Raw genomic sequence first — 72,089 nt, forward strand, 5'->3', positions numbered from 1 at the left:
TTATCCCTGTGAGAACTAGGAATATTAATAATGGTAATTAATAATCTAATGGAGTAGATATTACTCATGCAAATATAGAATTAGAGAAACTAATAATTTTTTATGCACCGTCAAATAAGTTTCATTGTTGCCAGAGAATGTCCTATTCAGTTTATTAGTTTCCTCCTCTATTTACACATTTGCCTTTGGCTTTTGTTTTTTTTTTTTAATTTATATGTAGTTGGATCATTTGAAAAAAAGGTTCCATTTATATAATTGATATATGTACATATATATAATGTTATTTTCTATATATAGCTAGCATGATGAGTCAATTACTACTGGTACTTATTTATTAGTTAAACTAAGTCATTTTAATGGGGAATAATACTTGCCTACTTCACAAATGTAAGTTGAAAGAACTAATTAATCATGTGAGGTTATTAATGAGTGACATGAAATTTAGCGCTCTAGAAGATTAATGCAAAGTAAAATACTCCCTACTGAAGTATTGGTTTTTCAAATTATGGACCTCTCTATCTAATTAGGTAGGCACATTCACCTCACAATTAATAATAACCCTTTGATTAAGGATTTATGTCTGTCATCTTGTCAAAGTGGCTAGTTTTGTGCTTCTTTAATTTTTTATGATTATTATTGTCTCTTTTTAGTTCTATTAACAGCCTGTAAATGTATATAATTTTAATTAATATCCATTATTTAAGTATGGAAATTTAATACAACACAAAAAGTGAAAGAGAATCAAAAGTTATTTGTTTGTTAATTATTCTATTATTATGAGATTAATTTATATTTTTGGCATACTACATGTGTTTATACTAGGATTTTAAGATGCCCAGAAAAGCTCGCTACGCGAAAGGCACAAGAGTGTTGCCACCACGTCAACAACCTCCAACTGCACCTCCTACGTCTTCACGATCCGCTGATGATGACTGGCTCATCCTTCCGCCCCCCAGTAATGCTGGTGTCGCCGCAGCGGCTCCTCTCCGACCCTTTTGTCTGCCCCGAAGCGAACCAAGACCTAAGCCACAGACCGCTAATGGTGTACAAGTGACGGAACCGTGCAATGAAGACATGGACCCGGAGGCGAATGAGGTAGATTTGTTTGACGAACACATTGATAGGATGTTTGCTGCTTCTGATGCTGAAAAGCGCAAAGGACAAAAGACTACTAAGTTTTGGGATGTTGATCTCATTGGTAACAAGTGTTAAACCATACGCTTTTTTAATTGATTTGCTAATGATATTGTTATGTTTCTCACATGTTGGGCACATTGGACACATAAATAAGATTTTTTTTTCTTTTATAGATTCTGATGGAATAGTCAAGTAAGCAACAATGAATGTGAGGGAGGCTATAGAGCGGCCTCTTAATGGTAGCAAGATCATAATGAGGTTCAATGAGGAACTGCAAGCAGTCAGAAATGGAGCTAGCCTGTTGAGTGGCATTCTAGGAGCGCTGGGTTCTTATTACAAAAAATTTTCTAAGTGTGAGAAGAGTTGGGTAAAGGTGCATGGCAAAGACAATGTTTATGATGATTGCATAAAAGTAATGACTTCCGGCATTGTTTAATCATATTAAACTTTTCAACTTACAGCTACTTACAGCTGGACATTGTCGTCACAGGAGATGTTCCACTTTTAAGAAGATAGTGGTGGTAGAATCAAGAAAACATTTTTGCAATAAATGGAGAGGTCCTGGAAGGATACAAGGGGGAGGTTGTATGACACGCATTACAAACCAACTGTAACACCCTAACTTTTATAAAATACCCATTTTTATCCTTGTACTTTATTTAATTACAAATTGTATCTCAATTTTTATATACAAATACAATGTTACCTTTCAAAAACAAAGTTTAAATATTAATCTTCCTCTTATACCAAAACTGAAACTCTTAGCCCTTCTCTTTCAAAATATTACTTGTATTTTAATCCCTTTTCGAGTCTTTCGGTTACCGATTTTTCTCAACTTTTAATTTAATCTTTCAACTACTAAATCTCATCAATTTCCTCAAAATACCATATCACAAAGTCCCAAAATCATTAAAACAATCACAACTGAGCTATTTCTCATAGCCAAACCAACAAATCACAAGCAACAATAATAATTCAACATAATTTCATTCAAACTCAAACAATAATCAACCAAATCAACATTTACTTATCAAATTCACATTTAACTATTATAAAATTATCAAAACCCCACCTCCATATGAAATCAAAATAATGAAAATTTTGGAGAAGTTTTCTGATTGGGCTGTTAAAGAAGAAAACGTTAAAAATAAAAAAAAGGAGAATACGAATACTTTTACCGGATCAAATTTTTTTTATTAAAATTACATATCGCAAGAAATCGAAGTTGGAAGCTTCACAGTCATGGAGGTTCTCTCTTCCTTACTCCCGGTTCCTTTCTCTTTCTTTGTTTGCAAATGGTTCCGTGAATGAAATGAATAAGTGAAGGTGATGATTATCATTAATGAATAAGGAGGGGTTAGGTGTCATGTTATATATATATATATAGCCACATTTGATTTTCTTTTTCTTGGTTCCTTTGGCTTTGGCCAAGTATTCTTTTCTTTAACTTTAATAATAATAATAATAATAATAATAATAATAATAATAATAATAATAATAATTAATTTAATTTTTGTTTTATCAAATTATTTTTTAATAAATAATTTAAATTTAATAGAATAAGTAATAATTAAATTAAACTTCACTAAAATATATTAGCTCATAAATAGCTAATTATTTAGTTTTCAAAAATTCGGGATCTTACACCAACAAGGACACTTGAACAAAATCTTGATAACCGCTTGGAGAGAATTCCTAGAGAGCATTGGAGGTGGTTCATTGACTATCGTAATGATCCTACAGCAAAGGTATCCCATTATTTTAAGTAGTCCTCGTCTTTAATCCACCTAGTTCCAGATAAAGGCATATAATAACAACTAATTTTCAGTCTTAAAGATTAATTTATTGCATTCACGCTTTTTTGGAGTTATATACATTACTTTTCAAAAAAAGAGAAAAAGAACATATATATAAGTAATACACCAAAGTAAAAGAGAAATATAAGAACATTTAACTATTTATGGTACACTCATATGTATTCATTCTGTGTCTAACCAATCTTACTGTTGATGACATAATAGGCGAAGTGCAGGCAAAACGCGCTGAATCGAAAGAAGCAGCTTTACACGCACACTAGCGATTCTAAAAGCTTGGCTAGGGCAAGGAAAGAAGAGGTAATATAGATTTAAAATCAAGTATCGATGCCTATTATTGTCTTGAATAATTCTCTTTTTTTAAGCAAATCATTCTTCAGTTTTCATTTATAAGAAATTGATAAGTGATGCTGATTTCCAAAAAATAAATGCTGGAGCTGTTAAAATAATTTTACTATTTAAGTATAATCAATTACTCAATCCTTGAAAAATAAATAGAGCAATCATTAGATACTTAACCGATTGAGATAAAATAAATTGGTTGGTATGTAGTTTGAATATATTTATAGAGTAGAACAAGAAAAAATTATTGGAAAAAATTAAATAAGTGAAACTTATGGGATAAATTGTATTGTTACAATAAAAAAAACCAAGGGAGGAGAGTTCGTAGGGGGGAAGTATGGATCCTAAAGTACAAATGACGTGATGTCACCTACATACATGAAGAAGCTCAGAGGATTGGTGTAAGTACACTTAACTACTTATGTTGTAACGTGTTGGGCTTAATTATTAAAATGTCTTAAGTATGCTATATTCCTAATATGATTGTGTATGCTTATTTATGTTTGTAGGAAAAATATCTAAGATTGAGCAGCTTGATGAAACTACGATAATATTGTCTGCAAATGATTCCCTTGCCCAAGCTCTCGGTAAAGAGCGCTCGGGTAGAGTGCGTGGCATAAGTTTTGGGATGACACCAAGTCAACTCTTTCGTCCGAGTTTGCAGCTGCCGATGGATAGAGATTAAACAGAAGAGGATCAAAGGATGCTATTTGAACTACAGGCGGAAGTGGCAGCCGAGAAATTGAGAAGGAAGGCAATGGATGATGAAGTAGCAGCAGAAAAATTGAAAAGGAAGGCAAAGGAGGATGAAATAGCAGCAGAGAAAACAAAGAGACATGCATTAGAGAGTGTGCTAAGTTATGTAGTCCAACAGCAAGGTGGAGAGCTGCCACCAGACATCGCTGCACGGATGAATTCTTTGAATGGATATGGTAGGAAATAGAAATTAGGATGTGATAGTTTATTTTTTAGTATATGTTTTGTTTATGTTACTATGAAGCATTAATTATTAGCCAAATACTTTACTTTTTTGGTTGACTATTGAAATACTTTATTGATATTACAATAAATATGTTAGTTTTTTTTTTTTTTTTGCAGTTAAATATTCATGAGTCTTTTGCTTGCAATATAGAATTTTAGAGGGGAACGATAAGATTTTTAAAATAAAAAAATACTCCATAAAATTAAGAAATACTCTCAGGTTAATAAAATAAATCAAAATAAATTTTTGAATTAAAAAAAATAGCACGCGTAACAATAAAACCGCCACAACTAAAAACCATATAAAAACGTAGGGAGCGAATAGCGGTGGTTTAAATACGTCGCAAATAAGATGGCTAAGTCTCTCTTGGTGATATAGCGGCGATTATAAACCGCCGTAAAACCAATGTCGCAAAATAATTGATTTGCTGCGGTTACGCCAGCGGTTGCTAGAAACCGTCGCAGAATATCATTCCCGCGCCCTTATGCACTGCGTTTGTAGTTTCGCTGGCATTATGTTTAGCGGCAGTTTTAAACCGCCGTAAATTGGCAATTAAACCGCCGCTATCTTCCATTCATCTTGTAGTGTGTGTGCTTAAACTTATGAAATGGTATGGTGAAAGTGAAGTGAAATAGTGTTAGTTTTAAAATCTTATCGTTCTCACAATACATAGCAACTTCCATTATGCTCAAACAATGTTGATTCTACCATGTGTTATCTTTAATTCTTTATATAAGAATATAAACGAGAAACAAACTAATATTAACTTTTATGCTTGCAGCAACAACTTTTACAAGTACTATTCAGCATTCCCAAGGCATAACTACCAAAATAAACCATTAATACAACTTCTAGACTGAAGTATTCATATGGTCACAACTAATTAGGTTTAAGCCAAAACAATGTAAATAGAAAATTCCAGCTCAATAACAAATTATTCAAGGTTTAGTGATGATAATCAGTAACAAATTTATCTCTGTGATGATTTTCAGCAACAAAAAAATACCTTACTGATATTTTCAGTAACAAATTATTCAAGATTCAGTGATGATAGTGACAAATTCATGTTGATGATGATTTTCGGCAACAAAAAGACTAGTTCATTGATATTTGTAGCAACAAAATAAAAAAAAGGAAAGAGAGAGGAGTAACTAATTTTTGATTGAGCACTATCAATTGAAGGGACAGCGGTAGCACAGCAGCAACAAAGCGACGGTGACACTGCAGTAGCGGAGCAATGGTAGTGCAAGCAAGAGGAGTGGCAGTAGCGCAAGTGTGAGGAGCAACAATGACGTGAACGTTAGGCGCGACAACGACACGACAACAACAGAGTGACGGCGGCACGAGTAAGAGGTGCAACGGTAGTGCAAGCAAGAGGAGTGATAGCGTCACGACCGTGACGGAGCGATAATGGCAGCGGAGAATGAAGGTTGAAGTGTGCGAGGTAAATTTGGGGGTAAAATGAGGGTCGGTGAAATAGTAAATTTGGGAAAAATGAGGGAGGCACAGGAAGTTTGGGAGGAGCATGTTTTTATTGATAAAAATCTACGGCAACTGTGTCGATTTTAATTTGACAAAAAGGAACAACCTAACCGTCAATTTTGTACATTAAATCTACATTAGTTATTCGATTTTGAAAAGTGATATTGATCATTCAAATTTATCGATGGTAAGACGGTGTTGATATTTTAAATACTAAAATAGATGCTGTGTTCGTCAATTTTAAAGAAAAAGTATTCTCCACCCACAGTTCGTCGATAATGTGACGATAATAGTAGAATAATTTTAATATCATCAAAATAATTGATGAGCGGATATTTTATACGCTTTTTGGGGGTAATTTCATGTAGATTTTAGCATGTTTCAGTTAGTTTTTAGTAGAATATTATTAGTTTTTAGGCAAAAATCATATTTCTGGACTTTACTATGAGTTTGTGTGTTTTTCTGTGATTTCAGGTATTTTCTGGCTGAAATTGAGGGAGCTGAGCAAAAATCTGACTTAGGCTGAAAAAGGACTGCTGATGTTGTTGGATCCTGACCTCCCTGTACTCGAAATGGATCTTCTGGAGCTACAGGAGTCCAATTGGCGCGCTCTCAACGGCGTTGGAAAGTAGATATCCAGGGCTTTCCAGCAATATATAATAGTTCATACTTTGAGCGAGGATAGACGACGTAACTTGGCGTTGAACGCCAAGTACATGCTGCTGTCTGGAGTTAAACGCCAGAAAAACGTCATTATCCGGAGTTGAACGCCCAAAACACGTCATAATCTGAAGTTTGACGCCAAGAAAGGCCTCTACACGTGGAAAGCTTTAGTCTCAGCCCCAGCACACACCAAGTGGGCCCCAGAAGTGGATTTCTGCACCAATTATCTTAGTTTATTCATTTTCTGTAAACCTAGGTTACTAGTTTACTATTTAAACAACTTTTACAGACATTTCTTGTACCTCAGGACAATTTCAGATCTGAACTACATACTTTGTGACGGCATGAGTCTCTAAACTCCATTGTTGGGGGTGAGGAGCTCTGCAGCGTCTCGATGATTTAATACAATTCCTTTGTTTTCCATTCAAACACGCTTGTTCCTATCTAAGATGTTTATTCGCGCTTAACTGTGAAGAAGGTGATGATCCGTGACACTCATCACCTTCCTCAATCCATGAACGTGTGCCTGACAACCACCTCCGTTCTACATCAGATTGAATGAATATCTCTTAGATTCCCCAACAGAATCTTCGTGGTATAAGCCGGATTGATGGCAGCATTCATGAGAATCCGGAAAGTCTAAACCTTGTCTGTGGTATTCCGAGTAGGATTCCGGGATTGAATGACTGTGACGTGCTTCAAACTTTAACCTGCTGGGCGTTAGTGACAGACGCAAAAGAGGGATTCTATTCCAGTAGGAGCGGGAACCAACCGGTGATTAGCCGTACTGTGACAGAGTGCGTGAGCATAGTTTTCACTGCGAGGATGGGAAGTAGCCACTGACAACGGCGACGCCCTACATAGAGCTTGCCATGGAAGGAACTTGCGTGTGAGAAGAGGATTTCAAGGAGAAGTAGAAATTCAAAGGACAAAGCATCTCCAAAACTCCAACATGTTTCTCATTACTGCACAACAAGTAACTCTATTATTTTAACTTACAATTTTATGAAATTTGTAGTTTGGCTTTTTACAAATAAATCCAAATAACTTCTTTAGTCTCCTGACTAAGATTAATAAAATAAGTATTGATTGCTTCAAACCAATAATCTCCGTGGGATCGACCCTTACTCACGTAAGGTATTACTTGGACGACCCAGTGCACTTGCTGGTTAGTTGGACGAAGGCTCTATTATCATATTCTATAAAGAGATACAATTTCGTCCACCAAGTTTTTGGCGCCGTTGCCGGGGATTATTGAGTTTGGACAATTGAAGGCTTATTTTATTTCTTAGATTAGGAATAATTTATTTTTATTTTTATTCTTATTTTTATTGTTATAGAGTCATTAAATCTTGATAGGATAGTTTCTTTTCAAAAATTTCTTTTCAAAATTTATTATTTTCTTTTAATTAATTGCTAATCTTCGTGAGTTTTAGTGTCTTGTTCTAAGTTTGGTGTCAATTGCATATCTCATATTTTTCTTTAAAATTTTCGACTTGTGTTCCTTTTAAAGCATTAATTGGAATATCTGCATCAAGTGTCATATTTATTCCCAATTGGCTAAAGCATTGGTTTATATTCTTGATAAGGGAGCACCAATACTTTTGAAAATCTTTTTCAAAAATAATTTTTCTTGATTTAATCTTGTGCCAAACTCTAAGTTTGGTGTTTTATTGTTAATCTTTTTATAATTTTCGAAAATTTATTTTGATTTTCTAAAAATTTTAAGTTTGGTGTTCTTCCTTGTGTTCTTGGTGTTCTTGTGAATATTCAAAGTGTTCTTGAGTTTTTCTTGTGTCTTGATCTTAAAATTTTTAAGTTTGGTGTTCCTTGGTGTTTTCCCTCCAAAAATTTTCGAAAATAAGGAGCACTAGATCTAGAAATTTTAAGTCTTGTGTCTTTTGTGTGCTTTTCTCTTTCATCATAAAATTCAAAATTCAAAAATTTTATTTTTTCCAACTACTTTTTCGAAATTTTTCTTAAAATTTTAGATTTTAATTTCATTTCTTTTCAAAAAAAAATATATATATATATATTTTTAACTTCTTTTTCTTTATTCCATTTTTTATTTATTCCATTACTATAAAATAAATAATTCTCAACATATAAATTCTCAACTTGTATTCCATTATGGAAGTAAGTATGAATGGACAGTCCAAGAGGACTCTGGGGTCATATGCTAACCCCACTACTGCTTCATATGGGAGTAGTATCTGTATACCCTCCATTGGAGTTAGTAGCTTTGAGCTGAATCCTCAGCTCATTATCATGGTGCAGCAAAACTGCCAGTATTCTGGTCTTCCACATGAAGAACCTACAGAGTTTCTGGCACAATTTCTGCAAATTGCTGATACAGTACATGATAAGGAAGTGGATCAGGATGTCTACAGATTACTACTGTTTCCATTTGCTGTAAAAGATCAAGCTAAGAGGTGGTTAAATAACAGCTGTCAGAAAAATTCCTGAATCACTATTTCCCTCCAAAACGGATGACACAGCTAAGGCTAAGCATCCAAGGCTTCAAACAAGGAGATAATGAATCCCTTTATGATGCTTGGGAGAGATACAGAGAGATGCTAAGAAAATGCCCCTCCGAAATGTTTTCAGAATGGGTGCAATTAGACATCTTCTACTATGGGCTTACAGAAAAAGCTCAGATTTCTCTAGACCACTCAGCTGGTGGATCTATACATATGAGAAAAACAATTGAGGAAGCTCAAGAGCTCATTGATACAGTTGCCAGAAATCAGCATCTGTACCTAAACAGTGAATCTTCCACGAAAGAAGAAGCTAAAACAGTAACTGCAGAACTCAGTCCGGTGGATCAGGCTAACGAATTCAATCAGCAATTAGACTTTCTAACTCAGCAGCTAGCCGAATTCAAGGAAATATTACAGGAAACAAGAATGGCTAACAGAAACATGGAAGTACAATTAAAACAGACAGAAAAGCAACTGTCAAAACAAATAGCAGATGAATGCCAAGCAGTTCAATTAAGAAGTGGGAAAACATTAAATACCTCACTTCAAGGCAGCAAGAAGACAGGAAATAAACAAATAGCTACTCAAAATCCCTCTGAGGACAAGCAGAGCCCAGAAAGGGATAAAGCTGGCGCTGAACGCCCAAACCATGCTCATTCCTGGCGTTCAACGCCAGAAACAAGCATGGATCTGGCGTTGAACGCCCAAAAGGAACATGGTTCTGGCATTCAAACGCCAGTGACAAGCAAGGAGGTGGCGTTTAACGCCACCCCAGCTTCCACTCCTGGTATTCAAACACCAGTGGGTGATCAGTCACATACAAGTGCTGATAACAATCCTTCTAAAAAGGCTTCCCAATCCACTTCTGTAGGTAATAAACCGGCAGCAACTAAGGTTGAGGAATACAAAGCCAAAATGCCTTATCTTCAAAAACTCCGCCAAGCGGAACAGGATAAGCAATTTGCCCGCTTTGCAGACTATCTCAGGACTCTTGAAATAAAGCTTCCGTTTGCAGAAGCACTTGAGCAAATACCTTCTTATGCTAAGTTCATGAAAGAGATCTTAAGTCATAAGAAGGATTGGAGGGAAACTGAAAAAGTTTACCTCACTGAAGAATGCAGTGCAGTCATTCTGAAAAGCTTACTTGAGAAGCTTAAAGATCCTGGGAGCTTTATGATACCATGCACGCTAGAAGGTGTTTGTACCAAGCAAGCTTTATGCGATCTTGGGGCAAGTATCAACCTAATACCTGCATCTACTATCAGAAAGCTTGGTTTGACTGAAGAAATCAAACCAACCAGGATATGTCTTCAACTTGCTGATGGCTCCATTAAATATCCATCAGGCGTGATTGAAGACATGATTGTTAAGGTTGGGCCATTTGCCTTTCCTACTGACTTTGTGGTGCTGGAAATGGAGGAGCACAAGAGTGCAACTCTCATTCTAGGAAGACCTTTCCTAGCAACTGGCCGAACCCTCATTGATGTCCAAAAAGGGGAAGTGACCTTGAGAGTCAATGAGGAGGAGTTCAAGTTGAATGTTGTTAAAGCCATGCAACATCCAGATAACCCAAATGACTGCATGAGTGTTGATATTATTGACTCTCTGGTAAGAGAGGTCAATATGGCTGAGAGTCTCGAATCAGAGCTAGAGGACATCTTTAAAGATGTTCAGCCTGATTTGGAGGAATCAGAGAAGATAATAGAACCTCTGAAAATCCCTCAAGAAGAGGAGAAACTTCCAAAACCCGAGCTCAAACCATTTCCACCATCCCTGAAATATGCATTTCTGGGAGAAGGTGAAACCTTTCCTGTAATTATAAGCTCTGCCTTAGAGCCACAGGAAGAGGAAGCACTAATTCAAGTGCTAAGGACGCACAAGACAGCTCTTGGGTGGTCCATTAGTGATCTTAAGGGCATCAGCCCAGCCAGATGCATGCACAAAATCTTGTTGGAGGATGACGCCAAGCCAGTGGTTCAACCACAAAGGCGGCTGAACCCAGCTATGAAAGAAGTGGTGCAAAAAGAGGTCACTAAATTACTAGAGGCTGGGATTATTTATCCTATTTCTGACAGCCCCTGGGTGAGCCCTGTTCAAGTTGTCCCTAAGAAGGGTGGCATGACAGTGGTTCATAATGAAAAAAATGAACTGGTTCCTACAAGGACAGTTACAGGGTGGCGTATGTGCATTGATTACAGAAGACTCAATACAGCCACTAGAAAGGATCATTTTCCTTTACCATTCATAGACCAGATGCTAGAAAGACTAGCAGGTCATGAATACTACTGCTTCCTGGATGGATATTCAGGTTATAATCAAATTGCAGTAGATCCCCAGGATCAGGAGAAAACGGCATTCACATGCCCATCTGGAGTATTTGCATACAGAAGGATGCCATTTGGCCTGTGCAATGCACCTGCAACTTTTCAAAGGTGCATGCTCTCTATTTTCTCTAATATGGTGGAAAATTTCTGGAAGTCTTCATGGATGACTTTTCAGTATTTGGAGACTCATTCAGCTCCTGCCTTAACCATTTAGCACTTGTTCTGAAAAGATGCCAAGAGACTAACCTGGTTTTAAACTGGGAAAAATGTCACTTTATGGTGACTGAAGGAATTGTCCTTGGGCACAAAATTTCGAACAAGGGGAGCTAAGGTAGAAGTAATAGAAAAATTACCACCACCTGCTAATGTTAAGGCAATCAGAAGCTTTCTGGGACATGCAGGGTTCTATAGGAGGTTTATAAAGGATTTTTCAAAAATCGCCAAACCTCTGAGCAACCTGCTAGCTGCAGACACGCCATTCATCTTTAATGAAGAGTGTCTGCAGGCATTTGAAACTCTGAAAGCTAAATTGGTTACTGCACCAATCATCTCTGCACCAGACTGGACATTACCATTTGAACTAATGTGTGATGCCAGTGACCATGCCATTGGTGCAGTGTTGGGACAAAGGCATGACAAGCTTCTGCATGTCATCTACTATGCCAGCCGTGTGCTAAATGATGCACAAAAGAATTACACAACCACAGAAAAAGAGCTACTTGCAGTGGTTTACGCCATTGACAAATTCAGATCCTACTTAGTAGGATCAAAAGTGATTGTGTACACTGATCATGCTGCTCTTAAATATCTACTCACAAAGCAAGATTCAAAACCCAGACTCATCAGATGGGTGCTGCTTCTGCAAGAGTTTGATATAGAAATAAGAGACAGAAAAGGGACAGAAAATCAAGTAGCAGATCACCTGTCCCGAATAGAACCAGTGGAAGGGGCGTCCCTCCCTCTCACTGAAATTTCTGAAACCTTTCCGGATGAGCAATTACTAGCCGTCCAGGAAGTGCCATGGTTTGCAGACATTGCAAACTACAAGGCAGTGAGATTCATACCCAAAGAGTACAGTAAGGTGCAATCAAAGAAATTAATCACAGATGCAAAATACTATCTTTGGGATGAACCATATCTCTTTAAGAGATGTGCAGACGGAGTAATCCGTAGATGTGTGCCTAAAGAAGAAGCACAGAGGATCCTTTGGCATTGCCATGGATCACAGTATGGAGGACATTTTGGAAGTGAACGAACAGCCACAAGAGTCCTCCAGAGTGGCTTCTACTGGCCTACTCTCTATAAAGATTCTCGAGCATTTGTGCTTAACTGTGATAGTTGCCAGAGATCAGGCAACCTGCCTCACAGTTATGCCATGCCTCAACAAGGAATCTTGGAAATTGAGTTGTTTGATGTATGGGGCATTGACTTCATGGGACCTTTCCCGCCATCATACTCAAACACTTATATTCTGGTGGCAGTGGATTATGTATCCAAATGGGTGGAGGCTATTGCAACACCCACTAATGACACTAAAACAGTGTTAAAATTCCTCCAGAAACATATCTTCAGCAGATTTGGTATCCCTAGAATATTAATCAGTGATGGGGGCACTCATTTCTGTAATAAACAGCTCTACTCTGCTCTAGTACGTTATGGAGTCAACCACAGGGTGGCTACTCCATATCACCCACAAACTAATGGGCAGGCTGAAGTCTCAAATAGAGAACTTAAGAGAATCCTGGAACGGACTGTAATTAACCGTAGAAAGGATTGGGCAAGAAGCTTGGATGATGCTCTGTGGGCATATAGAACAGCATTCAAGACCCCCATAGGGACCTCTCCATACCAGCTCGTGTATGGAAAGGCATGTCACTTGCCAGTGGAACTGGAACACAAGGCCTATTGGGCAACCAGATTCCTGAACCTTGATGCCAAGTTAGCTGGAGAAAAACGATTGCTCCAGTTAAATGAGCTAGAGGAATTTAGACTCAATGCTTTCGAAAATGCAAAAATTTACAAAGAGAAAGCAAAAAGATGGCATGATAAGAAATTGTCATCCAGAGTCTTTGAGCCAGGACAGAAAGTCCTGCTATTTAATTCAAGGCTCAAATTATTCCCTGGGAAATTAAAATCCCGGTGGAGAGGTCCATATGTAATCACAAGCGTATCACCATATGGATACATAGAACTTCAGGATAGTGACTCTAACAAAAAGTTCATTGTTAATGGACAAAGAGTTAAACACTATCTTGAAGGTAATCTCGAGCAAGAATGCTCAAAACTGAGACTTAATTGAAGATCAGTGATAGTCCAGCTAATGACATTAAAGAAGCGCTTGCTGGGAGGCAACCCAGCCATGTACAAAGTTTAAATACTAATTAAATAAATTTTCTTTCTTTACAGGTTTAGGTCTAAGTATCTTCAAAGGTGAAATAGCAAATTTACTGAAGTCCCAAGAGTTACAGAGAAATTTGGAAGCTCACTGGCATGAAAAAGCCAGTAAGAAACACTTTGGGCGTCAAACGCCCAAAAGAAGCACCTACTGGGCGTTTAACGCCAATAAGGGTAGCCTTCTGGGCGTTAAACACCAGAAAGGAGCATCTTCTGGGCGTTAAACGCCAGAAAGATGCACCTTCTGGGCGTTTAACGCCAATCTGCTAGCATTCTGGGCGTTTAGAAAAACGCCCAGTAAAGAAGGACTTCCTGGCGTTCAACGCCAGAAAGAAGCATCACATGGGCGTTGAACGCCCAGGAGAAGCAACATGTGGGCGTTAAACGCCCAAACCATGCACCATGTGGGCGTTTAACGCCAGGATGGTGGGAGGAGGTACAATTTCGTTTTTCTTTGCATTTTTTCAAAATTTTTATGTTTCAATTCTTGATTTCTTGCATAAACATATTTCAAATTATCACTTTCAATTTCAAAAAGTTTATCCTAATTTCTAAAATCCAATGATTGCAAATATTTTAGATTTATCTTAACCCAAAAGAACAAATGGCTTTCCAATTCAATCCATCATCTTTTCAAATTTGTTTTCAACACATCAATTATCTTTTACAATCTTTTTCAAAATTAAATTTCAAATCTATCTTTTAAATTATAATTCATATCTTTTTCTTTTCAAAATTATATCTTTTTCTGCTCATATCTTTTAAAATCATCTCTTCTATCTTATCTCTTTCTTATTTTTTTTCGAAAATTTTCCCACCCCCCCTCCATATTTATTGTGTTCGGCGTCCCCTCACCATCACCATTCCACAATTGCTCTCCTTCTATCCCTCTTCTTTCTTCTCCTTTGCTTGAGGACAAGCAAAACTCTAAGTTTGGTGTGCTTATCCGTGATCACAAAAACATACTCACTTAAGATCATGGCTCCTAAAGGAAAGCAAACCGCCCCAAGAGGGAAGAAAGAAAGCGCTCCAAAGCCACTTTGGAATCAAGGGAAGTTCTTAACTAAAGAACATTCAGACCATTACTACAAGATAATGAGTCACAGATCAGTGATCCCGGAAGTCAGATTTGATCTGAAAGAAGATGAATATCCGGAGATCCAAGAGCAAATTCGAAACAGGAATTGGGAAATTCTGGCCAATCCTGAAACGAAAGTGGGGAAGAACATGGTTCAGGAATTTTATGCTAATCTATGGCAGACAGAAAGGCAAAGAATCATTGGAGCTGCTCTCTTTGACCATAAGACCCTAGTCAGAGGGAAGATCATTCATACCAATTCTGACAGGATCAGGGAGATATTCAAGATTCCTCAACTAAAAGATGACCCAGACTCCTTTAATAGGAGAATGATGAGGGTCAATAAAGGGCTGGACAAGGTTCCGGAGGACATATGCATCCCTGGAGCCAAGTGGACTACCAGTACAACTGGCATCCCAGTTCAACTCAAAAGAGAAGATTTAAAACCAGTAGCTAGAGGCTGGCTGGATTTCATTAGTCGTTCCATATTGCCCACCAGCAACCATTCTGAAATTACCATCAAAAGAGCTGTCATGATTCACTGCATCATGTTGGGAAAAGAAGTGGAAGTCCATCAGCTGATCTCCTGTGAGCTATATAAAATAGCAAACAGGAATTCTAAGGACGCCAAATTGGCTTATCCAAGCCTAATTTCTATGCTTTGCAAAGATGCTGGAGTAAAGATGGGAATAACTGAATATATCCCAATTGAAAAGCCCATTACTGGAACATCAATGATCAGGCAACAGCAACAAGAGGATCCTGCCAGAAGGAGAGCACAAGAAGCCCTCCCAGAACTGCCCCAATTCGAATATTGGGAACAGCTTGAGGCTTCTATTTCCAGATTGCAAGAAGCTATGGATCAAATAAAGGAAGAACAGAATAATCAAGGTAGCATGATTTGCAAACTGCTCAAAGAACAAGAAGAGCAAGGGCGTGATATAAGGGAGCTGAAGCGCCAAAAATTAATCCTTGAACCACACCCCAAAGAATTAGAGGAGCATCCACTCCTCAAAACAACAGGTTGCTGAGTTCCAATTTTTCTGTTTTAACTTAGGGATAATTATTCCTTTTAGAAATTGACCTTAGAAGATATTTAGTAGTAATTAGGATGTCTATTTTGATTTTATTTCCAATTAAGCTATAATTTATTTTTCTCATCATCATTAGGCATGAATAAAGTAGTAGATTTTCTTTTAGAATAAAGAAGTAATTTATATCTTTCGAGTTCTTAATAATAAAATTTATAATTAATTATATGTGGTGGCAATACTTTTTGTTCTCTGAATCAATGCTTGAACAGTGCATAATATGTACTTTGAATTTGATGAATATTGGCTCCTGAAAGGATGAGGAACACGAAAAATATTGTTGATGATCTGAAAGATCATAAAATTGATTCTTGAAGCAAGAAAAAGCAGTCAAAAAAAAAACACAATATTCACAAGCCATGGGCACTAGCCAAGAATAAAAAGGATCCAAGGCTTTGAGCATCAATGGATAGGAGGGCCCAAGGAAATAAAATCCAGGCCTAAGCGGCTAAACCAAGCTGTCCCTAACCATGTGCTTGTGTCATGAAGGTCCAAGTGAAAAGCTTGAGACTGAGTGGTTAAAGTCGTGATCCAAAGCAAAAGAGTGTGCTTAAGAGCTCTGGACACCACTGACTGGGGACTCTAGCAAAGCTGAGTCATAATCTGAAAAGGTTCACCCAGTTATGTGTCTGTGGCATTTATGTATCCGGTGGTAATACTGGAAGACAAAGTGCTTAGGGCCACAGCCAAGACTCATAAAATGACTGTGTTCAAGAATCAACATACTACACTAGGAGAGTCAACAATACTATCTGAATTCTGAGTTCCTAAGGATGCCAATCATTCTGAAAATTTAAAGATACAGGGAGATGCCAAAACTATTCAGAGACAAAAAGCTACAAGCCCCGCTCATCTAATAAGAATCTGAGCCTCATTTAAAACTCGAGAATATTATTATTTCTTTATTTCTGTTAGAACCTATTTTATTCATCTAGTTGCTTGAGGACAAGCAACAGTTTAAGTTTGGTGTTGTGATGAGCGGATATTTTATACGCTTTTTGGGGGTAATTTCATGTAGATTTTAGCATGTTTCAGTTAGTTTTTAGTAGAATATTATTAGTTTTTAGGCAAAAATCATATTTCTGGACTTTACTATGAGTTTGTGTATTTTTCTGTGATTTCAGGTATTTTCTGGCTGAAATTGAGGGAGCTGAGCAAAAATCTGACTTAGGCTGAAAAAGGACTGCTGATGTTGTTGGATCCTGACCTCCCTGCACTCGAAATGGATCTTCTGGAGCTACAGGAGTCCAATTGGCGCGCTCTCAAAGGCGTTGGAAAGTAGACATCCAGGGCTTTTCAGCAATATATAATAGTCCATACTTTGAGCGAGGATAGACGACGTAACTTGGCGTTGAACGCCAAGTACATGCTGCTGTCTGGAGTTAAACGCCAGAAAAACGTCATTATCCGGAGTTGAACGCCCAAAACACGTCATAACCTGAAGTTTGACGCCAAGAAAGGCCTCTACACGTGGAAAGCTTTAGTCTCAGCCCCAGCACACACCAAGTGGGCCCCAGAAGTGGATTTCTGCACCAATTATCTTAGTTTATTCATTTTCTGTAAACCTAGGTTACTAGTTTACTATTTAAACAACTTTTACAGACATTTCTTGTACCTCATGACAATTTCAGATCTGAACTACATACTTTGTGACGGCATGAGTCTCTAAACTCCATTGTTGGGGGTGAGGAGCTCTGCAGCGTCTCGATGATTTAATACAATTCCTTTGTTTTCCATTCAAACACGCTTGTTCCTATCTAAGATGTTTATTCGCGCTTAACTGTGAAGAAGGTGATGATCCGTGACACTCATCACCTTCCTCAATCCATGAACGTGTGCCTGACAACCACCTCCGTTCTACATCAGATTGAATGAATATCTCTTAGATTCCCCAACAGAATCTTCGTGGTATAAGCCGGATTGATGGCAGCATTCATGAGAATCCGGAAAGTCTAAACCTTGTCTGTGGTATTCCGAGTAGGATTCCGGGATTGAATGACTGTGACGTGCTTCAAACTTTAACCTGCTGGGCGTTAGTGACAGACGCAAAAGAGGGATTCTATTCCAGTAGGAGCGGGAACCAACCGGTGATTAGCCGTACTGTGACAGAGTGCGTGAGCATAGTTTTCACTGCGAGGATGGGAAGTAGCCACTGACAACGGCGACGCCCTACATAGAGCTTGCCATGGAAGGAACTTGCGTGTGAGAAGAGGATTTCAAGGAGAAGTAGAAATTCAAAGGACAAAGCATCTCCAAAACTCCAACATGTTTCTCATTACTGCACAACAAGTAACTCTATTATTTTAACTTACAATTTTATGAAATTTGTAGTTTGGCTTTTTACAAATAAATCCAAATAACTTCTTTAGTCTCCTGACTAAGATTAATAAAATAAGTATTGATTGCTTCAAACCAATAATCTCCGTGGGATCGACCCTTACTCACGTAAGGTATTACTTGGACGACCCAGTGCACTTGCTGGTTAGTTGGACGAAGGCTCTATTATCATATTCTATAAAGAGATACAATTTCGTCCACCAATAATCGATGTCTTGGCTATCGATTTTAATATTTTATTCTTAATTATCTTTTTTAAAACATATCGACAACAAGCTATCAAAAAATATCGACAGAAAAATTGACTGTCCATTTTTAGCATTAAAAATACACTGTTCTTTGTAGTGCGTGCAATAGAATTATTTGAGACGGAAAAAATAGAAGGCAATTGTGAACATATATGATGATTAGGATGAGTCTTACAACAAAATTCATAGACTTTTGCAAGCGCTCCAGTAATGACTCCCAGGGATCATTGCTGATCTCCAGGCTATGTCGTACTATCACAACATGTCAGGATCAACATTAGTGAATATCCGTTCCATTCTCTGTCTATGCCATGTAATCTTGCTCTCTGGCTATTGCGGTGATATGGCTCTCAATAGTTCTACCATCCATCCTATGTCGATCGATCACTGATCTAGAAATCATGTAGACAACTATTGAACAGGTTTTGATCTGTATGCAACCCAAGATGATATGCTATATCTTAGAGTGGTGATGATACGCTCACCCTATAGTAGGTGGAATGCACATGTCTCTGGACACTATCTCTTCACAAATACAAATATTAAGGTGTTGTCGAAACAAAAAATCCCTAAGCATCTCCACATATTCAAACCATCCTTCATGAGGTACGACAACAAAATCTCTAAAGGTGCCATGCTATGGCTAATCTGCCTAGAATGAAGCACCCTGCGATGCAAACTATGATTGAACTTTAGTTTCATAACCAAAAAAAAAAAAAAAAACAAACATGTGACATTCAAAATAACTAACGCTAGTGACACAAATAAACTAACTAGGATTTTTTGGAAGGAATAAATAAATATAAAATAAAATATTAAAAATATCCTAATTAACGATTTTGATTTTTTTAAAATAAATAAAATAAATATTTCCTAACAATATATTATCATGTCACAAAAGTCTAATGAATTCAAATCAATTAGAATAAAATTATTAAATAAGATAAAACTAACTAACAAACAACCCTAACACACTATTTCTAATAAATGTCTTTTGTAAAAGGATTATTAGCACACCTAAACTAACAAATTCAACTTAATAACAAAACATTATTTTCTAAGCTAAACTTCAATCATTATCATCTAACTTAAACTAACAAAATAAGTTTAATAATAATAACATTAAAATATTCAAATAATTTGATTACCAATCTCACGATTCAGTACTCCGACAGTGTATATAATCGCATTCAACTAGTTGATGTTGATGACACGTGCTTGTGTCACCGTCAATTATCTAAAAACCAACAAGAAGAGCAGAGAAAAGGGAATTTCTCTAGAAAAACTTTGAAAGGAACTTAAGAGCAAATTAAATGAAGCTCCATCTCGTATGCGGTCGAGTATATATATATATGAGCGGATGGACCTCTGTTCACAGGTATTTTGTCCTCACAATGGACCAGATAGTTATGTTCGTATTTTGTTTTTACCATGAATGAGATACATTTAAATTAATCCCATTTCTTATAGAAAGAATTTTAAGTATATTAAATATACTGTGTTTTAATAATTTTAAACATTAATCTTAATTATAAAAATTATATATAATATATATTAATTAAAATCAACCATTAAAATATTTAAAACACCAATGTTCCAAATACATTTAAAAACTTTTCTTCCTTATTATTTCGTTAGCAGACTAATTAATACGCACATAGTGTTTCCTTACTTATTCCGGCCTCAATAAGAACCAGATACGTTCACAACAAAATATTTGAATTAATAGACGTTAAAATCAACATGATGAAGATTTTTATTTTTTATTTTTATTTTTTTGGAAAAATTAGTGCATTAGATATGTGCTTTTTCTTTTTTTTATTATGTTATTACTGATTTGGCCGTTTTAATTTTGTTCTATGCATTATATTATTATTTTGAAAAAGTATTGTTTGGTCTCTAACATTTGAGCTAGATGTTAATTTAGTTTATAACAGTTCAAATATCCCATTTTAATTTCAAAACATTAAGATGATTTAATGTTGTCCCACTATTAAATTTGACACGAATAATAATTAACATGTTGAAGATGTAATAACGTTCAATTTTAGTACGTAAGTAAAATCTTCTAACGATCACCGATATAAATAATTTTTCTTAGATTTGAATCGCTAATGATTAATTGCTACGAAAATTTTATATACAAAAGAGAATATATAGAAAATGTTATAAAAAAGTTTGGTTATGATTTTTTAATACGCAGAAATAAAAAGAAATGACTTAATTAAAAATATTGTTAATATTCATGTAACTCATTTTATTAATTATTTATATCAAATTAAAAAGTGGAACATATTGAATCCATTGAAAAATTTTTAGATTAAAATAAAATTTTTAAAACTTAAAAACTAAACTAGAATTTAGCACAAACATAGACGACTAAAATAATATATTATTCTTATTATTTTATCTTTTTTTATATATCTAAAATAAATTGAAATTAAATTTTGAATCTAATTGTATAAAAACAATGAATACTACTATGTTTTAAATATTTTATTAGAATTGATGATTTAATAATATTATAATTCACTTACTATCGGCAAAATTTATCTACTTAATATATTAAAATTGGGTTTTTCCCAACTAATAAAGGTGACATGTCGATCTTTCGTGAGTCCATTTTCTCTCCAAAATGAATGAAATTTTTCATCCATTCTAAATTATTTTATAAAAAAATATCTTTATTATAATTATATTATAATTAATATTTAATGAATAATATATAATTATACTAATTTAGAAACATATCTTCATTATAATTATATCAAATCAATATTTAATGCACTATTAAACTACTTTTTAATTATCAATTAAAAATACTTTTAATAATAATAATAATAATAATAATAATAATAATAATAATAATAATAATAATAATAATAATAATAATAATATATGATAATGATATGATAATGACATCGGTTGTAGTAATGATGATAAGAATATTTGATTCTAATCATAAAATGATCAAATCTTATAATATTAATAACGTAAATTGATTTTAAATATTTTAGTTATTTTAATTATATTAATTATATAAATATTAATATAATTTTAATTCTTATTCATTATTCAATAATAATAATAATAATAAATTGTAATTGATAAAATTGAAATTATCACGTGGGTAAAATTATAATAATTTATCACGGGTAATCGTAAAAATTATAATAGGGTTACGTAAAATTATTTTTAGCATTAGCATATAATAATTGTACAAGTTATTTTTTTTATTACTTTAACTCGTTATAATTCTATTTTCTTATGATACTTATTTCAAACATTTTAAGTTATTAAATCCGTCCATTATAATATATCTCTACCCCCTTTATATTTCCATCTATGTATATTAGGTATAATATTTTTATTTATTATCCGAAATTTCTCTGATCATGATAGAAGATAATGATTCTAATTATGATGTGATAAAATTATAGAATTTTAACAAAATTAATATATGATGCATAATTACTATATTTAATAAAACATTACCTTAATAATAAATAATTTACATATTTATTTTTGTTTTACTAAAGTCTATATATAATGTTTTTCTGTGGTACATGAATCTAAATTTAAGAGTCAACTCATAATTTTATATTTTTTTACAACTTCATAGAATAAGAATGTATTCTTCATTTTTTATTAAAGTCGATCCTTTTAAGGTACAATTTATAATTTTTTATAATATTTTCATATATTCATTCTATTATATTATTCTTTTGATTATTTATTAATTGTTGTTACTCTAAGTTATTCTTATCGTCTAATGTTCTAGTTCGATTGTCTTTTGCCACAATCGTTTATAATACATCACATCCATAAAATAGCTCATCAAGTTGTCTTCACTGATTCGCGTTCCAACTACATGGATGTAAGCGTTTAAAGAAGGGGCAATAATCTCTACTTTACCGAAGGATGGTTGGATCTACTAACCTATTATGACCGACCTAATGGAATGCGGTTAAAGTTAGCTTTCTTGGGAGGAACTCAATTTTTGATTGAGGAATTGTTTCCACGGAACTTTATAGGGAAAGTTCAAGTTCCATCCCCTCCATGTTTTTTACGTCTGCCCGAAGATCTTCGAAGTAGAGCACATAATGAGATTGAATTCCCTCAGTTTAAGTTCAATTTTGCTAAATTCGTGACAAACTCGGATATGCAATTTCAAAGATTGGTAATATATTTAAATTTTCTTATTTTAAACTTTTTGTTATTAGAATAATTTTATTAATCAGATTTTTACACTTAATAACAGAACTGATGTGGCATACTCTTAAGGTGTTTCCTGATTTATTCCATTTAATTCGTTAAAGTAAATCAATTATAATTTATTAACTATATCAATTAATTAATTTGATTAGGCATTCAAATCTCACCATTTATTATAATTTATATGAATTGATTAATTATAATTAATTATATGAATTAATTAATTTAGTTAATTATATTAATTATTTGATTTGATTGGAGTAAATATCGAATTATTTAATAAATAATAAATATGATAATGAAATATATAAATTAATTTAATTAGTTTATTTTTCTCAATACTATCTATTTATACCAGATCAAATATTTTTACTCATTTGCTTTTTTTCTCTCTCTCCCTTCTCTCCTCTCTCCCCCTCTCTCTCTCGTGTTTGGGTTTAATTTTTATAATTTATTAAATTTTTTTTTATCTTTATTAATACATTTCATTTTTTTATTTTTTTTAAAATTTTTGTTTATTTTAATTGCTTATTATTAGACGCATACTTTTTTTATAAATTTTAAATTCTGATTAAAATTAACAAAAAAAATGTGTCATTTTTATGTTGTTTTTAAATAATTTTACTATAATTTTGTTTTGTAATATTATATTTTATCATATATTGTCTTTTTTGTGATTCACAATTAATATATACATTGTTCGTGTATATTTTTTATATGTTAATGTTTTTATTGATTCTCTTTATTTTATTTTATTTTTTTTGTGTATCTCTTTGTTGCTCTTTATTTTAGTTATATATATTCATTGATTTCTCTATATTGATGCTCTTTTTATTTGAAATATTGTGACAATTTAGAGTGTATGTTGTGACCCATGTGATATTCATTAATTTGATGTATCTTTTTAGATGGTTTATGTTATAATGTGTTTAAGGAGTTGATTTAAAATTATAATATGATATATAAATTTATAATATGATTTATAGTATACTAAAATATTAGGACATTATCATATAGATATTTTTTTATATGTCCGTTAGATTCAACTATATAGGATCTTGAAAATTATGCAATTATGTAATTATTTTTTTTTCATATAATTATTGTATTGATTATTTACATTAGTGAGACTATTTTCAATATTAATATTTATAAATATACTATTATTTATATAATTAATTGAATCATCTTATTTGTTTAAATTTAATTCTATTAAATTAATTATTCAATGTGCCATCGCTATTTCTATTTTTAAAGAATTTTTTAATATTATTTAATAATTCTATTAACATAATAACAATTAAAAAAAGTAAGATGGTAAAAAATTGCAATGACGATAAAATTGAAATACCCGTGATAAAGTTATGTTGATAATATATATTTGGTATTACTAACAACTATGTTAGTAATTACTTAAAATAAATAACAAAATAAGTTATAGGATATTATTTTATTTAAATTATTAATAATTAATGGAATAAAAAGTCAGTAATTATTTTTAAAATAGACATTAAATTTAATTTCATGGTACTAATTTATTTGAGTTGTTAATAAAATTTATAATTTTCGGATTCATATCTACTCAATTTATATATTTAATTAGTGTATGAACCCGTGCTCAGCACGGAAAAATTTATAAAGGTAAAAAAAATGATATGTTTAGATATTTTTTAAAAAAATATAAAATAATTATTATATTAAGAAATTTATAAAATTATTATCAAAATCAAAGTTTAACTTAAAATAGTGAGTAATAATTATTTTACACTTTTTTTAAGTAAAATAATTATACGTTGATGCAGAATTTAAAATAAAATTAAAATATTTATATTAGAATCCTATTTTTTCAAAGACTTCTCTATAAAGAACATTGATGGTTGAATTTGCAGACATTTCTACGTGATTCATAAGTAAAACTTTTAAACCTCTCTTACTCTTAACTCTTGAAATTGCCACATATAGTTGGCCGTGTGTAAAAATTGGTTTGGTTAAGTACAATCCAACATGAGATAAAGTTTGTCCCTGAGACTTATTAATTGTCATGGCAAATGATACTATTATAGGAAACTGTATTCGTTGGAATCTAATTGGGACGGTTCCATTTATTGGTACCATATTCATTCTTGGAATCAAAGCAATATGACCAACATTATTACCTGTTAAGACTTCACATTCTATGACATAATTTCCAAGTTTCCTAACTTGTAGCCTTGTACCATTACAAAGACAACTGGATTGGTCAATATTCCTCAGTAACATCACTAGAACACTAACTTTGAGTATTAATTTATGTGGAGGCAAATCAGTGCAATTTATGCTATTCAGTAATTCAAGACCATAGAGATCTAGTTGACTCTCCATATTCCCTTCATCCATACAAATTGAATTCGATCTAAGATATAATTTTTTCCTCCAAAAATGATAGCCATCAGATGGTTGTTGACCTCTTCAACGATGTCCAGCGTGAGAGCCAGTATAGTTCTTACTTTGAAAAAATCCTTTGAGGACATGTTATCAAAATATTTTGATATGAAATATGAACCAACTCATCAAATACCTGGTCCGAAGAAGGAATAAAAATATCTCCTGGAAGACATATCTCAGATTCACCATCCATATTATCACATATTAGACCATCACAAACTTTCAATAAGCACTCACCAAATTGCTCTGTCTCATCTTGATCTGAAGCAGTCGTCCCTACAAAGAGTCTCATGTTTTTTGTTAGTTTGAGCACCTGACAAAACTTCCAAAGGTAAGACTAATTTGTCTCAATCCTCGTGAAATGATAGAAAGAATTTTCTAAAGTCTCCACCTAGTACATCCACTTTTCCTCCAAAGGGCAAATCTTTGTTATATGTTGGAGAAAACCTCATGATATATCACCTAAGAATTTATCAAGTGCTTCATAGCAGTACCTACTAACTATTGGAGCCTCATCCCAAATTATAAGTTTGGCTTTCAACAACAACATTGCTTGAGGGGAACCAGGTTTTATGTTACATACAGAATCCTTAGTTATATTCAGCGGTATTTTGAACCTTGAGTGTGCAGTTCTTCCATTAGGAAGAAGTAAAGATGCAATACCAGTTGAAGCAATGTTTAACACAACATCACCCCTTGAGCAAATCTCAGCAGACATAAGGTTATAGAGAAATGGTTTTTCAGTACCCCCATGACCATACACAAAGAAAAAACCCCTTCATCACAATACACAGCTGTAACAATTTTATCGAATGCATATTTCTGCTCAGGTGTTGCGATGGCTGACATGTCTGAGGTATTTTTCTTTAAATCATTCCTGTTAAAGTTTAGTTGATAACCCTTTCGGTTAATAAAGAACTATCAACTTCAATTGATAAAGGCAGGAGGATAGTCTTTCAAGATTTTACCATAGGAATGTAAGATCTTGTCTATATCTATTAAGCACAACTGATTAATTTCATCATCTGACATAGTTAACTCTCCATATTATAGGATACTATAAAAATTCAACCAAACTAAAAATGATCAATAATGAAGAACTTTTATAATTGCGATGCAATTATAAAAAGTTACCCCTCATGTTCACTATGGTTCTCTGTCGATACAAAATATCATCTGAGAGTTCAACATCTATCCTAGACATGTTCTGGTCTTGCAATATTGTTGGATGTTAATAGAATGACAAATAACCTTCTAACATATGATCCTGAGGCCCACGAGCTTACTTCCTTAATTCCATCCATGAATTTTCTGTCATCTTACAAGAGTCCAAGGACGAATCATGCATTTCTATACGTAGCATAAATTGTTCCTCCTACTATTCTTATATCTCAAAAATTCATACATCATATTTGAGTATTCAAGAGAAGTCGTTGGTAATATTCTTCGGTATTTGCTGCAAAAAACTTGGTTAAAATCCCACTTTTAAATTGCTAAATGGATTAGGCTATGCGATTTCAATTATTATGTAGCTACACATCTACACAAGATTAATTTTTCTAAAAAATATAGAACAATTCTAAAATTGTATAATCTACAGATTATAACTGCTGAAAATTATTTGAACATTGTTTTATAGTGTAGATAAATTGAATAAAATGGACGTGGGGTACATGCTGTTAAGATTTTAAATTTAAATCATCAAATAAATAAAATCAAAATTGAATATAAACTCGTCATTACCTGCAGATACATGAATCAACCTTCCAATTGCAAAGCCTTGCTTTTAAGGAAATCACTTTAAAGCATCGGCCTTCCAAACAAACTTGGTTAGAAACTCAGCATAAGTCAGACTTCAAGCATAGGGATATGACATGTTCGCCGCCATCCATCCCAAAAATATGGACTTGAGATATTACTCTTTCGACGATATCATTCACATTAGAAGTTTTACTATAAACCATAGGTTGCTAATCCTCCAAATGGAATGGAAGTCTAATCACAAATGGTTCTTTCTCTTGGATTTCATATCCAAATAAACCAGACTGCCTCACATGCTGAAATGTACCTACAATCGTAGTAATTCCTAATTTTGTTAACAACTTGTGTGGCTTCTGACGGATCACCAGTGTTGTATAGGGTAGTTGTTACACGGTCATTGCCCTTGTGTACATACTTAAACAAATACTTAATAGAACTTGTTTGGCATGTGTATTCCACATTTATGTGGCACCCGAACTTGAGCAACAATTCTGGATTTTAAGGAATAATGAACTTATTGTCTAGTACACATTCCCTTTTCTTCACTTTTCGACCGTTATCAGTATACCTATATTTGGAAAATCTGGCTTTATCAATGAGTGTTCACTGTCTAAACTCTTTGGGATAAAACTTTGAACATCATCCATTCTTCACGCAAGGTGAATTCTTATTGTACGGACCAGATGGACCATGTACCATGTAATTTTGAACAGTTCCATGTAGATTTGGCCTTTTATTTTTATCAAGAATCTCAGCTGTTATATGTTTGTCTATGTCATTTGGTGTTTGTGGCTTGAACTCGTTACTCATGAATAAAAGGATATGTGCATGCAGAAGCCCTCTCTTTTGAAACTCTATAGTGCAAACATATGAAAATTGAAAAAGACAAATGAGCAAAACATTACAATATAAGATTTTAATAAGGTGTTGTATAAACATAGACTTACATCCCAAAATTTTGCCAAAGATTTTTTTCCTCTTTTAGGTCATCAATCAAACCATCAAGTTTGATCTTGAAAACTCGACACAATATATCAGGACGATCTTCTGCCTTTAATCCAATGGGAGTCACTTCTCTTTTTATCTCATCACATTCAGGGTTACAGGTCATAGTGATAAAATAGCTAGGATATCCTGCATATCTGAAAATTACAAATGCATCTTTACAATTATTAATCATGTACCTAGGTTCACCGGTAAAAATATTGGGAAGAATGATTCTTTTGCCAAGCCTTGCAGCATCTACATCCCTGTTTATAAGACTTTCATACAGACATTTATATTTATCAACCCTCAACTGTGGTTGTTTATACCTAAAGGATTTTAACCTCTCTGATTTCACCATTGTGTAGGCATCTACCAGAAACTGTTAGAATAATCTCTTTGATCTCAAAATTAACGGAGATTCACCCATCTTTTTCTGTACATAGTTGAAAAGCAAAGAATTATCACAAAGTGATTGTTTTGTTTTTCTTTGTAGGTCTAGCAGAGATAGAATCTGATGTTGCAATACCCAAACGAAATCCATCATCCCCATACGGAAACAACAATGGATATTGCAAGGTTAAATAAGATGGGTGAAAAACATCAATCTGTTGGAGCTTTCTAGTCTGATTCTTTATAATAATATCTCTATCTTTGCTTAGTTCACTACAACATTTTGGGTCTATGGCCACGGTTTTTTTGGTCACGGTAAAAAACCGTGACCATAGACCCTCTATGGTCACGGTTTTTTAGGGTGACCAAAAAAAAAGCTATGGTCACGGTTTTTTTTTGGAAAGGGTGACCATAGAGTACCTATGGTCACGGTTTTTTAAAAAAGGGTGGCCTAAAAGGGTCTATGGTCACGGTTTTGAGGGGTGACCTAAAGGGGTCTATGGTCACGGTTTTTTACAGTGACCAAAAAGGGTCTATGGTCACAGTTTTTCAAAAAAGGGTGACCTAAAAGGGTCTATGGTCACGGTTTTGGGGGGTGGCCTAAAACGGTCTACGGTCACGGTTTTGGGGGTGACCTAAAGGGGTCTATGGTCACGGTTTTTTACAGTGACCAAAAAGGGGCTATGGTCACGGTTTTTCAAAAAAGGGTGACCAAAAAGGGTCTATGGTCACGGTTTTGGGTGGTGACCTAAAGGGGTCTATGGTCACGGTTTTGGGGGGTGGCCTAAAACGGTCTATGGTCACGGTTTTGGGGGTGACCTAAAGGGGTCTATGGTCACGGTTTTTTACAGTGACCAAAAAGGGGCTATGGTCACGGTTTTTCAAAAAAGGGTGACCAAAAAGGGTCTATGGTCACGGTTTTGGGGGGTGACCTAAAGGGGTCTATGGTCACGGTTTTGGGGGTGGCCTAAAAGGGTCTATGGTCACGGTTTTGAGGGGTGGCCTAAAAGGGTCTATGGTCACGGTTTTTTACAGTGACCAAAAAGGGTCTATGGTCACGGTTTTTCGAAAAAGGGTGACCATAGAGTACCCTGTCCAAAACGGCGTCGTTTTCCCCTCCCCCCTTTTCGAAAATCAATTTTTTTGTAATTTTTTTTTAATTCCTTTCCCCAGAAGCCCAGAACGACGTCGCCCCCCCCCCCCCAAAATCCCCAATCCCGCTCCCAAAATTCTCCTTTCCCTCTTGTAAGTTCCACTCTCGGCTCTCTCTCCCTCTCAGCTCTGAACCCTCACTATCCGACGTAACCCCTTCCTTTCACTCTTCATCCTCTCTCCCTCTCCACCGTAATCGCAGCCGCAGTCTGTGATCTGTCACTCTCTCAACCCCCACTCTCCCAAACCCTCACTCATCTGTGCCTCTCACTCTCTCAACCTCTCACTCTGTCAACCCCTCACCGTCGCATCCCTCACCTCTATTGCGTTCAGATACCTACAAAAAAAGGTTAAGCTCTTTTCATGGGTTTTCAATTGTTTCAGTAATTTTTTATATTGATAATACCTGTGTGGTTTTATTTTGTTCAAATTCATGCGTAGTTTCACGATTTCTTTTGTTTTTTAAGGTTCATTGTTTTTTTCACGATTTCACGATTTCATGCGTGGTTTCATGCGTGGTTTCTTTTGTCCTTTTCTGTTTTTCCAGGAGCCCTCAATGCTGAACCCAGTTACTCATTCCAAGTGAGTTTCTTTTCTTGCTTTTCTTTTCTTTTCAATTTAAGTAGCTTAGTTTTTGCAATTAGGTAAGTTTTTTCAATTGTTTGTGCTCTTATTTTTGACACTGTGAGTTTTGGGCTGTGCTCTTTTTTCAATTTAATACCTGTGCTCTTTTTCAATTAGGTAACACAATTATAATTTTTTGTAGATTTCCGGTTTCCTTTAAAGATTATGGCTGCTGCTGTAACTGCGAGAACTGTTCGTGTTGTCATTGTTGTTTTTGATGGACCCAGTAGCTTTATTGCTTAACTAGGTTGGTGTTAATTTATGTAGTTGTGTGTTGTTAACTTGTTATAGTCTCTTGGTGTTAACTTGTTAACTTGTTAACTGCTGCTGCTGCATAAACAGTAAGAATCTCACTTCTTCAGGTTTTTATAGTCTCTTGATGTTTTGAACTCTATAATATGTTTGGAAATTGAGTAGTATCATGCTTTTCAGATTTGTCTGGTGCTGTGTGTTCTTTAGCTTTTACGTTGAATTCTTGCATCTTGAATCTTGTTCTTCTTGATGTTTTGAACTCTATAATATGTTTGGAAATTGAGTAGTATCATGCTTTTCAGATTTGTCTGGTGCTGTGTGTTCTTTAGCTTTTACGCTGGATTCTTGCATCTTGAATCTTGTTCTTCCAACTGTGCTGTGTGTGACTTGCATGACCCTTCACATGGTTTCTTCACAATGCTGGAATTTGTTATGCTCCTAACAAGTTTGGTACCGCATATAATTTAGAATTTTTTTTCAACAATTATTATTTAGGTTTGTCGCTTGTGTTATAGGTAGGTTTATATCAATTGGACTTTGTTGTTTACATAAAGAGGGACATGTATGTATAAGTTTTGGCTAAGATTTTCTTGTTATGTGGCTCATCAAAACCCTAGCAAATACTCCTTGCTGTTTAGTAGTTGAAATTTTTAAGTTAACTGACTTATTAAAGTTTGCTACATATGTATTGCATTATCATAAGCAATTTTTCTCTGTTTTAACATGTTTATTTCTTTTGCTAGCAGGAAGACATGATGTGAAGAAAATATGTTCTATACAAATATCACATGGGATGGGTCTCACACTTTAGTTATCTAAATGTAATTTTTCTTATGTGTTTCGTACTTTTTGAAAAGAGACTTTACTCGGTATTACATGTAATTGGATACATTATACTCTATTTTGATTTATGTTATTTAGACTAAAAACTAAACATATCTAGTTTATAATGAAAGTTTTATGATTTACATTTCTTGTTCTTAGATTTATTTTGTGATTATCATTAATTTGAGATGTGATTATGCTTTAAAAAAAATTAAAGCTCATAAAACAAAACAGGCTATGGTCAACGTTTTAAAATAGGGTGGCCATAGATAACCTATGGTCACGGCCAAAACCGTGACCATAGGCTCTATGGTCACGGTTTTGAAGACGGGTGGCCATACAGGCTATGGTCACGGTTTTCAGTAAGGGTGACCATAGAGGCTATGGTCACGGCCAAAACCGTGACCATAGATAAGGCTATGGTCACGGTTTTGCGTAAGGGTGACCATATAGGCTATGCTCACGGCCAAAACCGTGACCATAGATAAGGCTATGGTCACGGTTTTGAGGAAGGGTGACCATAGAGGCTATGCTCACGGCCAAAACCGTGACCATAGATAAGGCTATGGTCACGGTTTTAACAAAGGGTGACCATAGAGGCTATGGTCACGGCCAAAATCGTGACCATAGATATGGCTATGGTCACGGTTTTGAGTAACGGTGACCATAGAGGCTATGGTCACGGCCAAAACCGTGACCATAGATATGGCTATGGTCACGGTTTTGCGTAGGGGTGACCATAGGCTCTATGGTCACGGCCAAAACCGTGACCATACATAAGGCTATGGTCACGGTTTTGAGGAAGGGTGACCATAGAGACTATGGTCACGGCCAAAACCGTGACCATAGATAAGGCTATGGTCACGGTTTTAAGAAAGGGTGACCATAGAGGCTATGGTCACGGCCAAAACGGTGACCATAGATATGGCTATGGTCACGGTTTTTATGCGTGACCATAGATTTCCCTATGGTCACGGTTAAAAACCGTGGCCTAAAGTGTCGGAATTTGAAAATTATAACTGTGACCATAGAAACCGTGACCATAGGTAAAAAAACCGTGACCATAGACCTATGGCCACGGCAGAATAGGCCACGGTAAAAAACCGTGACCATAGGTCCAAAACCGTGACCTTAGATCTATGGTCACCCTTTTCACTAGCTATGGTCACGGTTTTTTACCGTGACCATAGGCCTTTTTTTTTGTAGTGGTTGTTTGACATCACCAACAATCAATGCAGCCACTTCAGATGCAGATGGCAAGTTGTATGTCCTGCCATCTGTAGTCCTTTTACTAATCAACTTAAGCTTTATGTTTGTACAAATTTTTTGTTGGTGCCTATCTCTCGCATAGCGAAAACTCTTTACCAAACTATTATATTTGTATAGCATGTTTCTTAATATTACTACAATTTTCTTATCCCACTCATTTATAGCTTCATTGGAACTGCACAAAAAAAAAACACAATAAATTTTATGTTATTTTCTCTCACAGATAAAAAATAACTAAAATATTTGACTAGTTGCATGAAAATTACCGAAGTGTGCCTATCAGATTATCAATCTCATTTTCTGTGTCATAGATATATAGCTGGGCAAATGTTGGTCGGAGATTATCCGGAGGAAGTAAGCTACCAATGCTATGCTAGTTTTGGCCCCATGCTTAAAAATTGGAAGAGCAGTCCCATTGTTCACCCCACGATCAATTTTTTCGGCTATTGATGTAAAATAAAACATTGAATTAAATGCCATTATATTTTTTAGGAAATGAATACTTCTTTGATCTCCTCTATTATGAAGCTGAATGAGCTCATCAAGAGGCACAGAAAGTAGAGGAAGCTTGATCTTTCCTTCCATACAACATAATAAAAATTTTGGTTGGGGCGACTATTTGAATTTAGCAAGCCTTTCTTTAGACCACATCCATACTTTACAGTATTGACATTGATAAATAGGATTTTCTATATCCCACACATCTGCTGAATGAACTCTCTTTAGATATTCATTTGTCATACCGATGCAATTTAGTCCATGATGTACAAAAAGATGCAAATAAACATACAGATAATATTTTTACATACTATCTAAAGTTTTTGAGGATGGTATAAAATTATCTTCTATATTCATATCCGATATTGAATCATCATAACCATTCAAATGGTTTCAATAGTAGAAATCACATACATTCAACTCTTTCACCATCTCAATACAGGTCCGTCCGAATAGAGCTGCGGCCTCCTTATCGAACACAACAAAAGTTGTTGTAGCAATACCATAAAAAACAACAAATTCAACTTATACCTATTTTTTATTCAAAAACATCAATTAACACTTGGCCTGTCACCCTTTAGTTACAATAAAATCATAAAAATTATATTCACAATTTAAATGCTCAAACACAAATTTTTTAGGCTGATCAGTTTTCTAGATTTTAGTCCAGCAGATAAGACTTTGGTATAAAATTGTTGTAGGTATACGAATTTTTTTTATGCACTCTATCTCATTTTGTCAATTTTTGTTTTTTTTTTTTGTTGATAGACAATATTTTCATCAATCAAAGCAGTTTTTGTTTTTAATAAATTGTTTTTTATTGTCTACTAATTGTTGGTATTAAGCTAGATATTGCTAAATAAATTAAAAAGAGACATAATCAATTACATAACTATATTGCTTTTTTATGAAAAGATTGCACAAATAAGTCCAATTAGAGTCGTACCTATTAACCACATTATTCACGTCCTTATTACAGCCATTGCAGAAGTATGTATCCGCATTAACTTCTGCCTTCACGCTACAAACACAAGATTTATACCACCAACTTAGAACAGGTTCAACATCAAGAACAGTGGCCAGAACAACATAAAATCCAGCCTACGTAGAAACAGTTTGAAAGTAAAAAAAATAAACAATGAACTAAACATAAAAAAGTAGTTTTTTATAAGGTACTCACATTTGTAGCCGCACGTAACTCCTTTATTGTCTTCCTCTCAGTGGAATATAAAACTTCATCTTCATTAACATACGTCGATTTGCCAGAAAGCACAGACAGGTACTGCAAGATCTCTCTATAGTACACGCTACTTATCAATTATAACGCCATAAAAATGTAGTCAATATGCACCACCATAAATAATTCACAATATTGATACAATACCTTTTTCAAAGCATCACAGCCTCAAGAACATCTGAATTTATCAAGAGCCTAGTACCATACATAATATTCTGTAAAATATTGGTACCTATGTGCAATAATCATTGTTTAAATGAGTTGTATAATTATATATGATAGAAAAATTATCGAATAGAAAGTAACGAAAAGTGTCCTTAGATTTAAAAAAATAACTATAATCTGTGAACCTAATTAATTAGTAAAAATTTTTATTTTAGCAATGAGCTATATAATAAATATTTATTACAAATATAAAATAATAAAACGTATTATATAATAACAAAAATATAGCTTGAAATTATATATTGATTAATTAATTGTTGAGTAATTCAACATAGAATTTACGAAAAAAAAAACTGGTGATACAATTTATCAACGTGTATATAATAATATTTTTTATCGCTTCAAATTTTAACTTTTAGAACGCCAGCCATTTGCCAGAATTGTTATTACTGTTTTCTATAATTTCACTTGTAATTTCACATGATCAAAAGTATTAAAACACAAAACACAGTACTTATAATTTTACTTCCACGACATGTAGTATCTTACTCTAAAATTTAAAAACAAAAATTTAAAAACATATACGCCGTTCTCCATTGCTAGCGTATATGTTTGCTTGCCGTAGACTCACGTTTTGTTAAGATGCAATAGAGACAAGCAAGTCAACATTATGTGGGCCCTACTTTTTTATTTCCTTTTTATCACAATTCGCAAGTTCTATGCTTTGTCTGCTTATTGTATAAATCATGGATTTACATTGGGCTGCCTAGGAAATTAATTTATTTTGCTTACGTTTTAGAATGAGTTTAATTAATAATTTGTTATATAAATTTATTTTATATTATTAATAAATCAAAAATAATGATATTAGTTAATAATACATAGAATAATTCTGTTTAAAATGAAGAAAGTTTTGCCTTATATTACTTTTGCTTACGGAAATATAAAACTTAAAACTCAACAATCCACGGAATATAAAAGGCTAAGAAAATAAAGTAATTTATAAATTATCTTTAATTTATATATAATATAATTAAATTTAATGAATTCAATTAGAATAAATAATAAATTATTTATTTTATTTCAGATTTTATAAATAAATAAACTAATTAACTAATATAAGGAATTACAATTAATGTAGTAAAATTAATCAAGTATTATATACCATAATAAATTACATTGATATTTAAATATCTAATCAAATTAATTAGCTGATATAATTAACTCATATCAAAATACTTAAAAATACACCGTTCTTAATTAAATACTATCTATAGTATATAAACCACATTTAAATCCATTTTTCCATACGTATATAATTTAAAGTAATTTACAATTTATTTGATTGAATATTATAATATAAAATAATTTATAAATTAACATTAATTCATATATAATATATAATTAAATTTAATGAATTTAATTAGAATAAATAATAAATTATTTATTTTATTTTAGACTTCATAAAGAAAAAAACCAATTCACTAATATAACAAATTATAATTAATGTAGTATAATTAATTAAGTAATATAAATTATAATAAATTATATTGATATTTAAATATTTAATCAAATTAATTAGTTGAAATAATTAAGTTATTGCAATAAATTGTATTGAATGAGTTAAAATAATTAAATCGGGAAATACTCTGCGGAGCATGCCATATCAGGTCCATCATTAAGTGCGAAAATTCGATTTTTATATAATAGAATAGATAGATACGTAATAATTTAAAGTAATTTACAATTTATTTGATTCAATATTATAATATAAAATAATTTATAAATTAACATTAATTCATATATAATATATAATTAAATTTAATAAATATAAATTAGAATAAACAATAAATTATTTATTTTATTTTAAACTTCATAAAGAAAAAAACCAATTCACTAATATAAATATAACAAATTATAATTAATGTAGTATAATTAATTAAGTAATATAAATTATAATAAATTATATTACTATTTAAATATTTAATCAAATTAATTAGTTGAAATAATTACGTTATTGTAATAAATTGTATTGAATGAGTTAAAATAATTAAATTGGGAAACACTCTTCGGAGCATGCCATGTCAGCTCCATCATTAAGTGTAGAAATTCGATTTTTATATAATAGAATAGATTTTATTTTACTTTAACAAAAAATTGAGACGTGCATTTTTAATTATTTATTTAGAAAGTATAGCGAAATAAGTTATATCAATTATAATTAATTATCGATAATTGATATTAATAAATTAATTGTATTAATTTATAAGATGAATAATGTGTAACAAATGTTGTGAAATTAATTATAATAAATTAATAATTAATAAATAAAAAACTAAAAGGAACTTTTTATTGCTTTTTAATGGATATACATTTTTATGATTTTACTTTTTCTTTATCTCTTCCTTTCATATTTATTTCTTTTAATTTCTTGAACTAAATCAATTATATTAATTATTTATATTAATTAATTAAGTACTTTTTAATGAGTTATTATAATTGTGCCTTTAGACTATAGGTTAACAATATTATAAATTTTTTTTTATGAAAGTTGTTGAAAAATAAATATTTTTAAAATGTGTCCTTAAGATACAAATTAATTAAATTATTTTTTAATTTAATGTGTTTGATTCATTCAATTGTATTAATTATAACTAATCAATTATGTAATTTTATTTGTTTAGGATAAATATTTTATTATTTAATATTTTATTTGATTCATTAAATTATATTAATCATAAATTCAAATATTTAATTTAATTAGAGTAAATATCAAATTATTTTAAATTTTGTTTGATTTATTAAACCAAATTAATTATAATTAATTTATTATTTAATATGATTGAGATAAATATTAAATTATTTAATAAATAATATATAAAGCAATGAAATAAATAAACTCAATTAATTCAAATTATTATCTTATTATTTTATATATTCCTTTCTCTTTCTCTATTTTGTACTTCGGGTAAAATATTTGTAATTTTTTATTTTTATTTTTTATCTTAATTTTGCTAATATTTTTCTATGATTTTGTTTTATATTAATTCTTTTTTTTATTTATTTTGATTAATAATTATTAAGGGTATTATTATTTTATTTAAAGATAATTTAAATTTTTGTAATATTTTTATAAAAGTTGATTAATAGATTTTTTTAAAATATTTTTTTTGAAATTTTTTTAATAAGATCGTATTTTGATTTTTCTCTTTCATCCTTTCTATTAATTAATTATATTAATATTCTATTACAATACATTTTTTATCTACTTCACACATTATCTTTTCTATCTTCTTTAAATTTTTTTAATTGCTCTTTTTACTTTATTTTTAATTATTTATTTTACTTTTACTTCTCATATATAGAGTTATTATAATTCATCACAGGTTCTTTTTTAATTTAAGTAATTTTTTAGGTTATATATTACCATTGATGCTTTTATTTTGTTTAGTGTATTTTTTTAGTCTGTGTTTAATATAATAATCTGTAAATATCTATTCTATTATGTAAAAATTAAATTTCTGCACTTAATGATAAAACTGTCGTAACATGTTTCTGATGGTATTTTTCAATTTATCTTTTTAACTCATTAAATTTATTTTATTATAATAAATTAATTATATCAACTAATTGATTTGGTTAATTATTTAAATATCATATAATTTATTATAATTACTATCAATCAATTAGTTGTAATTCAAATTGAATGATTATTTTGTTACGAAATTATTATTTCCTAATTTATTTATGGGCAATACATATATTAATTATAATCATAAATTAAGTTATTTTACATTAAATAACTTATATAATGGTCATCTCATTTAATGTTAAATTAAATAAGTCATTATTACTTTTGATTTAGAATTAAATGAGAATAAAACCAGCGATACTATTTTATTTGATCTTTCAGGTTTAATGGGTGTCACACTCAAATAGAAATAGTGACTTTCGAATTTTAGTCTTAACACATCAAAGCCATCTCCGTAACTCTTTTTTCATAAAAGGAATTTCGATTCAACTCTATCAGGGATACAGAAAATTTTCAAAGAACAAAGGAATGGTCTGAATTTGTATGAATTCTAAATGTTCGAACTTACGATGTTGTTTCAGTTCATTGTCATTACGAGAATGACTCTAATCTATACGTGTCTAAAGACTAGAATAGATTAAATATTATTTAAGTAATTTATTTCTAATATTGGTATTTGATTAAATTAGTTTTAGAGAAATTTAAATTATTGACTCAATTTATATATTACGACTATTCTTTTTGAATATATTATTTTTACATTTTTTAATATAAAATTTCTTTTTTTCTGATTTTTAAGTTTATTTTTTTTGGATATATGTATCACCTTTTTTCTCATTTTATATTTCAGATTAGTAATGTAATTATTAAGAAAAATATATTTAAAAAATATTAAAACATCACTATTTAAAAAAAAAAAAAGATACGTGAAAAAAAGAAAAACAAAAAATTAAAACATCACTATTAAAAAAAACTGTTAATATACGTATGAATGGAGTTGGAATTGAGGAATATATATACATATAAAAAATAAAAAATTATTGCATAATTGTAGAATAAAAAAATTATATATATAAAATAAAATAATTATAACAAAAAATAATTAATATATGTGATTTAAATATTTTTAATCACCAGTAACATAAAGTTTAATAAAATATAATTTACATATTTTTTTATTTATGTATATGTATAGAATTATTTATGTATATGTATATATTAAGAAAAACTACAGTAATATATATATATATATATATATATATAACAAAATTAATATATAAGGTTATAGAAAGTTTTATCCAAATTTGACAAGAATAAAACGACTTACATAAAATTGGTTCTCATGGATAATAAGGTAAGTTGATTATTTTTCATGATTCTTTCAAGTGATGTTAGATCTATTTTATAAATATTTTTTGTTTATTTTTTAATGTTTTTAATAACCGGTAACATGGAGTTTAACAAAATATAATTCATATATATATATATATATATATATATATATATATATATATATATAACAAAATTAATATATAAGGTTATGAAAAGTCTCATCCAAATTTGACAAGAATAAGACGACATTTGTCATTATTCTTTCAAGTGATGCTAGGTCTAATTTATAAATATTTTTTGTTCATATTTTAAGTTTATTTGATAAGTAAACCCTTGCACGCGAATCAAAGACAGTACGATTTTATAGATTTATAAGTGCTAATAGCCTCTATATTTAATTTATTTTATCATGTGATAATAACCAATATATTTATTGATGGATTTAACTATTACTATATTATTTATGATCATATTCAGTATATATGTCTGATTTATTGAAAAAAAAAAGTAAATTATTAAAACCGATTAATAACTATTTAAAGTTAATCCAATTAACACTAAATTAATATATATATATATATATATATATATATATATATATAAAACATGTTATTTTTTATTAATTAAATTATTATAATTCAAATTAATTTTAAAAAAATAATTTAAAATTTTAATTTTAATTTTATCACGTGCATGACACGGATAATTATACTTGTAGGAACAAAATATTAGTGATAAGGAAAAAAACACACCTTAATGAATTGAGTATAATTTTAACAAGTGTCAATTTTATAAAATTAAAACGATAATTAAATTTATCAATTAATTCTCCCAATTATTTTTCTTTCTTTTTAGTTTTGTCTTACTAACATTTATATTTTCTATTTTTATTCCTCTCCTTTTTTTACCTGTTATTTAAATTATTTTTTATTATATATATTCTTTATATATTCTTATTATAATTAATTATCATTAATATTAAATTAATAAAAAAAATCTAAATAACATTATTAATAGAATGAATTTAGGTTTGCTAATTGCTACCATTTCATCAATTATTTCTTAGCTTCTCAACCTTCTTTCTCGTGGTTTCATTATTCATAAACCATCCAAAACGTTGAGCCCCAAATATAGCTGTTAGCACATGAAAACTGTTAGTACCTACATATCTGGATTCTCACCTAAAATTGCGTTCAGCTATCGGTTTTTGATTTGACTCAAACAAAAGCCATTGCTCTTTGGGTTTTTACTTTTGAGATTTTTTTCCACACCGAAGTCTCCTTCTTCTTGGTTGGTTTCATTGTCCGAAGGAAAAATAACAACCAACCAAGAACAGCTAAGGAAATTTTGTTCAATTGATTTGTTTTTCATTTTTTTTCCTTCTTATTAATTTTGTTCTTCTCACTAAATAATTTTTTTTTCCTCCCTCTCCAAGTATATTGCCCACTTGATACATGTATTCTTCACTAAGGTTTGAGATTCTATATATGATTTCAACATTAAGATGGCAAACAAAGTCATATGATTAAAGCTAAAATTTGTTCTCAAGGTAATTATTTTGTCATTTTCTTTTGTTTTTGTGATCTTCATATATAAATTTTATTTTATTTTAGTTTTTTTTTTCAATTCAAGCTTTCTTGAAAAGACAAACAAATGAAATGGATTGTGGAGACTGAATTAACATTAAATAATATACGTGGCAAGAAGATTAATTTGTATAAAGATGATTAACAATTATGATGTGATCATGTTGCCTTTTTTTTTTTAATCCTTTCAGAAAATTTTAGTTGAAGATTGAAAGCACCAGCACCTTTTTCATTGGAAGGTTTCTGGTGCAAGTATATTGAGAGACTCATCTATATAATGTCGATCAAAGCGAAAGGTTTCTTTAAAGGACTTAGATACATATCCCAGATTTTTGGTAAGGATAATAATGCTTCACTCTCGTATTGAAATTGAAATTGAAATTTAAATAGAACATTTAAATACATTTCCTTATTATTAGGGGTTATGCCATACTTTGTGCCATGCTTTGCTTTTTTTTTTTTTCCTTTCAGATTTTAATTTATCAATTGATTCAGTTTCTTAGGTATGATATTCCTATAGGAATAATTCATTATTATTATTACAAAGACAAATTTTAGGAGTTTTTTTTTTTTTTTCACTTCACAAAACTAAAAATCGTGAGCCATTGAATAATTTGTAAGGATTCTCAGCAGAAGAGAAAGAAGAAGAAATCCAAATTGGGATGCCAACAGATGTAAAACATGTGGCACACATTGGATCAGATGATCCAGCACAAAATGCACCAAGCTGGGTATAATTCTCGCCATCTCATATCTCTTCTTTCATTCTGTTTAATTTTGTCTATGATTTTAAGTTGCTGTATGCAATATTGCTAATTATCACATCATGTATAGCAAACATGCTACTTACACATTAAGACTTGATTCAATAAAGTTTTACTTTTTTTTTTTAATTTGTAGTATTTATATTTGATAAATTAAATTAAAAATTAATTTTAATAAGTACAATAACAACTTACACTTAGTAAACTAGTTTTTAAATTTAAAAATTAGTTAATTTATGAGATTATATTAAATTTTTTAATTTTAATAAATACAAGTCAATTTTATTTTAAGTATTTTTAAAAGTATTTCTATTTTTTAAAATTTATAAAGAAAAATCTGTAATCTTTTTTATTTATCAAATACAAAATAATAAATTTAAAAAATACAAACACTTTTTGAAAAAGTTTTACTAAATCAAATCTAAAAATCAGTTATCATGTATTTATTTATAAATATATGTTATTTAATTTATTTTTAAGGTGTAATTTATATATGTTTTATATATTTGTTACTGTCATATAATACATTTAACTTTTACTTTGTATTCATGGTAACTACATTTTAAGGCTGATTTTATTCCTAAAACCAGAAATTTGTTATATCTTATATTATTGTGAGATTTAAAAATTTGTGCAGATGACCGAGTTTAAATCAGGAAATGAGCCCTCTTCAGGAACAACAAAAGAAAAAGAAAAAGAAGGTTCGTTTATAAAAAAAAAGAAAGATCAATTACAATTTTTACTTGACATGTATTCTTGAATTCCATTTTATATTTTGTTTACAAAGAAAATTATTCATTTCTTAAGAAAAGTTAATTCATAAAATATTTTTATTCATAAAACCTGAATCGAAATGATAACCAAACTATTATCATTGTGATCAATCCTAAATTTATTACTTACGCAAAGTGAATTATATTATAATGCAATCCACTAGTATATCATCATCAGCATCATCCTTTATTATATTACACACATTTAAGAGTTAACAATTAAAAACTTTGGATTACTAGTTATATATATTTGTTGACAATCTTCGTTTAAGATGGTTACTACAAAAATGTACAGTTTTTTATTTATGTATATTTGTTGCTGCATCATTTAAGTTATAGAGTAATATTTTAAATCTGTTAAAAAATTTTAGTCGAATAATTTAGTTCTCAACAAATTTTAATCATCAAATCAGTTTTTAAACTTTTATTTTACTAGATACATTAACTTTTACATCACTTATCTAAACAATTTAAAAATTCTTAAAAAATTTGTTAATTATGACTTTTATTGAATAATAACAAAGACTAATTTATTTAATAAAATAAAATATTAAAAATTGATTTAATTAAATTATTAGACTAAAAAAATTTTAAAATAGCAATTTGGGATATTGTTTCTTGAGTTATTAATTATTTTCTTTTTCTTAAAAATAAAAAATCAATTTGCTTGTTAGTGCAGGTTAAAAAGGTCAAAATCACCCTAATCATTATAGTTAAAATTTTTATTTAACTCTTCAAACTTTTTGATATTACATTTTAAATTAATTGACCAATTTTATAAAATTTTTACTAAATTCAAAGATTTTACAATTTAATATTTTACATATTTAATTTTTTCTTTGGATTTTACATAAAATCTCAATTGCCTCTATCTTGAATTCTTGATCCTAACCATTTTCTTTTTTACTTTTTTTTTTTATTTACGTTAATAGGTGCAGCAGAAGGCAACAAAACAAGTTCCAAAGGTTCCAAAGTTAGACATTTGATTCCCAAGTCAAGACACCAATCAATCGACGGTGATTCTAACTCAGCCAAGACCAAGACCGCACGTCGCAACCGCTCCTCGGATCCAACCGCAGACTCTTCCAACAACGACTCCTCCGGTGGATCCCGCCACCGTCGCCACCGCCGTGGCTCCACGCAGGGCTCCGAGTCACCCACCAATGACACACCACCGACGGGCCCCAAACCTCGTAGGAAAACAAAGACTGCTACCTCTGAAGACAGCCCCGTAAAGAAGCCCTCTCCTAGAACCCGAAGGGCCTCTAAGGGAGATTCTTTATCTGATATCTCTCTTTCTCAAGAGTTGGGCTCTAGTCCTGGGCCTGAATCTGGGCCCGTACCCAATTAGTCTTTAACTTAAATCATTATACAACATATCATAAACTTGTAATCAAATAATTGGTGCCAAGTTGAAGAGAGGAATGAGTATTCTCAATTGGAAAATTGGTCAAGTATGAATTTCTACCCTTAATTGAATAAGTCTTGATATAGTCAAATAGATGCAACAGAAAAAGGAAAAGGCAAAAAAACAGACATAGTCAAGTGAATTTTTCGTTTGAGAGGATCCACTCCTAATAGAGAACGAGAGAGTGAGAAGGATTTTGAATTTTTGATGCTTTAAAGACAAAGGGCTGGAGGCAGGGAAAAGAGAGTAATGTTTTGTAAGTTTGTAAATTACGATTTTTTATTTTTTATTTTTTATTTTTTTTACTTTGCATTTTTTTAATTGGAGATGTGATTTCAATCAAATTCATGCCATTTTTCCCAACGACATATATATGTATCTTTTTTTCTATGTATTTTATTTATTTATTGACTTGAGTTTCTATTAAATTTGATAATATCAACTATTGAGGGAATGTTAGAGGATTAATATAATTTATTATTTTTAATTAGTAGTTAATCAATGTTTAAAAGTGTGAACTAAAAATATATTGTTGAATTACAAAACTAAAACAAAAATAATTTTCAAAAATAATAAATTATCATTACCATCGAGTATTTCTCTTATAAATTTATTATCTAAAAAAAATAATGAACATGGACAAGAAATACTTCATGATTCAAATATGGAGCGGAAGTCACTTCCCTCATAAGTTCTTTTATCGAAGACTTTTATCAATCTTGCAAAAATAAGGTGGTATCGAAAGCCATTGGATATATATAAAGGAATAGGAGTTAAGGCATGGTAAGACGGCAACAAATAAATAAGAAATAGAAAAGTTTTGCTATGATGCATTTTGAGGCAAGCATTTTGTGCCTTAAGCTATTTTGCACATGCATGGAATAAGGAAGGATATTGCTTTGAATTTTAAAATATACTATCACGATGTAATCAGATTGTGAAGTAGTTTGTTTACCCAAACCCAACTTCTGAGATTATTTTACGCTTTCTCAAGTTCAGATTTTATCTAATTTATTTATATTACTTAAAAAAAATTCTTAGTATATTACACATTTGAATAAATGTTAGATAGAAACCAATAAAATTATTAGATTATATTTGTGCTTATTAATCTTTTCGTATATTTTGTTGAGGTGACGAGTTAATGAGATTTGGATATTCTAATCTAATAAAGTTGGAATCAAGTTGAAAGGTAACTTGCAAAACACTCATATGTATAATTCATTAATGGTGAATTCTATGATGTAGAAGAGATTGTCTTTCTATATGTATAGAAATGTAGTGTCTACTTTCTTATTATGCCAAGTGTATATGAGAGAGAACTAAAAGTGACACTTTACAATAAATGTTCAGATGCAACAGTGACATTTACTATTTTCATCACTCAAGGATTAGTAACATTTTTAAATCTAATTAAATTTAGGTGGGTTAATTAAAATGAGAGAATCAAAGGACAATAGACTTATGTGAGTTGGACTTTTTTTTTAGATTGATTATTGTGGTGAATAAGATTTGGATCAATAAAAATGACTTTAAGTAATTTCAGATTATGATTCTTTATTTTGTTTTTTTATTATTTATTATATTAGTGAGATCTGAGTCATTTAACAGCAGAATTTTGTGTAAAATACGAAAGACCTGTAATTGAAATCGAATTGTGACTCTAAAAGCAATACTTTGAAAAAGTCTAATCATTTTTATGTATTTTCATATAAAAAAATGTTTATACCATTAATTATATCTTTATAATGAAATTATTTGATATATTTCATTCAAATTACATGTTATGATTGTCAAATAATTAGTATATTGAAATTTTGATATCATTATATTTTAATGAGGTATATAAATATTTAATGAAGCACCTTTTTTATATATGGTCAATCAATAATTGAAATTCATTCAACATTTTTTATAGTTTTTTGGAAAGAAAAAATATTACGGTCATATTATTATTATTATTATTATTATTAAATGTTATTGTGTCACGTTAATAAAATTGGTATATATAAAAATAATATACTACAAAAACATATCGCATGTATTATGATATGAAATATTTTAGTATTTTTAATCATTAATTTGAATCATAAAATTAATTTTAATAATTGTTAATTTTAATTATAATACATTTTTAATTAAAATCAATAATTAAAAATAAAGAAACACAAAAAACATAGTACATGCATGTAAATGCTTCTTATTATACCATGTGATATGTATTGTAAACCTTAGTCTACTTGCAATAGATAGAGTATATGTTTTCCTATCCATATTTGAAGCTTTATGAAGTGAATGCAGGTAAGATGCTATTTTTCATGACTTCATTTTTATCCATTCTTTTTTCATAACTATTAGTGCTATAAAAAAATATGATAGCATACAGTTGAATTATGAGTTTAAAATTTAAATAATTATTATTGCGGAAAAATCGAAAAAGAAAATATTTGGACTCATTAATTATTCACACAATAATATAATGATTAAGGATCGAAATAAGAGAGAACTATAAGAATAGGACTTTTTTTGTTTATTTCTATGCCAATAATCAATCTAAAAAAAGCCCAACCCATCTAAATTTATTGTCTTCTAATTCTCTCACTTTAATTAACCCACCTAAACTAAATTTAAAAATATTACTAATCCTTCAAGTGATGAGAACAGTAAATTTTACTGTTGCATCCGAACATTTACTGTAAAGTGTCACTTCTAGTTCTCTCTCATATACACTTGGCATAATAAAAGAGTGGACATTGCATTTCTACACATATAGAAAGACAGACACTTCTACACCATAGAATTCACCTTCATTAATATTTTAGGTGATAGTATATTGAGAAGAAGCTATCTGTCAAGTTTCTCTGTTTCCCTTATTTGTACCTTATATGATAACAGCTTAAATATTTACTGCCTTTAATATATGTGTTTTGTAATACTCCACCACATAGAGCTTTACGCTAAAGTCGTAAATCAGAGGTGGTGAGGCGTTACGACCAGTGGCGGAACCAGAAATTTCATAAGAGGGGGGCCAATTAAATATAAAATATAACAAAAAATTAACAAAATATGATTTGTAGCATATATATCAAAAAAGTAATTATATTATATTATATAAAAGTCAATGTTCAACTACATACTTTAAGATTTTGATATTTTTAAACTTGCTCGACGATGCTTCATGGAACTAAAATCATCAATTATCATCTCTGAAGTGAATTTTGAAGCAATTTCCTTTTCAATATATACAATCATACAATCTGCTAAAAATTCATCTTCCATCTTGTTTCGAAACCTTGTTTTAATAATCTTCATAGCTGAAAAGGCCCGTTCAGTTGTTGCTGTTATCACAGGAAGAGTCAAAACAAGACGAATTAATCTATCAATTAAAGGATATATATTTGATTTTCCTGTCTCTGTCAATTTTTGACACAATTCAGCAAGAGTAGACAAATTCTGAAAATCTGGAGCTTTAACCACATCAAGTTCATAATGTTGTAACTCATAATCCAATTGAATCTTTTCTTGCTCAGAAAAATCTAAAGAATAGAAATTCTTTACAAGATTGCATATGTTGCAAACACTGAATAACTTGAAAGCATCTTTAGGATCTAGAGATGTACTCAGTATGAGGAGCTCGGTTGCTTGCTCACTAAATGAGTGAATTGTTTTCATCTTTGACATTTTTAACTTAACTTGAACTATCTAACAAAAAAAAAAAAACAAAAATAATTGCATATATATTATTTTCTTAAAAAAAATATTAAACCTATTGAGCAATAACAAATAATTTTAGAAACACAAATATATAATAACCAAAAATAAAGTTATTGATTTACCTGATTATTTTTTGTTCCAAGTCTCACAAAAAAATAATTCTATTGAGTTTCGTCCTCACTTCAATCTTTGAACACTGTCCATTATAAAAAAAAATAAATTAATTATTTTAAATAAATAATGTAAATAATACTTGACATTGTCATTAACTTAAAAAAAATTGAAATATACCTCTTTGAATCTTTGTTGTGCATTCAATGGTTAATATTTTGTTGTTCACTTCTCTTCAATGGTTTTTCTTCATATGTCTTGTTTTGGTATGGAAAGAAAATTAGAATGAGAAGAGTAGAAGACCAAAAGTTTGGGAATCACTAAAAGAGAGAGAAAAGTGGCGCTATGCCTATGATAGTTTGAAACAAATATTTGAAAAATGTACTAGGATTACTTTAATTAATAGTATGGGCTTGGGCTAGTATAATAGAACCATTTTTATTAATTATTAGAATGGGCTATTTGTTAACAAGAGCAACAATAATTCAAATATCTAATACATAATGCAGTTTTTAGTTTTTTTAATTTATAAAATTTTGTAATTTATATTTTTTTAATATTATATATAAAAAAATTTAATATTATTAATTATTACTATTTACTATTTTTTTTAAAAAAAATTTGGGGGGGACCATGGCCACCTTAGGTCCCCCCGTGGATCCGCCACTGGTTACGACATCTAAAAACAAAATGCATACATATATTTGAAGGATAATTTAACTAGGAGCCTTAAAAAAGAAGATGGGTACGAGTAAGAATTTGAGTTACACTCGAAAGCGTTAAAGGTAGAAAACTTAGATTACAGAAACAGAAGAGATGATATATATATATATATATAGGGATAAGTATTATTTTGGTCCCTCACGTTGAGGGTCAAAATCGAACCCGTCTCCAACATAATTTTGGATTTAAAATCATCCTTAACGTGTTTTTTCGTATTAAAATCGTCCCTTTAATTTTTTTGGACAAAAATGTCCTCCACTACCATCAGTACCTTTACCTCCATCACCACTAGCACTTTTACTCCCACCACCACTACCACCAGCACCTTTACCTCTACCACTAAGAAAAACAACATCAATAAAATCAACAAATCCAAAAATCAGAAATTCAACAAATCAACACAAATTCAACAAATCAACCCAAATTCAACAAATTCAACAACCAAATCAAAAAACAACAAATCAAAATCAGAAGCAGAGGCAGTCACAAATGCAAAAGCAGAGGCAGTCATAGAATCAGAAACAGAAACTCAAGCAGAAGCAGATGCAGAAGAAGAAGATGCTGATGCAGAAGCCGAAGCTACAGAAGTAGATGCAGCAAAAGAAGAAGCAGAAGAAGCAGATGCAGCAGAAGAAGCAGAAAAAGCAGATGCAAAACCACCGGCACTTGGCCACTGATGCACGAAATTGCAATAACACTTTTTGCAATCCGCACAACTAACCAGCAAGTGCACTGGGTCGTCCAAGTAATACCTTACGTGAGTAAGGGTCGAATCCCACGGAGATTGTTGGTTTGAAGCAAGCTATGTTTATCTTATTATTCTTAGTCAGGATGCCAACAACTGTGTTTTTCAAGTTCGGTGAAGAAAGGGAAAAGGGCATAAAATAAATACTTGTTATGCAGTAATGGAGAATATGTTGGAGTTTTGGAGATGCTTTGTTTGATTTATTCCTGTAATGTAATATTCCATCCATGGAAAAGTGCAAAGTTCCCTCCATGGCAAGCTGTATGTAGGGTGTCACCGTTGTCAAAGGCTACTTCCCATCCTCTCAGTGAAAATGGTCCAAATGCTCTGTCACAGCACGGCTAATCATCTGTCGGTCCTCAATCAGGTTGGAATAGAATCCAATGATTCTTTTGCGTCTGTCACTAACGCCCAGCCTTTAGGAGTTTGAAGCTCGTCACAGTCATTCAATCCCGGAATCCTACTCGGAATACCACAGACAAGGTTTAGACTTTCCGGATTCTCATGAATGCCGCCATCAATCTAGCTTATACCACGAAGATTCTGATTAAAGAATCTAAGAGAAGCTCATTCAATCTGATGTAGAACGGAGGTGGTTGTCAGGCACACGTTCATGGATTGAGGAAGGTGATGAGTGTCACGGATCATCACCTTCTTCATAATTAAGCGCGAATGAACATCTTAGATAGGAACACACACGTTTGAATGGAAAAATAGAAACAATTGCATTAATTCATCGAGACGCTGCAGAGCTCCTCACCCCCAACAATGGAGTTTAGAGACTCATGCCGCCAAAGTGTATAAAATTCAGATCTGAAAATGTCATGAGGTACAGAGTTAATCTCTAAAAGTTGTTTAAATAGTAAACTAGTAACCTAGGTTTACAAAAAATGAGTAAACTATGATAGATGGTGCAGAAATCCACTTCTGGGGCCCACTTGGTGTGTGCTGGGGCTGAGACTTAAGCTTCTCACGTGCTTGGGGCTGTTTTGGGTGTTCAACGCCAGGTTGTAACCTATTTCTGGCGTTGAACTCCAACTTGTAACCTGTTTCTGGCGCTGGACGCCAGACAGCAGCATGATACTGGTGTTGAACGCCAGTTTACGTCGTCTATCTTCGCGCAAAGTATGGACTATTATATATTGCTGGAAAGCCCTGGATGTCTACTTTCCAACGTCATTGAGAGCGCGCCAATTGGACTCCTGTAGCTCCAGAAAATCCATTTCGAGTGCAGGGAGGTCAGAATCCAACAGCATCAGCAGTCCTTTTTCAGCCTAACTCAGATTTTTGCTCAGCTCTCTCAATTTCAGCCAGAAAATACCTGAAATCACAGAAAAACACACAAACTCATAGTAAAGTCCAGAAATATAACTTTTTCCTAAGAACTAATAATATTTTACCAAAAACTAATTAAAACATGCTAAAATCTACATGAAATTACCCCCAAAAAGCGTATAAAATATCCGCTCATCAGCCACCCATCCCCATCGGCGGCGACGGAGCGTCCGAGGACTGGCGATGCACTCCACCCTCGGATCCCTCTCTCTCCTCGGCCACCCATCACCCACGAACCGGCGACGGAGCATGCGCGGACCAGCTCAGCCTCGGATCCCTCTCTCTCTCCTTCGTGCGCCTCCCTCCTCGCGTCGTGCTCCTCTTCCTGGCGACGCACTCCACGGTGGCAGAAGCATGCATGAAAGGTCATCCCTTCCACCGGAGATCCCTCTCTCTTTCCCCTTTTCTCTTCTCCCCCGTCGCAGCCCCTCTCCTTTCTTTTTTCTTCCGGTGACGGCGACGGCATCTCCAAGCTTCACCAGCGCCGTCCCCTCTCCCCCCTTCCCTTCCCCCTCTCCCTCCCCTCCCCTCATTCGCATTTCCTTTCGGCCCCCCACCCCCCAAAAACGCGTTTTCTCCCCTGCCCCCTCCCCCCAAAACGTGTTCTTTTCTTTTTTTATTTTAAATTTTATAATTTTTTATTAAAATAGGGGTATTTTAGGAATAAAATTAAAATTTTCTTTAAAAAGGACGATTTTAATACAAAAAAACATGTTAAGGATGATTTTAAATCAAAATATACATCAGGGACAAGTTCGATTCCGACCCTCAACCTGATGGACCAAAACAATACTTATTATATATATATATATATATATATATATATATATATATATATATATATATATATATATATTCCAAAAGAGATAGATACATATCAAGTTACTAGAGTCCCAACCTGCGAATTAAAGGCTGGCTAGAGTACATATATATACAGTCCCAAAATGCTAACATAAACGTAAATGTAAATTCTATTTCTCCAAAATCAATCTCTAAGAGAGATATATAAGTTAAAATACAAAAGTGGAGAACATATACATATATATGTTAAAGATAGAGTAAAATCCCAAAAGTATGTCTTCTCTTGCAGAGAGAACCCAGACACTCAGCGAGGTGCGTCACGTCCTGTATTTGAAAATGGAAAAATTTCCGAAACGGATAAGAACCAAAAGGTTCCCAGCAGGGTAACAGTTCCAAACAGAGATGATGTACAACTACCCGAACCCATTATAAAATCCTAAGCTCCAACAACTAAGATCCAAGCCTAGGGTTATACTATTCCAAAACCAAGTAAAACACTCAACATACTTCACTATGTTCATGGTTCGAATCTTAGTCTCATCCCACACTCCACTCAGCCTGTCTCTTTTCAATTCAATAACACAGAATTTTGGTATTGATTTCAGTAATTGTAACTAGTAGATGCAAACACAAATAATAGGGTACAAACACAATCAAGAACAATTATAACATATACAGTAGTTAGTAATTAAGCAGAGATAACAAACCAAAACAATGCATACTCAAACAATTTCACATAAATGCATATGATGCATGCCTGTCCTACTACCATGAGCTCATGTGTCGGTTACATTGTCAGAACCCGAAACATCTGGTAGCTAACCCGGACATTGTCTCTCTGTCATGCACCTCCGTAAGAAATATAATAATCTCGACTTTATCAAAAGCTGGTCTAAAAAGGGCAGTGCACACCCTTGTACCTCTCATCGGAGGCAGCGTTATCCAAAATGCATGCCCAGCCACCCTTGCAACCATATAGAGCCACGAAACAAGCGGGATCAACTATCGTCCTTGTTTTGGCATAACTCAGCTCAGCGCAAGCAGGATTAACCACCGTCCTTGCCACGTCCTTGCCAAGAGTAACATCAATCTATATGCAAGCAGGTTATACCACTGACCTTACCAGAATACATCTCAGTTCAGTTCACAGTAAAATATTTGCTCAACAATTATATTAGCCACGAGCATTAATTAATAACCATTCACTTTGATCCACAACCTCTTCAAAAACATCAATATAATCAAATCTATAAGTTCACACTCGTTCCCAGGTCTAAAAACTAGTTATTGGACTTTAATTAGGGGTTAAAAAAATTTACAAGCTTACCGAAAAAGCCAAACAGTAAAAAAACAGAGAAATTTTTTAGAAAATAGGGCATGTGCGTACGCACCCACCCGAACGCCATTCCCAACTTGTGTGTACGCATCTCCTTGTGCGTACACACAACTTGCAAATTTTTCTTGTCGTGCGTATGCACGAGCACTTACACTCGCTCTGTCTCGTGCGTGGGCACCATTGTGTGCGTGGGCACACATGCCAAAATTCTGGTTTTGTACAATATTTCATATTTCAACTCTAAACCTCATTTTTCAAATAATCATAACTTCCTCTACAAAATTCTGTTTTTTCTCATCCTTAGATAGTTTTAAAGATCTTTCATCTAGCTTTAATTTAAGACTAATTTCGTTCAATTTCAAACACCAAGTGCCAAATTATGGCCCATCAAAGTTGGTCAAAAACTCATTTTTACCAAATTTTGCACAAAGCTCATTTTGACAAATTCTCATATCCAACTTGTTCCAAACTATACCAATACCATTTTTAGGCCTTCCAAACACTCAATCATCATTTCCTAACTATCCAAAACTTAATCAACTCAAATTCAACATCATCAATTAATCCCAACATTCAATTCACTAATCATCAACACCAAACCATCAATTCCACAACACGATTCTTGCACCAACTTAGTTTAACTCACTTTATAAGGGATTCTTTACCTTATCACGGCCTCCAACTCAATTTCCATATAAATTACCATTTCCGTTATGCATTCACACATACATATATACATTCACATCATAACTCAAGCTTTCATCCAACTAAACAATCACCAAAACAATCAATTCATTCAATCCTATCCTAGGGAAAATTAACCTAGGCATTCACATAATTATATATAATGCCTACTTGAATCTAAAACCCATACCTCTAGTCAATGGTTCATCCAATATTTTGATTTCCTCCGGACAACTCCAACCTCCACCGGTCCATACTCCACCAATTCTGCACCAAAGTGATACTTGGATCCAATCCCGCAGCAAAATGCACCGGACTAGCTCCGCTTCACCCAAAATTGAATCCAAACAAGCTCTATTCTATCTAATCATATAATTTACAAAATTCAACCTGGGTTCTTCAATAACATGGGAAAATTTGGGAAAATTGGGATTTCTTACCTTGTTTTACACAACCTTGGATTGAAACTCCATTAGAACTCAAGGTTGAACCTCCCTTAAACATAAAAAATGTAAGATACTCAATACCCAAACCAAAAATGTGAAAATAAAGGAAATAGAGAACTTTCGAATTCCTTACCACTTTTTCAGATGAAATTAAAGAGGGTTCCGTGATGAATGCGTGGCCATAAACGGCTCGTCAATTGAAGATCTAGATTGAAAGTTATGATCAATTTAAAATGATGAATAGTGGAGTTAAGGGTCTTCGTTCTTCCCTCTCTTCCCTCTCTACTTCAGCTTCTCCTTATAGAATGGGGCATTAGTGCTAAACTTGGCTGATTGTGTGGGTTATATGGGTTGGGTGATGACAAGTCATCTTATGCTAGTTTTACTAGCATTGTTTCTGGTTTTTATGAGGATTTATGCACTTTCTTGCACAATAAGTAAGTGATTGTGAGTGGAATTCCATGTTTATCTTGACTCAATCAAACATTGTTGATTTTAAACAAAATCATAAGGTTTATGCACAATTTAGATGATTATTATGAATGATGCAAAATCTTATGATTTTGGTGAGACTTTGATGGCATGTTTGGTTGATGACATGTGAAAAAATGAGAGGAAGAATCAAAGAAGGAGGAAGTGCAGGAGAACACTATCTTCATTTGATGAACGCGACGTTCACAAGTGATGTGCACGCGTACAAGGCGCTTACGCACAGGATGACACTTTTGGAGATCCACGCGTACTCATGCATGGCGCACACGCGTGGAAGGAGGATCAGTGTTCACCAGCAATGAACGCTACGTTCACTTTGAATGAGTGACTGTGATACTTTCAGAATTGGAATTTGAATTTGGTCACCGATGCACACGCGCGCATGCGTCGATGTGACAATAGTGGTGGTTGGTGCAAACGCTTACATGATGCTGGAGCGCAGAAGTGATATTTTACCAATCACGCGCACGCGCAAAGGATGCGCATGCGTGGGGAGCGTTCATGGCGCGAACGTAGCGTTCAATTAATGAACGCTGCCAAGGGACGCGCACGCATGCAGGATACGCGCAAGTATGGTCGAGACTGAAGATAGTATCGACGCGCACGCATGTGTTACGCGTACGCGTCGATGGTGAAAGATGTAAGAGATGCGTACATGCGTAGGACGCGCACGCATCGGTGAATGAACGCTGCGCTCATTTTGAGAACGCTACATTCTCCTGAAGCATACTCCCAACCACACCAACTGAGGACCCATTCTGATATGTTTCAACCAAGGCCAAAATAGTCAATCCAAGCACCTGATGACTGAATTGGAAAGTGTATAAATAGAAGAAAATTTGATTTCATTATGGACTTTTGACTTGTACTTTGGGGGTTTTCTTTTTACCTTTATTTTAGCTTTTCTTTAGAATTTGAGATCTGAGTTTATTTTCCTTTCTGTTCTTCATCTCCTTCTACAATTTCTTTTCTGTTTTGGTACTAGAGCAATGATGAACTAAACCCCAATTTCATTAGGGGGAGGAGCTCTATTGTAATTCTAATGAATTAATAAAATTCTTCTTCTTCTCAATTCATTTTTGTAGCTATTGGATATCTTCTGTTTTGATTTAGAATTCCTCACTCCGAAAGGAGGTTGAATTTAATTGAATGCTTGTGTGAGCCTTGGAAGGGAAATCACTTGCATTAGAATTAGAGCTCTATCCTTCACTACTCTCTTGATCAACACCACTCGGGAGGAATTGAGATCTTGAGAGTTAGTGTGGCTTATGGATGAGAGATTTGCACTTAACCTCTTCTCATGACAATTAGATCAAGGGATTGGCAAGATTGATTGTGATTAGAGAGATTAGATTGCCAATGAATTGGGATCCAATTAATTTCAATCTGCCATAGATCTACTCATATGATTGAGAAAGGAGTTAAGACCCAATTGATTCATGATGGATTATGATATCTCCAATCCCTGATGAATCACTTTCTCTAAATTTATTCATTTAGATCTCTTTGCAATTTACATTTTCTAGTTCTGTTCTGATTTCCTACACCCAATTCCCTTTATAATTCATGCAATTTAATTTTCCTTGCCCTTTAAGCTTCTGCACTTTTGCGTTCTTGCATTTACAAATTCAGTCATTTACATTTCTTGTCATTTAAGATTCAGCCCTTTTAATTTCTTGTTCTTTAAGTTTCAGCAATTTAAGTTTCTTGCCAATTAAGTTTCAATTAATTTACATTCTACAACTTACAATTCCTAGCACTTTACATTCTGCCAATCAATTTCCACTCAATTCATCAATATTAGCTTAACTAAATTAATCACCTAACTAAAGTTGCTTGATCCAATCAATCCTCGTGGGATCGACCTCACTCTTATGAGTTTTACTACTTGATGTGACCCGGTATACTTGCCGGTGAGTTCGTGTGGAATTGTTTTTCCCTCATCATTGGGCTTGGGCCCAACATAGGTCCGGTTTAACCGTTTTAGCACGTTGGTCCAATTTTGGGTTAAAACCTTTAGGATTAGTGTTTTAATTCGTATTCTAATTATTTTTATTTTCTCCAACTATGGAATTTTAGTTTCTTAACCCCTTGGACTCATAATTAATTTATTAGTTAATTATGCATTAACTAAACATGGTTTACATCCTATCTACCTAATTAGAAAATTTGCCCTCAAATTTAATTACCTGTAAAAAGTTGTGAATAGTCCATCCTCATATCTGATTCTAGATCCCAGGTATGCTCCTCTACTCTGGCTCGACTCCAAGCCACTTTTACCAACGAAAACTTTTTTTCCGTGCAGATTCTTAATGCTAACATCATTAATTCTGACCGGAGTCACTTGAAACATCAAATTTTCCTTCAGCTGAACCGATTTGGACTCTATCATATGAGTTGTATTAGAAGTGTACTTCCTAACTTTCAAAATGTGGCATACATCATGTAGGATCGAAAGATAAGGCGGCAAAGCCATCTAATACGCCACCGGCCCAATCTTCTTCAGAATTTGAAACGGACTAATGTAACCGGAATTCAGTTTCTTTATCTTTATCACTACCCACTCCCATAGTCGGAGTAATATTCAAGAACACATGATCACCCTTTTCAAACTCTAAAAGCTTCCGTCTTTGATTTGCATAGCTTTTCTGACGACTCTGAGCGGTGAGAATTCTAGCTTGGATCGTCTTAATCTGTTTAGTTATCTCAGACATCAAGTCCGTCCTAAACAAACTTCCTCTCCGGTCCCATACCAACATAGTGGAGATTGACACTTTCTCTTATACAGAGCCTCATGCGGAGCCATTCCGATGCTCGCATGGTAGCTGTTGTTGTACACAAACTCCACTAATGGCATATAGTGATCCCAACTTATTGGTGGGTCTAGCACACAAGCTTTCCACATTTCCTCTAGAGTTGGAATTGTCCTCTCCGATTGACCATTGGTTTGAAGTTGATACGCCGTTGTTAGGCACAATCGAGTTCCGAACGCATTCTGAAAAGCTCCCCAAAACTTTGAAGTGAATCGACGATCCCTATCTGAGACTATGGTCATAGGCACACCATGAAATCTTAAAATCTGCTTAATGTACAGCCTCGCCAATTCCTCCAAAGAATAAGTCATACAGATAGGCAAGAAATGAGCAGACTTCGTCAATCGATCAATAATTACCCATACTGCATCAAACCCTGCCCTAGTTCTTGGCAAACCCGACACAAAGTTCATGGCGATACTTTCCCACTTTCATTGTGGAATTTAGGACGTTGCAACATCCCGGATGGCTATTGATGCTCAATCTTCACCTTCTGACACATCAAACATTTAGACACGTGTTCTGCCACGTCATTTTTCATTTCGAGCCACCAAAACATCGCCTTTAGGTCGTGATACATTTTTGTTGTTCCACGATGAATCGAGAACCTGCTTTAAAGATCCTTTGTCAAAACTTCCAATCTCAGATCTCCCATATTTGGCACATAGATCCTCTCCTTTGATCTCTAAACTCCCTCTCCATCTTGGTAATATAATACCCTACTATCAAAATGTCACGCTTCCGGGTGCCACTCTGATAGCTTGAAGTATTACGACGACTTCATATATTTAATAATAAAATAAGAGCCTTTAACTCAAAACCTGTCGCTGTTTTCTTTGAAAAACCGAAAGTTCTTTTTCACTAATACAAACATGCATATACATATATAGAAAAGCTTCATACACAAGTAGCTTATAAATATAATATACATACAAAACATACAACTCCTATCTCTCTTATAAGATTATAACAATAAAGGCAAGGGAAATATATAACATATGTATACAAACAGAAGCAGCATATTTGGGAACTTAACAAAAACTCTGCAAGCTTCCTCGTCGGTCCTGAAAAGAGAAGCCTGTAGGGGGTGAGAACATCGTCTTCGCTGGTTCTCAGTAGAGGGTTTAAGACTCATTATAAGAAGATATTTTAAATAAAACTATTTTCAATCGTAGTAAGTGTCAGTTTATTATCCAAATATAAAATTCATATTTTTCTTATAAAAATTCAATGCAAAATAATACTCAACACATTTCACCGCTTACTCAGAAAATATTTTAACCAAAACTTACCACTGATCCAACCAATCATGGCCTCCGGCTGAAATTAAATTCACTCGGCCTCTGGCCCAAATTAAATTAACTCGGCCTCTAGAACAAATTAAACCAACTCAGCCTATTACTTTATTCAAAACAAATCACCATCAAAACTCAATCACAAGCACAAACAATGCAAGACAAACACAATCAGGGAGCAATTACAACAAGTACAACAAATAAAAATTAGACAGAAATCATTAGATAGGCAAACCAAAACACTTAAGTGGGGAATAGACTTGTTAGGACCATTTTCACAAGGAGCTAGACAAGTCAAGTTCCTGACAATGGTAGCAGACTATTTCACAAAGTTGGTTGAAGCTATGACATTATCAACTATCAGGTCAACACAATGTCGGAAGTTCATGTGGCGGAAAATCTTGACAAGGTTTGAAATTTCCAAGGTCACTGTTACTGATAATGGAACACAATTTGTAGATGATAAGTATCAAGAACTTCTGAAAGGATTGGGAATTCAGCAAGTCATTGTGTCAGTAGAACACCCACAAGCTAATGGGCAGGCTGAGGCTGCAAACAAAGTAATTATGAAATGATTAAGAAAAATGTTAGATGATTCTCTAGGTTTATGGGATGATGAGTTAAGGTCAGTACTATGGTCCTACCATACTATATCTCGATCCTCTATTGAAGAGAATCCATCCAGGCTTACTTATGGTAAAGAAGTTGTAAACCCTGAGTAATTAGTGGAATATTAGTAATTATTAATTAAAAAACTTAAATTTTACGGTTTAGTGAGATAGAACTAATTAAAATAAGAATTTTGACACCAATTTTAAAGGATTTAGCCCAAAATTGGGCCGAACAGGCCGAACAAGGCAAACTGGGCCCGCATTGGGCCCAAGGCCCAACCAAAGCCTCATTATATAAAGGATTCAGCCATCCTCCTTCCTCATTACATGAGGAACGCTGAACCATAGAGGAAGGGACTGAATGTGAAGCTCAAACCCTAATACTAACTTTAAACCAAGATATCTTCCCACTCCGAACTCTGATCACTGCACCGTTTGCGGCCACACGACCGCACTGTCGAACTCTACAAAGCCCAGTAAGAAATTTGGTAAGGAAGCCACGTTTTCATTTCTAATTTTTTCTTTTGAATTCAATGTGTAATCATGTTGGATTTCGCTTGAATTCAGTGTTTAGGTTTGAATTAACTCGCGGGTATTGCCGGGTTTTGACCCAATTCTCCGTTGGTAAGGTGAGGATAACTCTAAACCTTGTGAGATCTGAATTCAAGTGAGAGTTATATTGATTTAGTAATGTTCATTGGTATTAGATTGAGTTGTGATGTTAATTGAGGCTTGTTGATGGAATTGGTAGTATCGAAAGCTGCATGTTGAGCTAAGGTAGCTAGTTTTCTGTTTGGGATGTAATTTTTGAACCTTGGAATTTGTGGGACGGTGCTAGTTGAGGCGTTTTGGACTTTACAAGGAATCGGCCAAGGTATGGTTTTGGTTTCTCGTATTTAATATATAATGTCTTGCGAAACCTTAGGCTAGATGACCATAGGATAGGAATGAATGCATGAGTATATTGAATGCTTGGTAATTATTGATATGGATTGTGTAATTGTTTTGGTGGTTGATGTTGGAGATGAAATGGAATGTTAAATGATGACTTAAATGATAGTTGATAAAGTGATTAGAATGAGTATGTATATGTGATGAATTATTGATGATGTTTGATGTGATTAATGATTCATGATGTGAATGCGGTTGTGGTTGATGAAAGATGATTGATGAATGATAATTTTAATGATGATAAATGAGAACGAGGGTTGAGGATATATGAATGTCGATGTATTGATACGTGTGTTGGTAGAATTGAGAGTCTTGGTATGAAGTAGTTTATATTGAGGTGAGATTGGTTATGAAGGGATGTGAGGCTGTGTTGGTTGTGATAGGGTATGTCTTACTTTTGGGTATGGCTTATAAATGTGGTTAGTGATTTATAAATTTGATGGAAATAGAGGTTTGAGGAACTTTTGTAAAAATCTGATTTTTGGCCGAACTTCGGCGAGCCATAACTTGGCTTTCGGATCCCCAAATTATTTCAAACTTATTTCAAATGAAAATTGAGTCCATGAAATTTATGCCATTTGAAAAATAGATGAAAAATGTTTTAAAACAAAAAAAATATGTGCGTCATAAATTCAAAGGGCAAAGCTGAAATTCTGCAGATTTAGCCATTTCTGGTCAAACTGCAGTTTATGTGTACGCATGCATAGGGCATACACATACAAACGATTCTGTCCAATGTACATGCATACGCGGATAGGTGTATGCATACACATCTTGGCCCAGAAGAGACCAATGCGTACGCATACCCCTATTTTTCAGTAAATGCATATTTTGTGTTTTAAACCTGATTTTAAACTTCTAAACTTCTATTTTTACTCTTTTAGCCCCAGATCATAGTAGTAACTCTAGTAGTAAGTTGAAGCTAGGAAATAGAGGTAATTTGGAGATGAAGTAAAGGTTGAAAGTGATGAGATTAAGCTATGTAAAGGAAGGTTACTTGGAAGTAAAGGAAGGTCTAGAGTAACTGAACTGAGATGTTAGTGATGAGATTGGGGATGACTATGTGTGGCCGGAATGGTCGAGATGTGTGTGAGGCCGGAACGGTCGAGATGTGTGTATGGCCGGAATGGTCAAGAGGGCAAGATTTGGGTGCGATCCCGCTTGCTCGTTAACTTGAAAAATGTATCCGGATGGTAGATTGAGGACAGATATTCCCTCCCTTGTCATGATGAGGGTGTGGAAAAATTGGAAAGGCACTCTCCTTCATATTGTTTCCTCATATTCTTCTCTAGTTGCAAGGTGGAAAGGCGCGCTCCTTCGATGTGGAAAGGCACTCTCCTTCGTATCTCCTCCAGGAGAAGGTGGAAAGGCACACTCCTTCAATATGGAAAGGCACTCTCCTTCGTTTATGATCCTCATGGAGATGCGCAACCTAGAGACAAATGTTTGGGTTATCTACCAGATGTGTCAGGTTCTGACAATTTAACCGACACGTGAGCTTACAGCCAGTAGGACAGGCATACATCATGTTGCAATTGTTTGCTTTGTTTGGGTGTGCATAATGTTTTGGTTTTCCTATCTGATAAATTTTGTTTAACTGATAACTGTGATACTTGCTATAATTGTTCTTTAAATGTGTTTGCCCTATATTTGCTTGTGTTTTTGATTGTCTTTCTGTGTTGAGTACCTTGGTGGTGGACGAGTGATAATGTTAATTTGATTTAAAATGGGCCAGAGGCTGGGTTGAGTTTATTTGGGACAGAGGCCGAACTGGTTTGATTTGGGCCATAGGCCATGACTGGTTGGGTCAGTGGTAAGGGTTAGAATCGAATGGGACAGTAAGTGTATTGTAATTTGAGATTAAGTTAGAATTGAGTTAGAACCTTAAGAACCTTAGATATCTACCCCTACTTATGGTTTCTGTTTAGTTCCTTAAGAATTATAATCTGAGTGTCAGCATTCTAGGATTGTCTTTGGCTTTCCTGGGACCTTATTTATTATATATGTGTGCACCTTAACCATACTGAGAACCCCCAGTTCTCATTCCATACAATATTTGTGCCTTTTCAGGTGCAGGTTGAGAAGCACCACTCTGTATTCTGGAGACGCCGATGAAGCGAAGAACTCTTGCGACTCAGGGTTATATCTTTGTTTATAGTTATGTATGTATATAAGATCTCTACCTTGTATTTTATATTTGTCCCTCTTAAAGGTTGACTCGGAGAAACAGGTTGTCAATTTTCTATTTTGGTTTACTTTTGGGTTTAATTGTGTATATGTATATATGCTTTGGCCAGTTCAAGCTTCGCGAGCCGAGTCAGAAGCTTTGTTATATGTATCTTTGGAATTCTTCTCTCATAGTTATCGTTTACGCGAGTGATGTGACTTTCTGTTTAACGCTTTGCTTAACTCTTGTTCATAGGCTTCTAGTTAAAATTTCTTTCAACTATTATTACATATATTTTTTTTTACTTTTAGAGGTCATAATACCTTGCCACCTCAACTTTATGACTTACGCATAAGATTCTGTGTGATAGGTATTACAAAAGCAGTCACTCAAGTGAAAATTGATGAAATCAGTTCAAGAATGTTTTTTAGAAACTCAGATAGTATTTTGAGTTTAGAACTTATTGATGAAGTAAAGTCAGCCGCTAATCTGACTAAGCAAGCATTGAAACAAAGAATTGCAAAGAGGTATAATACTAATGCCAGACCTAGGAATTTTCAAGCAGGAGACCTAGTATTGAAGCAAGCTGATGCCGATACCTCGAAAACTCAAAGAAAGTTGGCTCCTACTTAGAAATGACCCTTTAGGATCAAAGAAGATTTGGAGAAAGGAGAATACAAATTAGAGAATCTTAATGGTACCAAAGTTCTAAAGACATGAAATGTTATTCATCTCAAAATTTATTACTCTTAGAAAGTTTTAACGGTCGAATAAAGACACTCAATTGCTATTAACATATGTTTTTATTGAGGCCTTCTCAAAATTCAATTTTTATTTAACTTTGTTAAATTCAATTTATTTGTCATTTTAATGATTCTTTGTAAAATTATATTCATTTTTTTAACGTTATTCTTTGAGTATGCAATTAGTCATGGTAACGAAGCATTAACATCGGTAAAACAGTAAATAAGCGTTAATATCAGAAAAACGGTAAGTACATATTTAAAGTGCAAAAATCATTAATATCAAAAAAATGGTAATAAATATTACACGTGCATAATGATACTTTAAAGGTAGTAAAAGTTGCAATCAACTTAGCCTAGATTAAAAAATAAAGTTAAAAACAATTAAAAGATTTTCGAAAAGACACAAAAGAGTTGTTTCCAAACAAAATCCAATAGCTTAGAAAAATCACAAAAGATCTTTATAAGATCTCTATCATTTTTCCATCAATTACTTTCTTGAAGGCACTAATTGATGATGTATCCAAATCAGGAGCTAGGACCTTAATTTGTTCTTGAATGTTGTGATCAGCGTCGAATAACTCATCTACAACATCTTGTTCAGCATACTTAACTGATTTGTTAAGAGATTCGACCTCCTTCATTAGCTCAGCAACTTGCTTGTTCAGATTCTCAAGTTTTGTCTCAAAAGTCTTCTTTGCTTCCTCTAAAGACTTAATTTTTCTTTGAAGTGTGGTATTCTCTTCTTGCAAAGAAGCAAGAGAAGCATTGAGACTCTGAATTTGAGCTGCTGATCTTTTAAGCTCCTTATCTTTGGTGATGAATTTAGAATGATGATTTAAAACCTCCTTCTCATCATCTCGAATGAAGGTATCTAAGCTGAGCAACATCCTCTGAACTCGAGGCAAGGTATCCCCGAGAGGCATCTTAGCCATCCCCGATTTCGTGTCATCAGTCATCAAATATTCATCACTGAATTCAGGAGATTGGAACTCTTTCTCTAAAATACAACCAAAGGAGGTAGGATGAGGGACTCCACTTGATTCAGCATTGTTTTTTTTTTTCTCTTCTTTTTTGGAGAGTTGGTAGAAGATTGTTCGTCCAAGTTTTGAACTTCAAGGCCTTTCTCGAATCTTGGGGGAGGAGGAAGGTTACTCATTGTGGCTGATGAAGACATCCTATCACCAACACCAGGATTGGTCGGGATGCTGGATCCAGAAGATAATCTTCTTCTCATGGCAACAATAGCTTCGAGTCTACCAGCCATTTCAACTTCTAGGAAAAAAGAAGAGCAAAGTAATAACATTAGTCAGTCAGATGCTAATATATGACATTTGTTGTAAATTAAAGCATAGCATTGAAACTTTACTAATGGCATTGCGAGCCGCATGCTCATTAGCTAAGACATCCCTTAGATTGAGAGGAAGTTTTTTCCACAACTCTAGAAGCACATGGATACTTGTAAGCTTGAATGAATTTATCCCGGTTAAGTTAATTTTGGAGAAAAACATTGAAGTTCCAATAAAGGTTAAATCATTTTTCATCTTGTAAAGTACTTTCTACTCTTTCAACTTTAAAATATTTTTTTAAAAAAAATTCATGATGGAATTCTTTAAATAAATTGAAGATCCTTCTATTAGGGTTACCTCAGAAAGAGATGAACCCACAACTTTGGAAAATTAAAGGCATGGTTAAGTTAAAGGAATAAAAAAACACTTTTATGTTAGCCTTAAGGCCCAAAAAGGAGCAACGAAGCTCAAAACATTGTATAATGTCCCAAAAGGAAGACGAACTCCAAGTCGAGTGAACAGAGTCTCATACATCCGCAACCAATCAAACACGTTTCCAACATATTAATTTATGTGGCAGAGACGATTCTTGTGCCTAGAACGGAGAGCACGTAGAAATGACCGAAATCCGAGTTGCAGATAACTACAAATTTTCGTAGTCCATCCAAGTCCTCCTGCGTGATAATAGGGGGAGTGGATTTGACCTCACTAGAAATCCATGAGTAGTGTCCACCTCTTGAACTGGATTAGATTGTGGCTTAGGTTGGCTTGAAGTGGCTTGAAGTACCAACATGTTCATGGTTTGCAGTAACTTTTCTTCTCGACATATCAAAAAATCTACCGGAACACCACTACGTTACAGAAGAAAAAATTAAAAAATTGCTCGAAGATTTCGAGAAACAAATTAATAATTTTTGAAAATATCCAATAAAGGGTAGAGTACAGCCTATACAACACAACTTTAAAATAGGAGAAAAAGCTAAAAGTGGTACGCCTACTACTTCTACCTAATCGAAACTGCTAAGATAAAAAAATCCTATCAAATTCTTATTAAAGTTATTCGAATTGCTACGGTAAAAGAAGAAAATTTCAGAAAAAGCAAAACTTTCATGAACAAAAGAATGATGCATTTGGAATGTAAATGAATAAAAGGTAAATTTCTTCCTTGGATTTGATAAAGATTGTTGCCAAAACTAGAAAAGCTCAGGAAGAAGGGGCTGATAAATTGCTTCATTACTCAGATGATGATAAAAATATATATATATATTATATATATTTTTTATAAATGTACCGGAAACATATATATTATATATATTTTTTATAATTTAGACCAACAGTTAAAATAACTGAAATACTGGTATTTTCAGTACACTTAAAACTTTTTTTATATTATAAAAGATGGATACTATGGTACCTATCACATTGTATCTAAGTTACTAAAAAGAATAAATAAATAATAGGGGTTAAGTATGGTTTTGGTCCCAAAGATTTTCAGCCAGAATCGAAATCGTCTCTCATCTAATTTCCGATTTAGAATCATCCTTAACGTTTTTTTTCGTATTAAAATCGTTCTTTTTATTTTTTTGGACAAAAATACCCTCACCACTACTAACACAATTACCTCCTCCACCACCACCAACACCAACACCACCGCCACAACCTCCACCAACACCACCACCAACGCCACCGCCATCCCCCTCCCCGCCTCCCCTTCCCCCCACCCCCCACCCCGCGTCCCCTCCCCCTCCCCGTATCCCCTTCCCCCCACCCCTCACCTCCACCTCCACCTCCACCTCCACCAGAGAAGCAGAAATAGAAAGCAGAAAATCAACAAATCCAACACAAGCAGAAACAGAAAGCAACAAATCAACAAATCCAACACAAAGCCAAATCAAAAATTCAAAGTACAAAGAAGCAGATGCAGAAGGCGAAGAGCAACGGCGGCTGGGTAGATCGGCGGTGGCAGGAGCATGCATGAACGGCGGCGACACACTCCACGGCTGGGTAAATCGGCAGCTCGGGCTCCCCTTTCCGGCGACGCACTCCACGGTGGCGGCAGAAAGATACATGAAGGGAATGTGGCGACGTCTTCCTCTGGTCGTGGTTCCAACGGCGGCTCGTGGGTGGACCGGCGATAGTGGCGGCGGCTATGGACTCCTCCCCTCCCTCCCGCGTTTCCTTTCCCCCCACCCCCCACCCCCAACGCGTTTCCTTTGCCCCCTCTCCAAAACGCGTTTTTTTTTTATTTTATATTTTTTTATTAAAATAGAGGTAGTTTAGGAATTAAATTAAAAATTTTATTTAAAAGGATGATTTTAATACGAAAAAAACGTTAAAGATGATTCTAAATCGAAAATTAGATAAGGGACAGTTTTGATTCTGGCTAAAAACCTTTAGGACCAAAACCATACTTAACCCTAAATAATATTTGATAAATTTTACATGATTTACTTTTTACTTTAAACATTTTATTTTTTACTTTAAAAAGTAAATTAAGCAATTTAAGCACCATAACAAAATCACAATAAAACTCACCATTATAAAAAACATAAACTCTTTAACTTAACATCAAAACATGGCATTAAAGTAGTACGTTAAAGTCAGTAAATGTCTACAAACAGACATCAAAACAATGTATTACAGGAAAAAAGAAAAACTTAACAAGTAACACACTTCTCTCTAACACCTAAAAATACTAATAACTTAAGTATCGAAATGTTTTCGTAAATTGCCTTCTCGGTCTGGTTCCAACTTGACTTAAACTAGAATCTCTAAGACTCCTTAGCTCGTCACCTCTGTAACAGTTACGAACATTATTAACAAAGATAGTTACTACTAGTTATTAATACTATTAAACTATTAGATGCCTCCATATAGCTGGTCGATCTCTTGATATTAAAAGAGCACGAGATCCGATGTAATCAAATGAAGGGCAATACAAATCATCTGGTCCAATGATTTCTCTAAAAGTTTGTGAATTTGAGGAATCCATGTTGAAAATCTTCAATGCATCATCATCTTTTAGCGTATCGAAGACATGAAGTCCGAGGCCACAAATACCCATGACAAAATCAGAATTACCCCAAACTTGGGTGATTGCTGCATAGTGTGAGTGGGTATTAGATTCTGGAAAGGCGTAAGTGTGGAATAGTCCTTGTTTGCGCAACGAGAATTGTTGCAACATATATGAGGATTGCTTCTTGCCCATTGCATTGGAGCTAGTACAGCCAAGCAAAACAGAGTCTCCACGAGAGAAAACTGATTGCGCGCTAATGCCATGTTTTGATATTTTAAGGCCAATGCCAGAGGGTTGGCGGAAGTCCAAGATGTTAATGGAATCTGAGGTGCAAAACACACCATCATTTCCTTCGGCTTCTGAGGAACTTACTCTGCAATGAATTTTATTACTCTTGGTTAACAATAGAAAAAGAAAATGGTTAAAATGCATGAACCAAAATCACTTGAGAAATCTCTTTCTTTATCATGCTTTTATTTTATAATAGCAGAATCACAAAGGAGAAGTATAATTTAGAGAATTAAAATATGGCCATTATGCTAGTTCCTAGTGATTGATACTTTAATAGATACACTAAAAGGAAAAGCTATAGAGCATATAGTTTAATCAACAAGAGTAAGTTATGGCAATAACTATAGAATTGTTAAAACAAAGAAAGTAATGCAGAAACTGACCTTTTCCGAACTCCTCCACCCATCTCAGCATCAGTGTTGCTCACATGTAGAGCAGAAACTTTCTGCCCACCCACCGAAATAGAAAGCAAAGCTTGAGGATTGAGTGAGTTCACATCCCAAAGAGAAATGGACTCGGATTCTGCTACTACTACTTTTCCCCTATTTCTCCATTGCAAAGGGCTAGAATATTCCATTGCAAGAACAGGCCTCTGAACATCCCATTTCATGATTTGCTCTCCATCACGAACATCAAAAACTTTCACAGCCCTCTGTGAGCTGGTAGTAGAGATGATGAGGGGTCCACAGGGTTTATACCAACATTGCTTGGCTTCTGCTGCCAAGTTGCCAAATGCAGAACTTCTCCTCTGCACAACATTATTGGACAAAGGTCTAAGTGCTGTTCTTGAAGATGCTGTTCCAACCTCAGTCTGGAAAGCTTGCACTTCCTTTGTGTAAAAATCCCATGAGCAGAATCCTGAATCTATAGTATTGCCAGCAGATGCAGCTACCACAAACCTTCCAGAGCAACCATCCGAACCAGGGGCACGAACTACCCAACAATCTCTCCACATATTAGGTGACACTTCAGGTGGGGGCATATATACAGCTTTTTCCTAAGAAAATAAAATAGTAATTATTCAGCTTAAAATAATACTTCGTTATTGTAACTAGGCCAAACTGCAAATATGAACGTAATAATCTAAAACATAGTAAAGTTGAGACTACAATATCATACCAGCATTATTCATATTCATAAACATCATTGACAAAACTAAAATGGCATTCACAACGAAAACGTGATATGAAAAAATCATTTATCTTGAGAGGTAAAATGTAGCTCTAGGTTTCTAAATTCTAATCCCCCCGGGGCGGCGCCCACCTTCTTTCTTTTTTTTTTTTTTTTCATTTGTTTTCTAAAACCCAGTCAAAAGCACTCCTCACCATATGACCTTGGACGCCAACAATCTCCTCGCTACTTCTGACCATGTTGGCTCTGAACAAATACATTACAAATGACTCAAGTAACCAAATTCCCGGATTTCGTTCATTTATGCTTCATACCTCCCTTAATAATCATATTGCTTTCTTGTTAACAGATATTTTACGTTCTCCTCATATCACTCAAAATTTGATTAGTGTTACTAAATTCGCAAAATATAATATGGTTTATTTTGAATTTCATCCATATCGTTTTGTTGTCAACTGCCAGGTTACCCACAAGACCCACCTTCAAGGAACCCTCAGAGGGTACATCTGTATATTTTGTCCATACACACGTATGACTGCTCATCCATGGAAGAACAACTTATCTTAATAACGACAAGCACTTTATAGCATGAACTATACCGGGTATCAAAACAAAAACATGATAGGAAAAGAAGATAACTTATGTTGTAAGATGAAAAAGCATAGTCAAATAACTCACTATTAAACAATTTATATATAAATCAATCATAGCAAACTTGATAAGGCAACAATTATAACAATACATGCTAGATTTACTAGTCGATTTACATACCTCGCAATTGGCAATATCATAATATGAACACGAACCATCATCATGAGCAAGGATGACAGCCTCCCCTTCAGACACAAACCATCCTCCAGTGGCATTCTTGTCTCCGATCTCATTTAGCTTATAATTGAAAGCTTCATCCATCTCATCTCCAACAAATGCTTCCTGCTTATTCTCCTGATCATCAAATTCCTCAAGCTTCTCGTCAGACTCAAGAAGCATATCAATATTGTCAGACCTCTGATTCAAGCCAGACGAAGAGCCCTTCATCGCATTGCGACCACCCTCAGTTTCCTGCACCTCGCAGCACCTGACTCCACCACCACCACCACCACCACCCACACTTATCTCCTTGTCGTTATTAAGAGAAGCCAAAAACTCCACAGCAATTGAATTCTCACAAACAGGACTTAGCACCTTGTTATTTTCCACCTTAGCCTTCACATCATCAGATCCATTACCTAAACAGCTCTCCGACGAGGACGACCATGATTCCTTCAATAGTATCCGATTCTTAATCAACTTATGGTGAGGGAACAACCTATCCTCAAGCTCCTCAGTTTTCAACCCTTTGATCAAGCTCTTCCCGTCACCCAATCTCTTAGATTCATCATTCTCAGATTCCCCTTTACAAATGTTTTCAACATTTCCATTACTATAACTACCCACTTTACCAGAATCAGCACCAGTGACATGAACCATAGCCTTCTCAATCCCCGAAATCTTCTCCTGAATATCCGAAAGTATCACCTTTGACGCATCAGGGTTGTTCATATCCAACAACTCCTTAGTCTTCTTTATATCCGAAGCGATTCTCTTAACCTTCCCTTCAAGAAACGCAAGCTTTTCGTGAAGCCTACTAGAGGACTTCCCACTATTACAACCACTACTTTCTTCCGAAACCTTGCTCCCATCTTTCAAAATCGAATATTTTTCTCTCTGAACCTTCCCACCCACTATTTTAGAAGCACTCTTTTCGCCACTTCCCTTACCCGTTAAACTTGTAACCTTTTCGGCGCTTCTGAAGCTCCCTCCCGGTTCTCGAGTCGGGTTGGCCCGATCCAGATGCATTTTTCGGGTCTCGTGGGAATCCGAAGAGATTCTATTGAATTCGAAACGGCTTGAGCTTCTGCCTCTGGGGACCGATGTAGTGGATCTCCGGACAACGGAATCTCTTGACGCCGCAGCAGTGATTGCTGCCTTGTCGACACGTGGCACGGCTCGGATCGTGGGCTTCTCGGATCCATGAGACGTGGATCGGCGGAGCTGCTGGCGGTTTTCTTTCTCGGCGGAAGAACAGAACTTTACAGAGGCGGAGGAAGAAAGCTTGGTCATAGCCGATGCATCGTGGGAACGGGCCTTGCGAGAGGCGGAGAGCGGTGGAGTTACGGACCTGGATGAGCGGCGGAGGGTGGCGGCGGTGGGGTCTCCGCCGTCACGGTCTTTGACCCGGCGAGTGGACATGAAAATGAGAATGAGTTAGTAATTAGGGTTTTTAGTGTGATTTGGGAAAAAGGAGTGGAACTTGAAACGAGGGATGCGGAAGGAGGAGAAGTGGAGAAGATTTTGGGGTATGGACGTATGGTGTGGGGTATAAGCGGGAAAAGATTTAATTTTTGAGTTTTGAACATTTTGAGTTCTTTTTCTCTTTTTGGTGAGTTTCATGAGTACAATTAGTCAATTAGGCTCCGTCTGCCGTTTGGTAACAAATATCAAAAGACACAGAGACATAAATTTTTATTGTGTTTGGTAATAATATGCATAATAATATACTAAATTTATATTTATATTAAAATATTAAATTTATCTTCATCAATAATAACACTATTATTACCACTATTATAATTATCAATATCTACAACTACTATTATTATTTACAACCATCATCACAACAGTTGAGTTTAGAAAATTAATATTAAAATAATAATTAATATTTAATTAGATATTTATTAAATTATTACAAATTATATGTTTAATAAATTTTATTTAATTTACAGAAAAGCAAATTAATTTTTATATTGGCCCAATAAACAATTGAGTAAGTCCACTTCGACTATTACATTAACTTTTTTGTGAGAAGTTCGTTTTAAAAAAAGAACCCTTAGAGCGTGTTTTTCTTTTTCTCCATACTCTCTCTTTATTGTGTGACTTTATCACCGCCACGGTCCTTATTCGGCCCCATGACCGAAGCAGGGTCGTCGGGAGGAACCCCCAAATGAACGTGACCCATCAGAGCAAGAAAGGGATCTCCTGCAGAGAAATGTCAAAAAAGTACGTAAAGGAGATGAAGGTTTAACTGGAACAGAAGCATTAGTACCAAGATTTGAAGAATGGATGCAGCATGAAGAAGGAGGAGCAAACAATAGGACCTATGCAGACATGGTGACAAAAAAAACCAAGACCTTGAATGAATAAAGTGTGCTCCTGATTCGTTTCACTCTGCAGCCTCTAATCTTTATTTTCAGGTTTGAAACTGGGCCAAAAGCAGCCTAGAAATTGCCCCCAGCATTTTCTCGTAACTGAGGCACGTGACGCTTGTCACGCGTACACGTTGTTTGTCTGCTGCACCGGTTACGCGTTCGCTTCATCCATGCGTGCGCGTCGAGGCCAGCTTCTGAAAACTTCAATTTCTTGTGTTCCTTCTATTTTTGCATGCTTCCTTTCCATCCTCTAAGCCATTCCAGTCCTATAAACCCTGAAAACACTTAACAAACATATCACGGCATCGAATGGTAATAAGAGATTATTAAAAATTAGCAATTTTAAAGCCAAAGAAGCATATGTTCAATCATAGCACAAAATTAGAAAGGAAACTTGAAAACATGCAATTTACATGAATAAGTGGGAGAATAATTGACAAAATCCACTCAATTCAATACAAAATAAACCATAAAATAGTGGTTTATCAATCTCCTCACACTTAAACATTAGCATATCCTCATGCTAAGTTTAAGAGAAGCTATAAAGAAGGTGAAGAAGGATAGTAGAATTTATTAAATGCAACCTATCTATATAAATGCAACTAAATGCAAAATGTTTCTACCTACTTGGTTAAAAGTAA

The 72,089-nt window shown here is 33.6% G+C and overlaps 3 protein-coding genes and 2 long non-coding RNA genes across 8 annotated transcripts; 2 read left to right on the forward strand and 3 right to left on the reverse strand.

Moving 5' to 3' along the window:
• Positions 1-24,417: 24,417 nt before the first annotated feature.
• LOC140176954 (uncharacterized) lies at positions 24,418-24,948 on the reverse strand. The gene has a single exon (XM_072208647.1). It carries the CDS (start codon positions 24,946-24,948, stop codon positions 24,418-24,420), a length of 531 nt encoding a protein of 176 aa, XP_072064748.1.
• A 4,400-nt stretch (positions 24,949-29,348) lies between these two features.
• LOC112743461 (uncharacterized) lies at positions 29,349-31,147 on the forward strand. Of its 2 annotated transcripts, none has more exons than XR_003171943.3 (4): positions 29,349-29,650; positions 29,849-29,883; positions 30,068-30,172; positions 30,924-31,147. It is a non-coding gene; the product is annotated as an uncharacterized lncRNA (long non-coding RNA). The 2 variants fall into 2 exon arrangements; XR_003171944.3 differs by having other exon boundaries at positions 29,351-29,650; positions 30,921-31,147.
• An 8,981-nt stretch (positions 31,148-40,128) lies between these two features.
• On the forward strand, positions 40,129-43,994 carry LOC112743468 (uncharacterized). 3 transcript variants are annotated; one of them, XM_025792680.3, is made up of 5 exons: positions 40,129-40,584; positions 40,813-40,956; positions 41,243-41,352; positions 42,023-42,086; positions 43,091-43,994. In XM_025792680.3, the coding sequence occupies exons 2-5, from the start codon at positions 40,899-40,901 to the stop codon at positions 43,507-43,509; spliced, it is 651 nt and encodes a 216-aa protein (XP_025648465.1). In that variant the 5' UTR covers positions 40,129-40,584; positions 40,813-40,898; the 3' UTR covers positions 43,510-43,994. The 3 variants fall into 3 exon arrangements, with proteins under 3 accessions (XP_025648465.1, XP_025648472.1, XP_072073306.1); XM_025792687.3 differs by having other exon boundaries at positions 40,270-40,584; positions 41,252-41,352; XM_072217205.1 differs by having other exon boundaries at positions 40,270-40,584; positions 41,255-41,352.
• A 2,644-nt stretch (positions 43,995-46,638) lies between these two features.
• LOC140177867 (uncharacterized) lies at positions 46,639-47,908 on the reverse strand. The gene is made up of 3 exons (XR_011869403.1): positions 47,572-47,908; positions 47,403-47,476; positions 46,639-46,904 (listed from the first exon to the last, which is right to left on the reverse strand). It is a non-coding gene; the product is annotated as an uncharacterized lncRNA (long non-coding RNA).
• An 18,451-nt stretch (positions 47,909-66,359) lies between these two features.
• Positions 66,360-70,759, reverse strand: LOC112743486 (KIN14B-interacting protein At4g14310). Its single transcript, XM_025792700.3, has 3 exons — positions 69,032-70,759; positions 67,513-68,126; positions 66,360-67,211 (listed from the first exon to the last, which is right to left on the reverse strand). Exons 1-3 carry the CDS (start codon positions 70,490-70,492, stop codon positions 66,674-66,676), a joined length of 2,613 nt encoding a protein of 870 aa, XP_025648485.1. The 5' UTR covers positions 70,493-70,759; the 3' UTR covers positions 66,360-66,673.
• Between the last annotated feature and the right edge of the window lie 1,330 nt (positions 70,760-72,089).

Source organism: Arachis hypogaea, chromosome 2 (assembly GCF_003086295.3).
Source record: "Arachis hypogaea cultivar Tifrunner chromosome 2, arahy.Tifrunner.gnm2.J5K5, whole genome shotgun sequence".
NCBI classification, from domain to species: Eukaryota; Viridiplantae; Streptophyta; class Magnoliopsida; order Fabales; family Fabaceae; genus Arachis; species Arachis hypogaea.

Excerpts from the sequence above, each read along its gene's own strand:
- LOC140176954 (XM_072208647.1), bottom strand. The coding sequence starts at position 24,948 with ATGGAGAGTCAACTAGATCTCTATGGTCTTGAATTACTGAATAGCATA.
- LOC112743468 (XM_025792680.3), top strand. The coding sequence starts at position 40,899 with ATGTCGATCAAAGCGAAAGGTTTCTTTAAAGGACTTAGATACATATCC. Across the intron at positions 40,957-41,242 it reads ATACATATCCCAGATTTTTG|GATTCTCAGCAGAAGAGAAA; the intron begins GTAAGGATAATA and ends ATAATTTGTAAG. Across the intron at positions 41,353-42,022 it reads CACAAAATGCACCAAGCTGG|ATGACCGAGTTTAAATCAGG; the intron begins GTATAATTCTCG and ends AAATTTGTGCAG.
- LOC112743486 (XM_025792700.3), bottom strand. The coding sequence starts at position 70,492 with ATGTCCACTCGCCGGGTCAAAGACCGTGACGGCGGAGACCCCACCGCC. Across the intron at positions 68,127-69,031 it reads ATGATATTGCCAATTGCGAG|GAAAAAGCTGTATATATGCC; the intron begins GTATGTAAATCG and ends TTATTTTCTTAG. Across the intron at positions 67,212-67,512 it reads GGTGGAGGAGTTCGGAAAAG|AGTAAGTTCCTCAGAAGCCG; the intron begins GTCAGTTTCTGC and ends AATTCATTGCAG.